Source organism: Nipponia nippon, unplaced genomic scaffold (assembly GCF_047370975.1).
Source record: "Nipponia nippon isolate SJK-2023a ecotype South Korea unplaced genomic scaffold, ASM4737097v1 scaffold_4, whole genome shotgun sequence".
NCBI classification, from domain to species: domain Eukaryota; kingdom Metazoa; phylum Chordata; class Aves; order Pelecaniformes; family Threskiornithidae; genus Nipponia; species Nipponia nippon.
Genome location: NW_028262358.1, coordinates 106,938,447 through 107,010,535, shown reverse-complemented (window position 1 = coordinate 107,010,535; position 72,089 = coordinate 106,938,447). Strand labels below are relative to the sequence as shown.

The 72,089-nt window shown below is 40.2% G+C and overlaps 1 protein-coding gene across 2 annotated transcripts; it reads right to left on the bottom strand.

Annotated features, from left to right (window-relative positions):
• Window positions 1-27,494: 27,494 nt before the first annotated feature.
• COLEC11 (collectin subfamily member 11) lies at window positions 27,495-68,182 on the bottom strand. 2 transcript variants are annotated; one of them, XM_087774200.1, is made up of 7 exons: window positions 67,972-68,182; window positions 51,067-51,222; window positions 45,227-45,298; window positions 32,563-32,634; window positions 31,800-31,853; window positions 30,344-30,439; window positions 27,495-30,187 (listed from the first exon to the last, which is right to left on the bottom strand). In XM_087774200.1, exons 2-7 carry the CDS (start codon window positions 51,194-51,196, stop codon window positions 29,778-29,780), a joined length of 834 nt encoding a protein of 277 aa, XP_087630326.1. In that variant the 5' UTR covers window positions 51,197-51,222; window positions 67,972-68,182; the 3' UTR covers window positions 27,495-29,777. The 2 variants fall into 2 exon arrangements, with proteins under 2 accessions (XP_087630326.1, XP_009459381.1); XM_009461106.2 differs by having other exon boundaries at window positions 27,495-30,169.
• Between the last annotated feature and the right edge of the window lie 3,907 nt (window positions 68,183-72,089).

Below are 72,089 nucleotides of genomic sequence, written 5' to 3'. Positions count from 1 at the left end.
TATTCAGGTTTATTATAGAAAGTTTATGGAATATAGGACAGAAATCTATAGGAGATCAGGCTTCATTATCAGTTCAGAGAATTAATTGCTCAAATTCTCCATTCATAACACTCCACTGTTTTAGAAATCTTTGTGATTCTGAGATTGCGTGTCATTTTACCATATTGTCTATGATGTAAATACATTGTATCATATAACTTTTCCAAATATTATATAATTCTTTTTATATATTTCACTAGCATAAAACAATTATGCATTGCAACACATTGTCATTCTCAATTTATTTCCTTCCTTAAGAATACTCTGGAAAAATCAGACCTACTGTTATGCCATACAAATTTAATTTAAATTCATAGTATCTAAATCAAGATAGAAATTGACCATTTCAAATCACACCTGGTTAACCAGAATTTCACTGCAAACATTTAGCTTTTAACTGAACATAGACGTTTGGGAGTTTGTATATACTCTTAGTGTAGAAAACATAAAACCAAATGTAAATGTCTGATTTATAACACACTTACTTGATATTACGTGGCTTATTATAGATAAATTGCCATCTGGAAGGCACACGGATAGTACTATGAATTATTGGTTTAATCTGCAGAAAAAATAAATTGTACATCATTAGCTGATGCAAGATGTTTAAAATATTTTCTTCTCAGAAGCATTCCTTAAATATAAACACTAGTCTCAGTTTCAAATACTGTCTTTGTTCAGTACAATATGTTACTTGTCAGTATTTTGGAAAATCTGTCATACTTGAGGAATCCCAAGGTTTTCACTGTTTCATGTCTTCTGTCCTCAAAAACCTGTGTCATATTCATTCACCATTTGTCCAAAAGACTCTTCTGTTCTGAAGCAGCTGACACAATTTAATCAACCAGAAAAGTCACTGTCAAATGGCCTGATAAGCTCTCTCCCCTGAGAAAATAAGCTGCCACCACAGCATTTCCAATACTTGCTAAGCCAAGAAGTGAAAAATTGAGACTTGGAATCAAAGAGGATTTCCCACACAGGAGTCCAAACCAGAATAAACAGCTAAATATTTATAGTAAGTAGGCCAGTAACTCTAAAACCTGCTTTCCCCACCTACTGAAAAAGACATTGCTGCAGCATTTTGCTTTAGTTTATGCTATATAAAGCCCTGTTATCATTAATGATACTGCAGTGATGGTAACCTTTTCTGTAACTTCAATCTATTCATCCAAATGAATTCATGTTTGGTGATGAGGACCCAGTAGGAACAAAGATTTGCTGCTAGTGTAACAGCAAAGGTAGGAAAGAATAAATCTTCTCTCCAGCATAAAACCTGTCCTTAAATGCAAAAGCTGCAACTGTTACATGAGAAAAAAAAAGGTGTGAAGAATCAGTGAGACAGAGATCTTCACTGATGGGATTCTATCAGCAAATGTTTATGGCAAGGAATTGGTTAGACATAAAAATCTACAATCTCTCTTTCAATGTTGATGTTGTATTTAGCCTTCAGTCAGTCTCACTAGCTGTATCTATATCAATAAGCTAAAAAGGTCCAGGGACTGGACAGCACAAAGCACAGAATGGATCATCTCCCTACCGAAACACTCTTCACAGGATATTCTATCCTGCCCATAGCAGAGGTTAAGCTCAAAACAAGGCATTGTTTGAAAGAGTGCCAACTGACATTCACCAAAAATGTGTCAGGGACTATACTAACAAACTGGAAATTTTATTCTATCACTTGCCAGTCCTCAGGACCACGTCTTGGCCCTGTCCGTACTAGTATGGAGGTGTCCAGTGAGTGCTGTTACAGTCCTAGATGGAGTATATGTTAACTACTGTTGGCAATGATGCAATTTTGGTTTTTTATTTTAGTCCTCTAATTTCCATTATAGCTACCATTTTTCTAGCTTTAAAGAATATTTGTGGAGTACAACAAAGCTCTTAAACTGAGCAAATATTGCAGGACAATTTATCACAAAATCCAAGTCCCACAAGCATCCACACAGGGGCTTGCCACATTTACACTAGTGAACGAAACAGTGACAATACCTATTCCCCAACCCCAAAGCCACATAGTGGAAGCTTACTTAATCTCCAAAACAGGATTCGTGCCTATTGAGAATGGTGTCAGGTCCATCCTAACTTCCAGACTGATTGGGAATTGGGGTATGAGCTGGCACAAGCCAAAAGCAAGCCACAGTACAGCTGATTGAGTTCCAGTACCCAAACATATTCTAGGAGACAGTTTAATGTGTTAATAAAGATGTAGCCAGAGGAAAACATGCTCTGGCACTGTGTAGTATAGCTATTGCCTAGAGATCTCTTTCTGCCCATGTTCCTGGTATCATTTCAATAGAAGAGAAGGTACAAGAAGGGGAGAATAATAAACACCTAGGTCTCATGACATACAGACAAGGCATAGCTGGAGTGACCATCCCAAACTGAGAACTGGTGTTCCCAGATACTTGAGTCATCCACTCTATAATCACTTAGATCTAGTCTCTGCTTTTCAGTCTATAAGCATGAACAAAGAGAATTTGGCTCTAAATATCATTTGATAGAGAGAAAACAATAAAATATAGCAGAAGTGTCACTTTCAGATTGATATTTTGTAAATGCTCTCTATTGACAAAACACTGTTACAAGCTACATCACAAACAGCTGCACAAAGAGAAATGCTACTGTTCAAATTAGATCCAGATGCTTGTTTCATTAAAATAGCTTTGATAATGCAGATCCAAGAATATAAGTTTACTGGTAGTTTTTTTATTTACAGTAGTTAAAATGTTAATTTAAATAGGTTTTACTATGGCATTTTACAAAATTGTAGTTTAGTAATTTATATCAAGTATGTATCAAGGCAATAACCAAAATCTCAAAAAATATATTTCTTATATAAAAGTTGCTTGGGATTAACTTTATTTATTTATTTATTTATTCTCAGTAAAAATGGTACAGATTCAGTGAAGCCAGCAGCCTAGCCCAGTTCATTTTCACTATATTTCACTATTAAAGCAATGGCATAGGAAGAAAATAACTACTGTAAATCTCTATTTCAAATCAAAATCCAATTATAATTCAAAATGTAGAAATTTATCAAAGCCTTTTCCCATTTAACTGTTACGAATCCAATCCTGTTTGTCTTCAGTGCCATACAAGGGAATGCAAAGATACTGTTCAGAATGATAATGACAGGTTCTGACTGGCTAAGCATGCCCAAAGGAACTCTGTATGGTATGCAATCTATATCACATTGAGTGAGACTACAGCATATGTGTAGCAAGACTGGACTCAAAATTAAATATTTAGTGAGACAGGACATACATCCAGTCATTTGGACTCTGCCTTCTCTGCAGAGGGAGAAGACTGGACAAAGTACAAATTGGACTAATTGCATATATGAAACAGACTTACTCTGCATATGCACACAGTATTCAGGGCTTCCTGCAGTCTTAAAACAGCCTACCATTTGTTTTGCTTAAATTCCACCAATGCCATTTGAACCACTCATGACCTAGTTGGAGAATTCAAATGGGGCTTCAGTAGGGCACAGCCTTCCATTCTGTCTGTTATGTTTCAGGCAATAACAGGCTATCATAATGATAAATACAGCAGAGATGTGGCAATGCAAGTGTACATGTTGCAGGTCAAAGTGCCAAAAATGGCTGCAAAAGGATATACAGTTTAACATCTCTTTATCTGTATCAATACTGCCTCAAAAACTCCCCAGAGTAGATGGATTATGTACAACTAAAACCCATTCTGTTTGCAAAATAAGCAGTTAGAAAAATGGGCTGTAAGTATCCTGTGTGACTAAACCTTACTAGATTTGGGTTTATGATCTATGCTATTTACATGCTAATTTTGAATGTTTCTCATCCTCTGTAGCAGTTCAAATCCAAATAAGGTAACTTAACACCTGTGTGATCTAGGTCAGCCTCTTTGACTTCACAGTGGGGCTTAAAAAGGGAAAGACCTTACTTACCTTACATCAGCTTCAGCTGAGAGATGAAAAGCACCAGAGATCAGATAAGAAAGAAAAAACCTTTTTTTACAGTGAGGGTGGTCAAACACTGGAACTGGTTGCCCAGACAGATTGTGGAGTCTCCATCCTTGGAGACGTTCAGAACCTGCTCTAGCTGACCTCACTGTGAGTAGGGGTTTGGACTGGATGACCTCCAGAGGTCCCCTCCAGTCTCAACAATTCTGTGACTCTGTGATTAGTCACTAAATGTCATCTATAGGTTGCACTGTCTGAACTTCTACTTGTACAGTCTACAGCAAAGAATGCAAAAGAGTAATAATTACTCTTAATTCCAAAAAATATGGAAAATAATTTCTTTATTGCCCGTAAAGTGATGTTTAAATAGTTACACAGCATGGGCAAAGGAAAGTTAAGACAAACTTCAAGAGTAACATTATCTTTGTATCCAAATTTTTACATAATGAATCTCAGGTAAATTGATATTATTATCACATCATATTCTTCCCTGAAATAGCATATTTTAACTGTTAAACATAAATTATACAAGCATAAAGTAATGAATGGTATTTTTTCATAGTAATTTAAGCAGGCAGTATTCATAATTAAACACTTACCATCATTTCTTTCCTTTTCCCCTCAGGCTTTTTAATTCCTGTTTCAATGTAACTGTAGAGGAAAAAAGTCACAGTAGATAAAACTTGTTCATTTGTATCCAAATGGAATAGACAATCTAAAAATACTTTGACTTCACTGTGAAATCCTTAACTACAGATTGAGAGACCCAGAAAAGGACATAGGTACCATCACTTCAACTTACCAGAACTTGAAACTAAATGTTATGCACTGCCACCACCACAGAATCCAAAATCCCATCAGGTGCAGGGCTCCCCATGTTTGGAGGCTTTAAGACACTTTATAAGGGCTACTCAGAAATCCCACTCTTTGGCAAGGAATTGCCTGCAGATACCCAGCCAGAGATACTAGCCACATGTAACTGTATGAAACACAGTAACACAAAATAATTTACTGAGACAAGGAGAGAGAATGCCCTCTATCAGCAATCAGTCCTGAGTCCAAAACTCTCACTGAAGACTGCTATACATCTCATGACTGTAGCTAGTGATGGCACCACCCATCTCCAACACAACAGGCTAATGACTAACATACTTGTACAGAATCACTATGGTTTAAGTTCTGGTCTACAAGTTATTTTTGTGATGCCTGCTCTGATATATTGTATCTGTATGTATATGTAAGTATACAGACAGGGAGTTTTGTGGCTGGATTTACTCCACAGTTCTAGTACAGATTTCTGTAAGTGATCAATTAAAATCTGAATTTTGAAATGGTTTTGGCTGTCTAAACAGGCTGATCCATGGAGATATTATATATATCACAGTAGACAGGCATCGTTATGTACATGCAAGTGACATTTTTAAATCCACAGTTCAGACATCAACAAGCTCTCTGCCAAAAAACAAAAAAAGCATCATTCATACTTTATTTCTGCAATTTTCTTTTTCAATGAAATCTGACCAAAATTTCTGTGCAGTCTTCAGTGTCACAGCCCAGCTAAGCAACTGCTTATGCTGGATATCTAAACTAGTTGAACTAATTTTGTTCAAGTTGAGATCTGCCAAGTATCTAACCTTGTTCATGCAAACAAGGAATTCCTTAATTTCACAGGGAAGAGATTTGTTCCTCAATACAGCTTAACTGCAGGTTAAAATTTTGCAACTTTCAGATCCACTGGAAATACGAAAAACTAGCACAGCACTGCCAAAAATTGTGCCAGGAAAATTAAGACAAGAACACAAATGAGATGGAGCATGAGGAGACAGAGAAAAAAATCTGTCTTCATCGCTAACATGTGGGGTTATCAAAGCAGCTACATCACTCCAAGGGAGGGCCATGGTTAAGGGTTTCTTACAGCCCAGAAGCCAGAGACACCAGCCTCTGATATTTAAGGCTAAGGCTTATTTGTCTAAGCCATCCCTTCTCTACATCTCTGCATCTGTGTTGCTGCTGGCAATACTGATGTATGAAGAGACGTTCAGAATTTTCAAGAAACTATGTTCATCAACTTCCATTAAGAACAAAACATGAATCCAAGACTTATTCAAAATACAGAGGAGTAATAGTTTTCAACTATCTCCCCTCAATCATTTTGATACAATCACACAAAACTTCTCATTCCTGGCTATTTCTGTGAGTAATCATACAAAAATCATCCCTTTTCTAAATACTGTATAAACTGTGCAAGCAAAAAAAAAAAATTAACCTTAAACGTTGATAAAAAATACACAACAGAAAGCACACATGTGGTTTATCAGTCATACAGTATTTGAATTCAAATGACTGAATCCTGTTTTGCAGCAGTCCTTTAGGTCTAGCACTGTCCAAAAAAAGGGGGAAAAAAAGCCACTGGGTGTTTTTATTGCTCCAGTTTCCTCAGAGGACAGTAACAGCAATACACGCATGAAACTGACAAGGCTCTTGTACTCCAAGGCTCTTCAGAGCAACAGTAAAACTGACTAAATCTTACTGGTTTTTAACTAGCTTCTCTCTTGACAAAACAGAAACATAGCAAAGAGTGTAGGTGTCTGTACATTTGGGAAGATTATTCATTATTTGCACAGAATTTCAGAATAGAACATGTAACATCCTAAAAGCTCAATGATCTGTCTTGCTAAAATGTACTATCTGCTGTGAGCACCATCACTCTCACTGGTAAAAAAATCAAAATTTTATTTTGCAGCTGCTGACAGTCCCAGTGTTGCCTTCTCAGAGCAGAAACAGCTAAACTTCATTAGAGCATTCTGTATGAGAGCAGACAATTTTAAAATCAGCACTGAAAAGCTTTGCAGGGTGACAAATTAATTACAGTATTAAAGAAAGAAAAAACCCTTTGATCAGCCCTGTTTTCCAGAGGAGCAACTTTGCTGAATAAAGCTTAGGCGTCTTCTTCAGTAACCAATTTACCTTTTCACTGCAAATTGTATTTTCATACCTATTTTTCTCCACTCTCCCTTTTGCATTTTCAAGCACGTTTTGGCTGATACACAGTAATTCGCTGTGATAAAATCCTGGTAACGCTAAGGCAGTTTATAACCACACGGGCAGCAGGCAATGCAGGCCAGGGAAGCCTTTTCCTTCTATGGGCAACGCTTAAGCCGCATCACCTGAGACAGTTTAAACTGCAGAGGAAGCTCTTTGGGATGGGGATGAAGGCCTGGAAAGCACAGTCACTGGCTGGTTTCATAAAGGTTTTCTCCGCTTCCTTGCCAAGCACAGTGGTGGTCCCTCACCTTCCTGCTGAACCTCGGGTGGGGACTACATAGCCCCGCAGCCTCCCCTTGGGGTGCAGCTGAGAGCATCCAGGAGCCAGAAAATGGCTTCCTGCTTCCTCCCGCCCAGCCTGAGGGAGTCCCCAGGCGCAATGCCTCAGGGAGAGCCGGGCCCAGCCTGGCCCAGCCCAGCCAGCCCACCCCAAAGCAGTAAGGGTGGCAAAAGGAGGGGGGAAAGGAAAAATAATAAAAAATAAACATAAAAATCACAGCAGGCTTTGTAACTGAGTCATTTCCATGTGAAATGTCATTCGTATAACTCAGTCATTTCATGTTGTGTGCTTTAGATTTGTTTCCAGGCTGGCGTGGGCTGTGCCACAGTGAGATTTACAAAGGTGGTGGGAGTGTTAAAACCTCCTGGGGATAAACGTTAAATGTCCCAAGTAACACCAGGAAGGGGAGACTGTGGTTCTGGGGTGGATGTTACAGACTGCTTCCCAGCTAACAGAAAATAAACAGCTTTTAAAATCAGTAAGACCTACCTGAAATATGAGGGTTTTGTTTCTTTGCAGGAGTCATTCCTTTCTCCTAGTTCACGTTTTTGTTCTGTGTTTTTTCTCTAATAGATGCTGACATGTTTATCCAGCGCTGAGGAGGGCAGCTGGCTTTCCAGAGCTGCAGAGACGGTGAAGAATGGAGGAGCTCAGCTAGGGCTCATACAAAGGAGCCTTTCCCTTCCCAGACAAGTTTAGAATGTCACTCTTGATGGGCTTCTTATTTTACCTAGATTTTCTTGGCAGTTTTACTCCTTTCCAGTAGGAAAGACATCACAGAAAAGAGTACTAAGGACTATAAGTCCTTACGTGAAAGACAATCTCTAAAAAAGGCCATTTGGACTAGTAAAACAAACAGAGACTCACAAAGTTTGCCCATACACAGACAAAAAAAGTGATTCTTATTTTACAATCAGTGAAGAAGGGTCTGGTTAAATAGAAACATAGAAAATGGAAACACAGGTAAATTAAAACCCACTTTTTTATAATAGCATTACACACCGCCTCATAGCCACAAATTGTAGTGTGAACCAGAAAGGAAGAGAAGACCAGTTATGAAGACCAGGTCATTTCTAGCATGAGATACTAGATATATTTGAATACTGATAAGGAAGAAAAGTCCTGGTTAAAATGCTAATCTGGCTCTGGAGATGTGGATCAAACTAGGTAAGAGAACAGTATTATTCAGGATTAATTTTTAAATGTACGAAATGGCCAATTCTTCAGTGATAGTTATTTTTTTCAAAATCTCCATGTAATAGACAATTCACAATACACCTTTTGTGATGACAATCTTCATAACATAATGCTATTTAAAATGTAAGTTTGGAAAACACCATGTTGTATGTTATGTTGCATTTTACAGCAAAACAAGTAAGTGCCATTTTTAAAAGAGATGCCGGTTCAAAATAGTGTAAACACAACAAAGAACTTGCATTCCATAGCTATCACGAGACTAAAGAAATGACACTGCATCATATCTGAAAGGTCAAAACAGAAAATTACATGGTAACATTTATATGAAGGTCTGTGTGAGGTATTCCCTGTTTTGGAAAAAAAAAAAAAAAATCTTAGCTAATTCTTTTAAAGCAGCTTAGTTTTTTGTTTTTATCTTTGCTAACAAATTCAGCTCCCTTCTGCAGGCACAAAAGGCTCCTTGGCAGTGAAGCCAGAGTAGATCTGCTGGGCAAGAGGAGGATCTCAGAGGGAGACGTGGAAAAAATGTTGAAGGAAAACCACAGTGAGACATGACACGTACATGGCAAGGATTTTGTTCAAGCTGTTAGCATGTCAGCTATCAGAAAAGAGAAGGGATGGAAGCAGATAGGCAGATTTGCCCTACACTAATTCCCCAGTCTTCTTCCAAGGGTGATGATATTTCATTCGTTCTTATTGAAGTAGCTCAGGAATCCTGTAAGAAGTCCCATCATACTTCTCCTAGCTATTCTGAATAACTGCTGGTTTCTGGTCTTGTATCTTGTATGAAGGATTCTTCTTTGTATAGGCAGAAGATATGATTCTCTTTAAAACACTTATTAATGTCAAACCCTGCATAAGATTCATGTATGTGGTAAAAAGCAATGAAATCAACAGCTGTTTCTTCACTCACTCATTCCCACTGCCATCATGTCCTTGATACCATGTAGTTATTGCAACAATAGTGTTTTCCAAATGTCATGTTTTAAGGAATTACTGATGCCGATTACAAACTCTGAAATGCACTTCCTCCTAAAAGAACATACCTGTAGCTTTAACTACATAATGTAATGATTCAGTAGCTTTCTCTGTGAAATCTAGGAACTTTTCAGAAATTAGTCTTTTACCTTGTTTCAAAATTAGTCTTTTATCTTGCTTCAAACATGCTGCTTGAATTGATATATGAGGAACTCAGTTTCTAGGAAAGAAAGGTTTACCTCACATCAATAGATAATGCCAGAGCTACCCAGCTGGGTAATGGACCAATCATGCCTCTTGAACAAAAAAGACATATAGAGAATATAACTTTTCTTTTGTTTGTAACTAAGATTAAGAGATATGCACAATCTGTAAACCTCAAATGCAAATACTGTTTTTATCACATGAAAGTGTGGCAACATTGAGAGCTATGTACAAATGCAGGTTATGAAATAAAAATCAGTCTACGACTGCAAAGCAATCAAAAAACCAGTAACACATCCCAATTAATTTTCAGAGAATTTGCATGCGATCAAAACTTTGTGAAAGTATTTATATTAGATTTATTTGTTCTTTAGGGATAGCATTCACTTACTAATTTGGCTTCCAGAAAACCAGTGGACTAGGGAAGGGGGGAGTGGAAGAATTTTCTCCACTTTTAGATATGAAAGGAAAAGTGTAATTGAAAAAGTCTTGAGAAAAATTGTATAATTAACTTAAAACATAGATCTGTATGGCTTAAAACATAGATAAGTATTCATAATAACCATAAAAAATGAGAAATATGTTCATTTGGATCCTGAGCTGTAAAAGAAAGACTTTACAGTTTTGGTTGGTTTTGTCTGGACTTTTGCCCAATCCATTTTATAAAAAGGACCATTTTGAACATAGAATCATAGAATCGTAGAATCATTTAGGTTGGAAAAGACTTTTAAGATCATCTTCTTTCAGTTGCAGAACTTCAGTCTGGATGCATCTGTATTTTGAGATAACCAATGTCAAGTTCAGGAGCACTTTCAAAATTAATAAATTTCAGTGCAAAGTAGGAAAAAATTAATATTTCCTGGATATAAGTGCCATTGTTGCATAGGTTAATGGCACCACTAAAAGTATGCAGAGATCCATGAAGCTCTTCACAGCCCAGCAAAGATTAATTTTACCTACTGGTTAAACAGAGGTGGTGTATGAAAGCTGAAGCTTTGCATTCTCAGTGGACGAAAACATATCAGTAGTTTCAGGGTTGCTTCATACTATGAAGTAATTACTTAAAGCATAAGGCAAATAAGTACAATCATGATCTAAGAACTGGGAAATATCATAATAAAATTACCTAATTTTATTGCTTCTTTCCCTCTCTTTTGAGTGTCATTTAAAGACTACTGTTATTTATATTTGTTTTATATATATATATATATAATGATATTCAGTGTATTACCTGGAATCCTTTTCCTTGCCTCCTAACTATCAGTCCGTTTTCCACAATGAGTAAACTGATCTGGTTTAAATTCTGGACTGTGCTTCTATGTTCTTCTCTCAGTTAAATGCAGGCAGCTATTTATACTATAATAAACAGAACAATATTTTCTCCAACATTTAATGTCATAGCTAAATTGTAAGTTGCATCAAGAGAAGGATTTATGTTGGTCTACATTAAAAGAAGTTGAGGATGTTCATTTCAATGTGTTAAATTTTGCTTTCAATTCCGAAGTATTATAGATTCACCATAACTCTGCGGACTTCATTGAGAGTTTTATATATCTAAATGTTGTAGGAATAGTTTACGTAAATAATGAAGCCTATAAGAGGTAAGGTGAAATTTTCAATTGCTTCTTCAAGAGAAGCCATCAGAAGAAGGAGGTGTCCAAAGAAGGTTTTGCACTATTATTTACCCTGTGATGAAAGAAAATGGTAATTGAGGGACAAAACTTCTCATTTGATTCACAGAAATAATTTTCAACCATATTGTTATGCCTGAGTTCTGATTACAGATTAGTACCTTTCAGAAGTTGTTATTATGGCAGTAATGAGCCAGCAATTGAATTAAATCTGTAATCAAAAATCAGAAAGTTGTGTAATCATAATCAAGCTTGTACAAATTCTTTCTCCACTGGAAGAACAGCCACAGGCCAGAGGAAATATGTCTTAGAAGGCATCTGAGCATTTTCACTAGCGTGTTCACTGTAAAACCTACTTTACAGTCACTTTTACAAGTGTAAATGAGAGAAAAGACATGCAAAATAAGGTCCTTTGTTTTCAAACCTATATTACATGTTACTGTACTTGGTGTAATGTGAGGCCTACATATTTTGTCGCTCCATTATGTGAAAAACAAAAACACAAATGCAAAGATTTTTAGTTGTTTTTTAGATTTGGAGCTTATCAGAAATTTCCCAGCAGCAGTCAGAAAATAATGGATTTGACAGGATCAAAGCATTCTGCAGGGATATGCCAGTTATGTTGCAACCTTTGAAGAAAATCTACTAATTTTTGGCCACTCTGCCCCCTGCCCATCTCCTGGGTGCTTGGCTGCTAAAGCGCTTTATCTAGCCAACTCCTGTGTTGCTTAATCTCCTGAGTTCTTTGGGGTTTTTATAAGCAGTCTGGCTGGCAGAGTTCTCAGCCACCATCCAAGCTCGTAATGGAGCTGGTAAGGCTTATCAGTTCCCTGGATAGCTGGAAATCAAGATAGTACACTAACAAAGATGACCTCTCTAGAGCTACTGCCTCACTCTGCAGCCAGCTGGCTCCAGCATGCCACAGACAACACCAAACATGCTACCTAAACAGTCTCCCAAGCTGTCTGAGCTACATGGGCAACCAGTTCCTTAATAACTGCTATTTGGACATTCCCAGTAGCTTCTTTTATCAGGTCTTCATCTTCCTGGCAACATTGCTTCCCAGAAGCTATTTTACTAGGGAGCTGGCAAAGCCAGGGGCTCGTGAGATGGACAAAAGTTTGAAAAATGCGTTTTAATTTTACCTTTTTTTTCTCCTAGAAATTCTGCCTCATACTAATCGTTGTGCTTCTGAAATTTTATCCCAGTGATGCATTTGGTTTTTTAAATGCAAAAAAGTTCATTGCAAGGGCTTTCCATTCCTCTGGCCAGCTGGAGGTTGGCTTTGATCTTGATAATTGTCAATTTTCATTGTTTCTCTCATTTTCACCTCACAATTCTCAAAGGATATGCCTACGCTCCAAAATATATTTAGCTATTTTCCTTGTCCAAAGAATAAGAATCCTGCTGAAATGTTGTCATTATCAAAAACAAAGGGGGATGTAGGAGCAAGAATACAAATATGGTTTAAATAATTAGCACATTCTCTATTGAAGTTTGCTCCCCACAGTCTGCTTAGTTTGACAGTTGAAGTGAGCAGTGAAGGAATAGAATTTAAATGCTCATAAACTTTCACACCATCTACCATTTCGAAGACTCAACTGTCACATTGGTCATCATTCCTGTATCTTATTGGTCCACCCTCTAGAGCCAGTCATTCTTCCCTTATATGCTTAATGGTTTGATTTTCTTTGGGGAACTTTTCTTTCATGCCATATTGGATGACAGCTAAAGGTTCCACGTTTGCAGTGGAGCTCCAGGATGACACGTAATCTTCAGGAGAGGGAGACAACTTATCTTACCTCTGTTTATAGAGAATATGCAGAGCTCAACCCATCTCACCTGGAGAGCTGAGGTCCAACAATAACAAGCACAAGAGGTAAAGGAATATGAGTACAAAATCCTAAAATTTATTGTACAGTTGCCAACTTCTGTGTAATACCAACATGAACTACCTGTTTCTTTGTGCACATCATGATTACTTTTCCCCTTCCTCACTCCGCTGGATTTATTCGTTTTTATAACCTGCAAACTCTCCAGTCTTGGGCAAGCTGAGCATCAGCCTACTGTACCTTTAACAGATTTTCCAATGGAGCAAAAAGCTCACCTGCTGTAAACAATGTCTATTAAAAAGAAGAAAACAGAAATTTAATACTTTGTGAAAACTTGTATGTCAAACAAAAAAAAATAAGTGCGTCTACATGTCAGCTTCCATTTACAACCAAGCACTTTTTCCTTTAAAAATAATCACCTTTTTGTGCCTGCTGTTTTTGATCTATAAAAGTGAACAACTCCCGAAGAACACCTGAAAAAGAAAAGCTCTGTGAAATCAGTTTACAGAGGAAATGTTAATGTCTGCCAGTGCACGTGCATAGCCGTGTGTGAAGGTAGCCTTGCTTTGAGCAGGGGCTTGGACCGGGTGACTTCCAAAGGTCAGTCCAACCTCCTCTGCAATTCCGCATCTTACTGCCAAGGCCGCTCAGCACATAGCATGTCTGCCCTCACAAAAACAGCCTGCCTGATTGCTTGTGTAATAGGGCCATTGCAGGAACAGGGGGGTGAAACGGCCTCTGATCTCCAGACTGAATGATGGGCTGGTAAGAACATTTACCCTTCAGGCTCTTCCCCTCGTTTCTCTGACAGAAACTGCTGTCATTATCCCAGCAGCAAGATGCGTGCCCACACTTCGGTCACCACATTTCAGTGTATTAACCCCATCCACTGTGATGAGAGAATTCTGTTAATATGCAAGGTGTGACTAGATGTGGGTGAAGTGCAGCAACCTGTCCCAATTTGCCTGTTCTGCTAAGTGGTGGCAACCTCTGTCAGAAAAATAAGGCGGGCAGGAGAAGTAACATTGGAAATTGCTGCAGCTAAATCTGTCAGAGCCTTTTCACAGGTTTCTGAATATAGACAGGAAGGGTAATTTCTAGCCTGCAGTCCCAAACCCGCATGCATGTTTTCTCATGGTCATCAGCTTCTCTTTGTGTAACTCCTACTTCTAATACTTTCAGTTATTTCACATGACATTTGCAAGCAGTTCAGTTCCAAGTTACACTTCTGCCTACAACAGCAGCCACCTCTGCTTTCTCTGGCAGATACCAGCTAGTTTGAGTTCTCCCGCTTTTGATTTATAAATGATTCAGTAACGCATCATTAAAACAATCTTTTAATTGCGACTGATTTTGAAGAATACAGTCTCTCTTCTTTCATGCAAATGGATGTAAGTGTGGGGTTTCATAACACAAAGTAATTCAGCAGGATATTTTTTCATCTTTTCATTAATAATCTCTCTCATTTATAGTACATAACTCCATTTACTCCAAAGGCACCCAAAAAACAGATTATGCTACTTACCTATAGCAATTTATGGTGAAGCATAGGGAGCAAAGGAGAGGGGTTTGCCAAACAAAAAATAACTTCCTTTTTATGAGCTCTGCTGTAGACTGTCCATGCCCACCCTCAGAAGACAGGAACCTCATTTCCAAATTTTCAAAAGATGCAATATATATTTTAATGATTTATATTAGCAGAATTTCAACCTGTACATCTGCTAAAACTCCTGAGAACGACCGCTCTTAGGAAAGAACTTTAATTAAAGGAAAAGACTATACTGAAGAGTTTCAGGTTTTATTCTGATCTTCATCACAGGCTTACAATGATACAGTTCATAAATCTGATGATTTCTTTGTGCCTTAGTTCCTCCCACATGTAAAATTAGATCCTTACCTAATGTGTGGGGATGTTGAGAGCCTTAATTTTTAGAGTCTGTAGAACACTTTTTGATCTTCACCTAGAAACAGAAGTTTACTTTTTTCCCTGCATCTTCACATGCTAAGTCATTCAGATATAGAAAGTCAGACAAATACTGAGTTTTTTCTGCTTTGAGATTAGCTGATGGTGAAAGATCATTTGTTTAGTGTGTCCACAATTTTTTCTCTACCCTTTTAGCAACCAAGAAACTAATATGCCTGGAATTAGTTATTAGTTTCAAAAAAAGAATTTACACATGTACTCTTTTACGACCTACATGCTTTACAATATGCACATATTGAAAAATATAAAAGGCATGTATTAGGTCACACAGAATTTTAGAATTATTTTTTTTTTAAGTTATATTTCCCTCAAGGATGTAAGGCTGATATATACTTCTGTTTTTATTGCTGAGTCATATTATCAAAATATACTCTTACCACAATCATAGTTTTCACTAGTAAGGGTGACGCCCAGAGGCCTTGAGAGGATAGGAAGCACCAAGCTAGGACTGCAGGGCAAAGAGAGAGCCTTGATCCGTGCCCTGCATGATTTAGACTCTAAGGCGGCCCAGGTTTACTCTAGAAAATGTTTTTTGTGCTGGTGTAGGGCATCATTGTCTGTGTCAGAGACACAAACAATAGATACAGTAAATTGCTGTGATCTTTCTTCAGTCAGGGATTTAGTAACTTACTTCTAGAGGTTTGAGAGTCAGTTGTCAGAACACCGATTTAGAGAACAACATAAAACTAAAGCCATGAGCATGGGGAGGTCCATGTGGAGGTTGTGGAGCCCACTGAAGCCTTCTGAGAAAAAAGTATCCTGTCTTACATCTGCCTATTCTTTTGGTTGAGTCCAACAGTTGCTGCCATCCATCACCTTTACTTCCTAAGCAGGAGGACATATGGTAGTGCGGGAAAAGTAGGAGGGCAGCAGCAGAGAAAGAAGAAATGATAGGGTCATACTCACAGTCCTGAAACAGGGAAGCAACATCTGAATAGCCTAGGAAGAGGGATGAGTTACAGGAGATATTGTAGAGGTCTGTGGATTTGTGAGGAGCATGTGCAGCATGGAAGGGACTGACTATTCATGGTCTCTTCCCATAGAGGTACTAACAGCTATCAGATAAAGCTAGTTGGAGTCATGCTCAATACAAGCAAATGTTGTAAACAGTACTTGAAACATTTACAAGATTTCTTTGAAATTACTTTAGAAAACAAATATTTAAGTCGGAACAATTAATTCTAGTGGAAATACCCTTATATTTCTGTGAAATGTAATTTAGCCTCTCAAAAATATTGCTTAGAAACACTAAAAAAAAAAAATTACCTTATGCTTGTTTCTACTCCAGTATCCACTAGAGACAGTCTGTTAAGAGATCAAAACTGGGAAAATATTATGGAGATCCCAAAGCAAAGTCATACATCTGAGCAGCAAGCAATCACTGGACTTAATATTGATTCTAAGAGGCCAAACATTAACAGTTTATGTTTCCTTATTTCGGAGTGATATTGTATGTGTGTGGGTGTAATTCTTTTTGCAGCGTAAACACATATGCCTATTTATATCTTATTATCGCAGCAGTTAGCCTAACATGCTCACAGTGAGATTTCATTCGGGGCACATATTCCTGGCTGTGTTTGGCCTGTGTTGCACCATGCCAGGAGCACAGCACAGCACTAGCACTTGCATTGCCAGCCACGGGGGACTCACCCTGTTATTACTTGATTTGCCTTTGGTGCTGAGCCAGCCCAAAGGTGCCCAAGCTACAAACAAGAGCTGCAAGAGATTTCGCTAGGAAAATCAACAAATTCTTCACAGCTACTGGAAGTCAGCATAATTGCGCATCCTTGGTGCTGGGCAGGCATAGGTAGGCAGCTAGATCAGCATGCAGCTGACTGAGAAGATGACTCAAAATCCTTTTTGCCCAGTTCTGCTTCACACTCATTATCAAGCACTGTCTATGTCATGCTACACTCGGCCAGGAAAAGAAGTCATAGCAGCACAGACATACAGGCCTGGAATGGACCAGAAGAAACTATATAGCCCAGTGGCTTCCAAGGAGCAAGGTGTGTCAGTCACAATAATCTCTTATGGGCCTTTTGTGTTTCCAGCCACCACTGCTGGAAGTGGCAATTAAGAGGCAAGCAGAAGACAGCAGCAGCGTAGGCTGGTGTGGGGAGGGCAGAACGGCAGCAAAAAGGAGAAAGCAGGGGCTGGGAGGCAGGCAGGGGAGTAGCAGGAGTCAGAAGCAGCAGGGCACAGAAAAGACAAAGGCAGCAGCAGGGAGGTTTAGCTACAGCAGTATTAGGAACCACTAGTTTAGTCCATCCCTCTGCACAGAGGCTGAATCCAGTTTATCTTATCTTGCTTTTAAAACAAGCCCAAAAGAATTTTTTGCATTTAATGTGGGAATATTTCCAGTGAATAACATGGAAATACTATAATAATAATAATAATAATAATAATAATAATAATAATAATAATAATAATAATAATAATAATAATAATAATAATAAAGATACTGCTTCACTAGAAAACCTGTTTTAGAGCTTAAATGTCCCTTTTGTTAGATTTTTTGTGGTATCCAAACCAAATATTGTTGGCTTCACATTTAGCCTATTTTTTCATACCATGTCATCAGCGGGCATTGGAAATGATCAGTTATCATCTCCATTATAAAGAGCCTCTACATCTTGCACCATAAACTTCCTTACTTAACTCTTTTCTAGATTAAATAGAGCTCTTAGTCTTACTTCACAGGTCACATTCTCCAACTGTTGATCAGTATTGTTGCTTCACCTTTGGATTCCCAACATTTTGTCTATATCCACTGCTCAGAAGTGAGCCCAGTATTCCAGCTGAGACCCCACCTACACAAGGTAAAAGAAAATAACTCCCTCTCATGTTATTATGTATGAGTATATTCCAGAATGAAATGACTTGATAAACCATCAAATCTTCAAATCTTTTGCGGTTTGGGACTGATCTTAACCCTGAAACCTCCCAATCTTTTCTGCCTTTCACATTTTTGGAGGCATTTGGTCACTTTTTCTTATGTACAATACTTTTCCCTTTCTGTTATTGTATTTCATTTGTTGATATCAGGCATTTTTCCACTGAGTAAAAATCAATTTTAAACATGATCTTGTGTCCTACAGTGTTCAGGATAAACCTCACAGAACTCTAACTTGAAATGCCCTCTCATTTTTGATAATGTTTCTTTGACAGCAGTTTTTAAGCAGTGCACACACTTTCTGGAAATTAATCAAAGCTATTCGCTATTTGGCATGTGAGCATCAAGAAATACCACATCTTACTGTTTTTCTACATCTACCAGATCAGCAAGGAAGTTGAAAATATAAAGGTGGATTTGACATGATTTGTTCTTGACAAATCCACAATGACTGTCTACATCCCTTTATTATCTACTTGCTGTCTTTACTTAATTGTTTAACTACTTTCTCTGGTATCCCAGTTAAGCTGCCCAATGTGTTACTTTCCTTTTTCTTTTTTTTTAAATACAGGTACTATGTGAAAGCTTCTCTAGGGCTCTGAGACCTCTTGATCCTCCATAAACATCTGAAGACAATCACTAATAGTTCAGCAATTGATTTGGTAACTTTGTTAAGTATTCTGCACCAAATTTCACCTGACCCTGCTGACTAGAACATTTCTAACTCTTCTAAATATTCTTTAACCTGCCCTTTCTCTCATCTGGCCTGTGATTCTCTTCCCCTGTTAAAATTAATTGCACCAACGATCTGATTAATTAACCTTGAGACAGTAAATCTTTCACCCTTTCCTATTTCATCACAGCAGACAAAAGCTTTTTCCATCATATTAAAAAGAAATACATTGTCTATATAGTACCAGCACCTCAGTAAAGCATTGTCATGATGCACCACCAGGCATTTGTCCTCTGGGCAGTCGAAATGCAGTTGTGCTGTCCAATGATGCTGCTGGATTTGCAGGCCTGACCCCTATCTCTGCTGATTAACACTAATTGTTGTGCCAGGACCACACAATGCCTCCACAACAGCATTTTTCCCCAGTGGATGCTTAAAAGGGCAGAGATGCCACCCACAGAGTGTGCTGTAGGAGATTCTTTGCAGCATATGCCTCCCCCGGCAGCCTAAACCCTTTCAGAAAGGCCACCAAACCCAGATTTTGTTTCACAAAAAAAAAAAAAAGACAGGACTTTTTGTGTCTTTTGCATTAAAAAGTTGTTGATGTTATAAACACCTTCATGCTCTGATCATACCTTTCACTAAGGAAAGGCCCCTTGGGGTCCTCCTGTTCAAAAGAGAAACAGCTTTGTGCCTGCAAGACCCTCTGCCATGAGCGTGTCATAACTCCTCCAGAGAGGTTTTGGCCAGTGTTCTCCTTTTCTTTTCACCCCCATGAGCCATCTTGTCCTGAGAGCTTCAGGCTTGCTCTCAGATCTTCCCATCTCCCCATCTGAGTTCTTCTTTTTGCACTCTCCATGCAAAAGGAACCTTTTTCCTCTGTCTCCTAGCTCACAGATTTAGATGAAGAGTTGAGGACCAGCTTATAAAAACTCAGTACAGTCCTAGCTAGAACTGGAATACTGGAAGATGTTTGAGTTTACATTTACAAGCAGGAAGTCGGCAATCTTTTCAACACATTCAGTATGGTATGTTTCCATCTGGGTTACGGAGCACATCCACAGTGCTTCTCTGTTGAGCTTTTGCTGCTGAAACTAGTCAAGCAAGACACTGTGCATGGAAGTCACTGAAATGGTCTCTGCCACGGCTGTGCTTGTGGTTTCTTCTTTCTGCTGCCCATTGCCTCTCCTGGAGGTGCTATTTATTGTTTTGCAGCACAGACCAGGAAAGGCACACATCACAGGCAGCAGGGAAGGAAGAAACAATGCCAGGCAACTATTATTCTCTCTCTCTCTCATGCAAGAAAGAGAGGTAAGAAGAAATTCAGCTTGCCTCTAACACAGTGATCATAACTGCCAGTTTGGGAAGGGGAGAAAGGAGAGTTATTTTCTGCAGGCAGAGCACTGATTTTTTTCCTGACTGTGACTCATGAGTCGGTACCACACTGGGCTGCATGATAGAAGGGGCATTTGGATCCACCATGTGATAAAAAGTCACTCATGGCAGGTCATGCTCTTCTAGTGGCAGTCACACCTCCCTCACAACCTCATACAGCCTCTCTTCATAACCTTACATGACAAGCACAGCTGGTCAGCAAGGAAAACATCTGAGTGGTATCTCTATATAACAGGGATTTTGGGGTGGAAGCTCCTGAGATTTGATGGGTGGGCTTCATCTGATCAGACAGAAATGTCTGCATTTTAGCTTGTTACCTTGGTCTCACCTTAGGGCAATGGAAAGAAATGAGGAGTCAGAACAAGGAATATTCCCATCCCAATTTAGACATCTAAAATAGGACAGATGAATCATACCCTGCATGCACTTATTCTCCCCACAGACTATAAAGAGAGACAGTGTGACTAACTCAGATGCAGATATCTACAGTACCGATGTTTAAAACTAGAGGAGACAACTCCCACCCAGCAAACCTGGCAAACCAGCAGCAGTCAGGGGAGCAAGGGGATCTGGACATGTCCATTTAGAAGTCTCCATTTAGGTGTTGGCCTATGTACGTGGAGCATAAGCTCTCACAGCCAGCAGAAATCTCCTGTCAAAGCTGTTGGTGGTAATTAGCAGGAGGCTAAACTCGTCATCATCATGGGCTCAATTCAGCTGCCTCTCACAGAGGCACCTAGTGCCCTTTGAGGCACCCCAAGACATCTAAGACATTCAGCAAATTTATCCACTGTCCTCTGTTCATGGGATGCAAAAATTTTACCTTAGCTAGGCAAAACATCTACCAGGCTAGGCTGTCTACTGTAGCGGTGCTCCCAGCACACTGTCACTTGCAGCAAGTTAACCATCCTCTATAGGGAGATTGCCAATGAAGTCAGGGGTTGAGAACGTGCAAAGCAACCTGTAAGAATAAGCTAAAAAACAGTACCTAATTTGAAGAAACCTTTTTAAAAAATCAGTTCTGGGTAATTAAGGGTAAAACAGGCTCACCAAAAGCCACAAAAGTAAGCAACTGCCCAGTTAATTATGCCCCATGATTGTTTTCCCTCGATCCTTTTTACATGAAATATTACTTTCTTCTTTTCTAGACTGATTTCATACATAATACCTTAGTTAATATTGATTTCCACTGTGCCTTTGATTTCTTTTCATTTTCATTACATACCTAGCAATAAACCTAGTCTGCATAATCATTATCATACTCCTTAAGATCTTTAAAAATTTCATAACAGGTTTAAATATTCCTTTCTGTAATCTTATGACAAATGATTTTTCCCTGTCTGCTCACTATTAAAAATGGATTTCTGTGAAGGCACTGATCTGTAGCCTCCAATCACGCATATACATTACTTGTTTAAACAGCAGAGAAGGCCATTTTATTTGCCTATATCTCATCTCATCTCAGCACAAACAAGGTCAAGAGTAAGGGAAGCAAAATACAACCAGTGGAAAAAGGCATAGAACATTGTATAAATGCAAATGTAAAGCATGCATCCAGCAAAAAAGGTGGGATGCACAGGACTCTATATTGCCCACCTCCGTCAATGCCCATTCTTGCTCCCAGGAGAGCCAGGACAATGCTGAGTGGTTTTGAAAATTCTGTCTTTATCCCTGGTTAGTGATCGCGATAAGGGGCGAAAAAGACATGGGATCAGTGTGGGATTAAGTAAAAAAATGATCAAATATCATTTATACTTAAATCAAAGCAAAGCTGATTCAAAGAGACATGTATGGAAAATGTTCTCTCCTAGGATAAGAGGTAATCTAATGGTCCCTTTTCACTGCAGCCAGCATACCATCAGCTGGACGTCATAGAAGAGATGAGTTGTTCTGTGAGCAATGGGACTGAGAAAGGCTGGTTTCCTATAGTATCTGCCACTATTATCTCAAGTCTTCAGTGCCTAAAAAGGACAATTTCTAATCAAATCTTTTCCTGTGGTTAGGATTTTGTAGTCTGTCTCCAAGATGACTCTTTGGTGTTTAACAACAGATGAGTTCACATTGCAGCCATTTCCTGAGGAGGGACTGAGGGAAATCTTTGTTCATTACCCACTTACATCTTTACACAAAATGTTTAAAAACTTCAGATCCCTGAGACCTTCTGTCACACCTGGTTGAAAATGGCTAAAAGGTTCAAAAGTTATTAGGAGGAAATATGGCATGTAATTACATTAGCCTTGCTCTTCGAAAACCAGGCTGATGGTAGAAGGAGCAGCCAGTGCCTGAGGCAGGCACTGCTAGATAGTGAACTGCAAGTGGCACCAGAAGCAGAGATTTGGGCCTGTGCAAAACTGGCCAAATGTGAGGCCCACAAAGCACAAGAGCAGGTATCCCTGGTGTCAGCTAATAGTGGACCTGCCACAGTACAGCCTGGTGTCAGCAAACTCAGGCCCTGCTTCATCTGAACTATAAGGCCAATGGACACTGACTTATCTGTTAGCAACCAGCCCATTTTGGTTTAATTTAAAATCATGAAGCAGATTTCTCTCATGGGTTAGATTTGTTGATCTTCTATTTACTCTAAAGCAAAAACTGTCTAGACTTAAAGGAGATTCGTCTTAGTTAACAGTATAAACCATACTTTCAAAAAATCCATTTTAAATTGCTTATGATTCAAGACAACTGCACAGGCAAATCCAAGATAATACAGTATGGAATATATAACAGAAGTATATAATTAACTTCCCTTGTGGGTCTGATGAGATGCAAAAGGAAGAGAAGCTTTAAGAAGAAGACCGAGGACACTGTGGAGACCAGGACAGTAGTCTCAAAGAGTATTTTTTAAAAAGAGATGTTAGCACTAAGTGTTAGGCATGATGTCAACACATCAGCTGTAATGCATTTATGCTTTTGCAGTGCAAGGTTAAGGGATCCAAGAATTTATCTTCCACTTTCAGAAGCTTCTGAATGGTAAGACATAGCCAAAAATCAGCATGAAAAAGGAATTGCCTACATCAAGGTCAACTATAAACTTCTCTGCTAATCCAGCTGGGGATATTTAGAAGAGATATTGAACTTTACCTAAATAAGTCACAAATTACTCTAATAGATTTTTTTATCTAGAGGAGAAGGGAAGTGATGCTGGGGAAGAAGCAGGGAATGGGATTCTGATTATGTAAGCAAACTGATATGTATATGTGCAGGGCACTTTGTAATAAGAAAGTCAGTATTTTGCATTTTTATGCCTTCTTTTATTTCAATGTGTGCCACAAACACAGTGAACTGAACATATTGCTCAATTTCACTCTTGCAGAATGTTCGTCTGTCCCTATCACGCTGATCACACTGAAGAATGAAGCAGGAACAAAGTTGGATTTGTGGCTCTTTAGATATGCAACAAATCTTTTCTTCACTAGATGGCACCCATCTACTCCTATGAATCAATGTTGAGTACGGCAAAAAGCAAAGGTTTAATTTTCACAGAAGAATATAAAATGATAGAGCACTTATTCTTATACTGAATGTTTTTACTACTTCTTCGTGTTCTGCATCATACCCTTTGTGTACTTTCAAGAGTAAAGTTTCACAACATGCATCTTCTTCAACTATTTTACGTTCAAGATTTGTGTCACAATTACAGCCCAGAAATTTGCATGAGAGATGTGTCTGTTACGCCAGCTCAGACTTTGAATAACAGTGGTCAGAATAAATTATAAACATCAAAATACCTCTCTCTCTTTTTCTTTCTGAAATAAGCATAAATCTAGAATTTATGAAGATACTGTGCGAAATCCTCAGCAGGTATAAATCAATTTGGCTTCACTGAAGTTGATTGATGCCAGGTGAAGATCTGCACCTGCAATTTAGATGCTGGCCTGCAGAGCACAGCTTGACTTGTTTTCTTTTTCTTAACTCCAAGGCATGATAATTGAACTCATTTGGGCACAATTGTCACTTCTTAGTCAAAAGTCCCACATGGGCATTGGACTTAAAATCAGTGCACATCTCTTTCTTTGTTATAAATCAAAATAATCTTTTCAGAAAGAAGAGAAGAAAGCTGACTAAAGACTTCAGAGCTGGGAAATCAGTTGTTCAATACCACATCAGTAGTTGCACTCAATAACATGGTAACTCTGATGCAAGCAGAAGCAACTACTGCTCAGCTCCTTCATTTTGCCTCTTACTGCCACTAGATGATAGTATGGTAACGCATGTATCGTTCAGCTGCACACCAGACCTTCTGTTGCTGAATTCTTGGCAGTATTCACACTTTTACATGTAAAGAATATACAGAAACTCATCAATACTACATAGCCAGCCTTTGAATAGCAGTGCTTAATTATATCCCCAGTGATTTCACACATTAATATACCCACAGAGTAGTGGATGCTATTATTTGGCCATAGACCCAAACTGGGCTTTATTTAGACACAGATATTATGCTAAATTGGTTACCTCCCTCTATTTTTGTAGCTACCCATCCACAGATATAGGAAGATGTTTTGACGGAAAGGGCAAGATAATTATATCTTTCCCTAGCAGGAAGCAGGAGAATGGCTGGAGGTAACATTTACATTTCGCCTCATGGGCGTCCCACTCACTGCCGTTTCTGCACATCCACTCGCCGCTTCTCCCACCTTTTCCATTTCATGCTCTCCCTCTTGAGAGGACTCCCCTCCTCATCCAGTTGAAAAGCTCCCAGCTACAAGGAGACACACATCCAGAAAAACACCTTGAGCACACAGCTATCATCTCTCCACAAACCCTTTCTCTCCCAATTCACATAATTTGTACTCTCCTAACACAGCAAAATTAAAACCAAACTGTTCTTTCTCTCAGCTACTCTGTAAAGTAAATAGTCAAAACCCTTCACTGCACATTTTTTTCCCCTAGGTAAATCTTAAGACTCTGTTTTCTTTTTACCCACAATAACAAGGTCAGTTCTCCTCTCAGTAGGCTGGACTGCCTCTCCCCAACCAGGCGTATGCACCCCAGGGAATGGGTGACTGGCCAGCTGCGGTCCCGCAAAATACCTCTCACATCACAAGCACACGGACACACTTTCATTTCATGGAGCATTCCCAACTCCCCCAGGTGGACAAGAAAAACATCTCTTGGTCCATAATCTGTGGCAGACAGGTTGAATGACGTGGACTTGTTGGCACCACAGGGCAAGCCAAAAATTGAAAACCAGAATATCCAATGAAAAGAGATTGACCCTGGGGACAAATTCATGCACGCATTTATATACAGAGCTAAGTGAGCAGAATGCTTGAAAATAAAGGGGAAGCAGTCCAGAAAGTGCAAGGGATAGAGTTGTATATAATCAGTGTTGCATTGTAGACTAATTTTCTAGGATTTGGTTCAGCCACCAGCATCACAAATCACTGAGTTTCCCATAAAAACTAGATCTGGATATAGACCTAGGGGAAACCTTGAATTTCCGCTTTACTGGAAATTTAGTTACTTTGACATCTTTTTGTTTTAATTCAGGGCAAAAGTATATTTGTAAGATTTTCATATTTAAAAATGCTTGTAATTGTTTTATCTTATTTAATGATTTAGCACTTGTAATAGTGCATATACTGCTAGTTATATGGCATAATACTTAAATGAATCATTTTCATAATCAGTAAGAATATCTTCTACTTAATGTTGGTTGAACTATCTGTTGCTTTGTATTCAGAGTGTTTACAGTGTCATAGCAGTCCCAGAAGGAAAAACCGATTCAAGTGTTGAACTCTTTCAGTATGGCAAACAACAGAACTCTCAAAAAGAGCACTTGTTCCCATTGGAAATTAAGACATAAAGTAAAATATTTCAAGCATTATACTGAACACTGTTACTGACATGGTGTAAAACATATTAGCAATAATATAAAAATCAAATCCCTTTAGGGGTCAAAATGAAGCTTCAGAACTCAGAAATGAAATTCTGAAAAATTCCAAAAGGAAACATCTTGAAAAATGTCTACTTCAAAACAACTTTGTCCATTCTGAACCTTCATCATATTTTACAATAAAAATTGTTTTAATTTCATCTTATTTCACTTTTCATGAAAAACTGTAACAAAAAAAAGTCCAACCAGCTGCTATTTTGTAATGCATATTTGAACTGGCATTTCCTGAGCTTATGAAAAACTCCATTTTACTTATATGAATAAGGATGCTCTATATCCCATGTATAAATATTAATTTTTTACAGTTCTTCTCTGTGACATAAGACAGTTTAAAACTCACAGCCAGGGAGAAGTTCTGCTGCTAACCTGCAACCTGTCACAAAACCATATTTTCAGGGATAATCATGTCAGCTGTCAGGGCACAGTGAGGACCAGCTTGTCCACGAGGGATGGTGAACCAGGAGCCGAGCAGGATAACAAGCAGCACCTTCCACCAAGGAGCCAGGATGTGGAGTGGCAAATCCGGGTGGTGATCAAGGTCAGACATCATCCAGTGCTCTCCCGGGACGTCCATAGTGACACAGGGCTGTCACCGGCCATGGAGCTGCCCTTGGACTCAGCCAGCTAAATGCTTTACCTTTGCCAAGTCATCTCCTAGAAGGGGGATGCACATCTGGCCCTAACATCAGTAATACAACACAGCCTTAGCAGCTAAAGGTTCGGAATATAGTTGAATGAAATATGCATTTTATGTGAAGAAGTCATTCCAGAGCATGAATGGGGGACTATATAAAAAAAAACCCCAACTGTTATTGTTGCTTTCTTAAAATGTACCAACATGCCCCTTAATTAAGAATAAAATAAATAAGGGCTATGGGGAAATATTTATGAGGAAAAATCATCCATCAAAAGTAAAGCATATAAGAACAGTCTGGGAAACCTCAGTGCATGCTTGCCAGACAGACATGTTCCAAAGGCTCCTGTAGAGCCACACAAAATGAGTAATGATATTACAATGCAGGTTTTAATGCATATGGAAAATACCCCAAATAAAACTAACTTATCATTTGATTTTTTCCTAAAACAATAGCTCCAAATTCCACTGACAGTAATGGAAATCTTACCATGCACGTCAGCAGGCTTCATGCAGGCTGAGCGCTACATGTGACATTGATTTCTGCCTCCAGCAAGGGTCCACCTATGGGGGTCAGCAACTGTAGGGTGAAAGAAATTATGAAGGGCTCATTCATTTCCAATCCCTCCATCATTTCTTGCCCAGTTCCTCACAGGGGTAAATATCAGATGTGCAGTCTTTGCTCCTCGCAGGACAGCTAGAGACCTTACACAGTAGCCCCACTCCCCTTGCCCAAACAGTGAAATAAGGACTGTAGCAGCCAACGTACAGGGCTCTGACAATACAGCTAATTTCCTTTCTATCTTGTATATCAAGAGCTGCAAAAATATATCCTGAAGAACACACAAACTACGGGGGAAATTTGTTTTCATTGCCTTTATTTCTCATCTTAAATTTTAATAGAAATTGAGACTGCTTAAATGCTCTACACATCAAGGCAATCTTTATAAATGTGGTGTGACTTCCAGCTAAAATAGAAGCATTTGGCATCTGAAAAAGCTTCCCACCTTCTCAAAAGGCCTCTTTTCATGTTTCTGAGGAAATCGAACATTACAACAGAGACTTTCAAAACCTGGGTGAAAAATAAACAGTTAGCAACTTCAGCACGTACATAATGAGGGAGCTCCAGATACCTGTAACTCAGGTTTGGACTGTTTTAACATAGCTACAATGATTTGACAAAAGTATGTTGGAGAGTTAAATGGTTTCTGAGGATTTCTATAGCAGGCAGGAAACAATCATGACATTCAAAAGGCGCTAAACAAACAAATTGCTATACTGGATTTGCTAGCTCCCTGCAAATTCTGTAAAGAGTCTTTGAATATTAGTGTAGAACCATATTCACATTATTGAATAGATTTCAATATACAGTTGGAAGAACACCTAACATATAGGAATCATACCTACCTTTAGTACAAAGAAAGTAAAGCAATGAAAGGATCGTTCATTTCTTAGAGAGACTGCTCTGGAGCTGGGCTGATATTCAAATACTATAGGAATTTGCTACTGATCTTCAAAAACTATAGGAATTTGCTACTGATCTTCAAAATTAATAGCAAACATATATATATATAAATATAATGGATTCAAATTCACAGAGTAAATATAACAAGCAAAATGGTTTGTTTTCTTAGGTATATAATAATAGCATCGCATCAAATATTGTCAGACTCTGTGGATATGAACAGAATTGTATGGCCACTGATTGTTTATATACCATGGCACTGTAGAGTTTATAAGAGCTGGTCTTGCCTTGCAGTAGGGAAATCTCTGGGACCACATGCCACATCTGCTGTGGAAATCCTATAGACCAATCTCCCATAATGATCAGATATGTATTTTGATTACTATGTCATACAAAGGATCATTTCTCCTTAAAAATCATCTTAAAACACTGTGCAAGGTATTCCTGAAAAAACACAGTCAGAGATTTTGCACTCGTCTTTCTATGCCTAAGAGCAAGATAAGATTTTGTGCAACTGGCTCCTAGGAAGATCCAAAGTGATTCATCATTTCCTTTGTGAAATTATATTGTTGGCTTTTTAAATATACATCACATTTTCCATCACATGCAATTGTAAATTGGGTACATAAATTATCTGTGCAAAGTTACTTATTACTGCTATATACATAAATAGGAAAATTTTGGAAACTTTTGCTGCTTTTCAGGGGGTCATCCTTACAATCTGAGTAAACACGTAGGCTGTTTTCCTGCCAAAAGGAACTACTAGCTAAACCATTTTTATGAGATCCATTGTCTATTTATGAAGTCTGCCTTAAATTGTGGAGGGCTGGTATTTTGTTTGTTTTGTAACAAGATACACCAAGATCATATTATACAAATGTGAAATATGTTTACTTTAAGAAATTATCTGGGGCCTGAAATAGTTCGTGCACTGAATCATTCTCAACTAAAGAATACAGAAAACCAAAATCTTACTTGTACCTTTAGCCAACCCCAAAACACCCATCTGGCTGGGATCCCCTCTTTCAGTACTAAATTACAAGAACTTTGTCCTCCTTCAGCACTAAAACTCAGTTTGCTTAAGTGCCTCCTTGTTATACATCTGTGAACAAATTAATAAAGAAACAGTACAAAATTGGTAGGACTCCTGATCTGTTGTTTTGCTTTGGCTGTTTTTAAAAAAAAAGTTGTAACACCTTGACATCCAAAAAACTTACAGTAATATTTGTACTTATTAACTGGAGTATACAAAATATTTGCCTTGTTGCTGAAATATCCCTGTAGCACTACAAGCAATTAACATTTATAACAACAAATTTTGCTAAGATAAAAGAATATCAGGAATCTACTTCTTCAGAAATCATCATTCTGACAACTAGAGACCAAATTCTGCCTTCCCCTGCAGTCATGCAATCGCACTTGTTAACTGTTGTGAGGGCAGAATTTAGCCCAAAGCACATTTTTATCTAAATACATATATTTTCCTACAGAAAAAAGCTATGTCTTATCACTGCTCTTCCCTTCTGAAGGGTAAATACTGATATTTGAAATACCTAAATTGTATTTACAGCTGTACAACACTGATGCCACATACTTGCAAAATATCCCTTGTACTCTATAAACATGGGGTAACTTGTACAATCAGCTTAAAAACTTTTCTTAAAATAAAGAGAGAGCAGACAAGATTAGACATTTTCTTTGTCAAATTCACACACAAAATACATGGTAATATGACACGCAACATCATTCCACCCGCCAGACGCCACCATCTCCACACAGTCCTCCTCGTCATAAGCATTGTTGGGCTCCCCACTGCGCCATTTGTTGAAGGTCTGCATGGGCGATCGGTCAGAATAGACAAAATTTCCCTCTTTCTCTAGGTCGTTAATCCCAATGAAAACTCTGGTGAGCCCGGCTTGGTTGATGTACGAGGCGATCAGATTGTTGGCAGTCTCATCCTTGGGCATGCTCAGCGTCCCTCCTCTTCCATGGCAGTAGAGCTGGGCTTCCTTGTATCTTTTCTCTTCCTTCACCAGCAGATATATCTTATTATCTGTCTCACGCACACCAGCAACAGCTGCGGGGGAGGGCAGTGCTGAAAAGTGAGCACTCGCATTTCTATAAACCAACTTACTGTACACCCCAAAATAGCTTCACAAATCAGATGCGGGATGGTGCTGCTCTCTACGAGCAACTGCACCGGTAAACTGAGACAACAAGAAAGGAAAATATTTATATAAAATTAACCTACCATTTTTTATGAATTTTAGTTCCGTTGTCAGCTGGGCCACTTGGATATCCATTTCACCAATAGCCTTCCTTAGCTGGCTGCACTCACAGGGGATGCCTGTGAAATGATACAGATACACCAAAATCAAAAAGCTATCCAATTTCAATAATTATCTAAACAATTTTATGAAAAGGCCCAGCCTGGCAGCCCTGGAGAGGGCTGTCTGGCAAATAAGAGACAGAAACCTAGAGCCTTCGCTACCCTGCACCATCATATGGTTCTCACGGGTGTCTGGGCCTATCCAGAACAGCTCAGTTCACCTCCCATGAAGCTTCAGCCCTACATGATTAGTACTAACCTGAACATAGACAGATATTCCCTGCAAAAAAAATACAGATTTTTTTTTTTAACTAAAAACATTTGTCAAAATTTCCCATTTTGAGTGAAATTATTCTCTTCAGTCTTCTCCAAAGAGCACTTTTTCCACAGCAAAAATCTGCACAGTGCATTGTCCGCCTGTTCCTCACGAGGAACATAACACAGTGGATCCAAAAGGCTAATGTTCCAACCATGTAATGCACATAATTACCTGCAAAATGTAGTTCTGTACTTTCAAAAGTACAAAATTTACAGTTCTTCTTTCAATAAAATAAGACAATAGAAAACCATCTATTAACCCAAATTGATACTGGTTTCACAAAGATAATATGAATGAGAATACTAAAAGGATAATTGTTACATCTGTGAGTTCAAATCTCAAAACGAGGATCAATTACAGTTTCCAGTTCTGTCTGTAATTATTCAAATCTGCATTTGACTACCCAATTACTCAGCTTAGGTGTCTAAGCACAGGGTACTTACACTGCAAAACTCTGCTTGATGACTAGGTATATGGTACTCTGCCTCAAGAGTTAGGGTGACAAATTATGTTCTCATGAGAAAACTAATTGGTGCACCTCTAGTGCACTCTGCCAGGACGGGACGAATTGGGTAAAATCTGAATCTGCCACTTTGGTAAGGCTAACACTTCTTATGCCAGGCTTTCACCTTTTTCTCTGGAAGATCTGTATTCCTGGTAATCTCCTGCTCCTACAACAATAATCCATGAAGGGGCAGGAGCTTCCAACCTGCTCATTTGTGTTGGCTGGAAGCCAGAGTGGGATATGCAGAGATGTCCCTTTGCACTGGTGGTGAATGATACAGACAATCGCACTTCCGTTCCCGCTAGTCTTCTGGAGTGATCACACGTTTGAGGAGCTCTGAGACATTGTTTTGACAAATAGACTACAAGTCCAGCAACTACTGCAGCTTCAATAATTTTAAGTAATTTGAAAATATTACAGTGAAATACTACAGTGCTTATACAAATATTTATTTTTTCATTATTTTCCCCAGTATGTAAACAGACATGTATTTTCGGTGATGATGCATGCATCTTGTAAAATCCTCCACATACACAAGGTGTGCCATGGATTACCTGGGTCACCATTAGGACCTGGTGGTCCTATGTCACCATTATCTCCTTTTTCACCTAGAGACATGAAAAAGAATATAAATTTAAGGCAGGTTTTTTGGTGAACAGTTCATTTAGCACTTGCTTATTTTTTTCTCTAGTAACATTCAAATGTGGAAAGTAGAAATATGCCCAAGCAAAATTAAAGATTTTTCTGTCCTAGCTGTTCCACAACGAAGGCCAGCCAAAGTTGTAAAACTTGAAAACAAAGAATGTGTACCAATATCCATTTTTTTTGACATTCATTAACTTCACAGAACCAATAAGTTCAGATGCTGTAGAGGGAAAAGGGCTGGATATGCTACGCTGGTGCCTAAATCTCGGTTCATAGTCCAAATGCTTTAACCAAAGTCACATAGGAAGCCTATGAGGTAGGCAAGATTAGAATTCAAGTTTTCTGGCTCTTAAAAGTCTGCTGAAATACAGTGCATCTTCCCATCTGCTTCTCTTAACTGTCCACGCTTGTGTGATTGTGTGCAAATTTCTTTATTTAGCCGTAAACCAAGATTCTCACTCTGCTTTAAGGCTAAATACACTGCTGTCAGAGCGAAAGGTAACTGGCTGAGAGATCTCAGTCATCTGGCTGACTACAGTGTGAGAAACTCCCTATTATGGTAAATTCTGGGACTTGTTAACCATTTTTCAAGCACCTAAACTTTTCTCAAACATAAATGAACACAGATTTTTCGTCTGAAAACAAAGGGAGAAACAATTGAACTAAGCATACCTTTTGAACCAATAGGACCAATTTTTCCATGCCGTCCTATGCTGCCTTTCTGTCCTTTGTCCCCCATTTCTCCTATACATAACAAAGACAAAAGACACACGTTAGCAATGTACTCTGATTCATTCCGTTTCTAGCATGCTCGCAATATCAGTTTTTACAATGAGCAAAACCGCTCTATATCCCCAATATTCATTGAACTCCAGAGGTCCAGCTCACTCCTTGTGAAGAACCTACGTTCTTACAACCTAGAACTTACAACCTAGACAGTGATTTCATCTTTGCAAAGCAACTGACTTTAACGAGGCATGCAGATGTAAATGAAAACAGATCTTGGCTGAGAGCCACTGGAAAAGCTTTTGCAAACTTCTTTCAAATGATCATGGCAGAATTATGTTGAAAGTAAGGGGGGATTGCATTCAAACATGGATCAGTGGATTAAAACTATCATGGAGTTGAGAAGACCTAAAGGATCCAAGCAGAACTGACAGTTTCATCTAATACAGTAGCTCCACTGTAACTGAGGGCTGAATTTGGGCTCAATAGCTTATTTATACAATATAAACACTGTGGAAGCAGTCACATTCTCATTCTTTACTTTTGAATTTGAAGATTACATTAAGGAAAAATGAAAATTAAAGGAAATCTTACATAGACATATATACAGACACATGCACATGTTCATACAAAGTCAGACTCAACCCAGCAATGTTGAATGTTACTAACTTTAAAGGCAGGTCTACAGAATACTTCAAAGTGCAGTTATAGCAAAGGAGCTGCTAAAAATCATTTTTCTCAGCTGTGTTTTTACAAATAAAAGGCAACTATCCACCTCTTAAGGTCAATTGAAATTGTCAACAAATCTGCATGAACCAGCCACTGTCACCTATCTATATCCATGAGGCATACCCAGAAATCCAATGTAAGACAGCTTGATTCACTTTACTTTGTCTGACTTTGACCTCTTTTCTATTAGTTGTACTTTCCTGTGTGATGTAAAGTGAATATTAGAATGGCTTCAGGGGAAACAGAATTTGCACTGGAACCGACAGTTTCTTTGCCATCACTATCTTCACAAACCAAGCTGAAGCACTGCTACTAATAAAATGTGTGCCACAGTCCAAGTATTGATGTCACTGATCTGAGCTCCTCCAGAGCTCAAATAATAAAACAGATAAAACACGCCTGTTATATCATATGGTTTTTCCAGATGGCATTTCTCAAACATTATGAAAAATAATTATCTTAATGGTGTGAATCTGAGAGAAGAACTTTAGCCTGTAATAGCAAAGCTTTATTCAACCCCATGTCTACAGAGCTCATCTACAAGTTTAGGGGATCAGCAGTTGAAATTAATAAGCACTAGTCACCTAGCAGAGTAAATACGGCAGGTTTACACATGACTGAAGGTTTTGGCTTAAACCAAGCCATTTATAGTCAATAAACTCTACATAGTCTAAGCTTGTCAGATTATTATTTCTAAATGATACTTTGGTTCTGGCATTGGTTTAGAGAGGATTCCCTGATTTGTTTTAGGTAGACTTTCTGAGACCTATGAAATGAGACCTGTCATTTTGCTACATTCACTATGTAGTGAATGTGGCAGGGTTTGCCTGATGCTGCAGTTCCTATGGCCCAAGGAGCCTCAAGAAATAATATTGCATCTCGGTGTACATTGGTGATACCTTTTCCTGGGTGCAACACCTGAGCAAATCAATGCTCTGCCATCAGATTTAGGCCTCTTTGTATCATGATTTCAACGAGAAACATGGTCTGGAGGCAGCACAGCTATACACCTATGTCATACGACATAGGTTTCCCACTGTACCACACAGTATTAATGGAGAGCGGGTATGGAGGAACTACAGGGATGGGAAGCCAAATGCCTTCTGAGGCTCCCATCCTGCAGAAACCCAAGACCAAGACTGCTTTAGAAAATACTGATGCAGTTTTTTCAATGATTGTTGAAAAGATTGTTTCTTTGCACAAAGCAACATCTGTTATGCACTGTTCTGCTACACAGGAGCAAGGAATCAATGAGACAAGTTAGTAGGAAAATCTACCATAGGGATCCAGCAACTGAACTTGTATAAATTGTCATAGCTCAGCCTCAGTGCTGATCTACAACAACTGAAGGCCTGTTGCCCTCCGTTGTTACTGCAACTGGACAGACAGTCACATATTTCCTCTATATATTTTTAAAAGCTGGAGAATTTTATGACCCATTTCATCATTACCTTTAACTTAAAAGTGTAATCAGTAACAAGTTTCAGAACATAAACTGATCACCACTGGGCTAAGAGATGTCCTCTGTATTACTCTGTGAAGTTTCAAGCAACTGTCACTTGATGGCATGAGTCAGGAAGAAATAATTTCCTCTGAACTGAGAGAAGCTGAATGTGTATGGCTTGTTGGCCTAATTAATTACTGGCAAGTCCTACAATCAATTATTTTCCTTTGTTTCCAACAAGGATCAAATTCAGTCACTACTGGACATGGACTCAATTAGGAAATTCTACCAGAAACCAAAAATATTCTTCTCCTATGCTATATATTCCTACCGAAGAATAGAAGTAATCCACCCAGCCAGCTGAAGATCTACGTTCCGGAACACAGCTTCACTTTCAGAACAGATTCATGGCTTGCCTTAAAGATGCAATCCATTGGGCTGTGCAGGGTATAAATGTACTGATGCTACCATTGGATATTTATCCAATATAGATAGTATATTGAGAGGGTATTTCCTTGAAAATCTCTAGAGTATCAGCTTGTAATGAGTTTATCAAATGGCTCTGAAAATGACCTTTCTTGCTTTGGATATTTATGAATTGGGATTACCGTAACAGATTGTCAGATGTTTGAATGCTTTTTCTTTTCAGGCTGCTACACCTGAAATTAAATAAACACATAGACCTAATGAATAAATAAAATATAATATATAAAATGACTTCACTTTCTTTCTTATAAATACTGCCCAGAAAACGAACTACTTCTCAGTAACAGCCAGTAAAAGCTACATGATCTGCTCAGAAGTAAAAGTGTGTTATCTCAAACAATGAAGACATACATTAAGTCTCCTGTGCTCATTAAAAGGACTGTTTGGATTTGGTTTTCTCTTACAGTGACTAACCCCTGCTTCTACGCCAGGGGCTTGCTTATTCTGCTTCTTCTGCAGAATAAATCACAAGGTTTCAGGAGAGACCCATCTGCCTTGAGGGTTTCAAAAGTTTTAATACCTTTTGTAAAGTCCTTTTTAGTGGCCCTATGATAGCCAAAAATGCAGTCAAAAGAGTCTTAATGAAATCAGGAAGTGAGAGTTGGAAAGAAATGAGGACAATGAAAGAAATTAAATCTCCACAGGCCAAAAGTAGGAAATCTAACAGAAAGTTTGAATGGAGAATATGAAGCAAGTCATCTATCATCTCTCAGATGAAGGTGGGATACACTGGAACCAATTATAGAAGACTTAAAGGATTTTGGAAGGAACTGAAGAGAAGGAAACTCTAAATTATCTTCTTGGTGGCCTTTTCAGGCCCGCAAACAAGAGAAGAAATAAAATACCAGAGATGAATGGTGGGCTGCACAAGCAGTGAAAAAATGAGGGCTTTGGCTCTGTGCAACACTATAAATGGGGGTCTTCATCCAGTATGGCCAATCTCTTCAGAAAGCATTAATTGGAACAGACAAGAAGGTATAAAACTGCTTCTTAAAAAAAGAAAAAGGTGCCAAAAAGACAAATCCAGCAGAAAGACAAATTTACCATGTCACAGATGAATTGAATCGTGTCAAAGGGAAGAGAGTAGTAGTTTACTTCCCAAACTTAAAGATTTAAAGACAAATCAGATAGAAATCCTTCATGATTTGACATAGTGGACATCACGGACACCTACCTAAAAACAAAAGTAGAAGCGTACCAAACCAGACCAAAGGCTGCTTGACACTAGTGCCATCTTTGACAGCAATCTGCAGAGGATACTCAGAAAAAGAATGTAAGATATAGACCAAGCTTACAATGTCTTTCCCCCAGTGTACCTCCTTAGTCTTGTAGCAGTCAGTATTCCCTATGCAAATATTTAGCCTAACTGGAATGAGAACAGTATTTTTAAAGAATATAATGATGTTATGGTATGGTAGTAATCTACATTCAGGACACTTAACTTTTTAAAACTATTGGCAACTCGAAATCAAAAAATTCTGAATACACCAATAGACTACCGTACTGCTTTACGCTAAATAATCTGATCTTAATATTATAATATCTTATTATAATAATATATCTTATTATAATATTATAATCATAATCTAAATATTCACACCACTGAAGGTTGGTGACTGGCTAGGGAACAGTGGTTACAACACCGTTACATTTTATATGAACAGACAGTGGATAATCCCAGGTGGCATTTTATGTAGTTGGGGCAAATTAATTTCACCCAGCATTAGCCACCTGAAAGTTAGGGGTTTAGTCTAAGCTATTTATCTAAGCTCCCTTGGTAAGCAATTGAGAAATAAACACCTCTCAGCAGTGATCCATCCCACTCATGTTAGACAGGTATCTTAATGACAAAGTGAAACTTCAAAAGCTTTGCATATGTTTTATGCAAAAACATATGCAAAAAAAAAAAAAGAGGAAACTTATTCATACTGACTAGAAATCAGAAAGGCTAGAAAATTTGCAAAGGAAACTAAAGATAGTAAGAAAAAATCCAACCTAGGAAGGCAGCAAAAAAGTTTAAAGGATTTTAAAGTACATTCAAAACAAAATAAATGGAAATAGTATGGTCCGTTCCTGAATGGAGAAGTTTATAGTCAGATGCACACAAAGACAAATAACTGCCCTTACGAAACACGTATCTTGCCAGAATTACAGTAACAACATAATACCAAGCTTGCTCAGATCGGTGGTCCCTCTAGCCCAACACTCTGCTTCCCACAGTGGCAGCAAGAGGAGCAATACAGGGAGGTCATACAACCCCAGCCGCTATCTGCAGTCCACTGCAGATGGAGTTCCTGAATCAGTCCCCCCAGCAGTTTCGGTGTGTGCCTCCTAGTTCAGGTATGATGGGATCTGGTGAACAGCAGGTCACCTCACTCACTGCTTTTGTGACTCTGTAACCTCAATCATATCCTCCTCAGACTCCTCCATACAGATGGAAGAGTCTAAACCTTTCCAGCTTCTTATGAGGCAGCTCCTCCATCTTCTTCACATTTCTGGTGCCCCTCTCTAATCTCCCATGTCCTTCTTGAGAGACAGAGGCCAGAACCACACTCACGTCAGGTGCATGTCAGGCTTTTATACAGAGCAAAATCGGCTGCAAAAACGAGCTTCCTGTTTTGTCCTTGGTATCTTTTCTGATGATGGGCAGCGTTTTGTTGGCTTTGGGGCTGCTGCTAATGATTTCAGAGCAGTTCTCGGGTTTTAAGTGACAGTTCTTCTTTTTGGCATCATGTAAGTATGGATTAAATTATGTATCCCTAATGTCCCTAGGCAATACATTTATTTACACTGAAGACCATCTGCCATCTTTTTGTCCACTCAGTTTAACACAGATTTTCTCAAAATCCTATTGAGTTCAGGTGGAACTGAAAGACAGTTTTCAACCAGATACCCACTTTTTGAATCCACAACTGTCAATGTCAGGACTTTTATATGGAATCCTGCCTGCAGCACTCCTTAGTGAGCATTAAGTTCATGTAAGAGTTGGCTCAGAAATGTAAAGGATTGATTGATTACATATTAATGAGCAATCAGTAATACTAAAATATAAATTAAGATATTATTACCTCTCTTTAGAATTTGATTATACAAATGACTGAGCACTCTGGCTCCAATCCAGTTAAATTAATGAGTCTTCTCTCATACTTAAGAGGCTATGCCTGTACTAGTAAACTAAATGCCTGGGACTGTTCCCTGGCAGTGGGAACCAGGTGGCCGAGAATGGTACACTCCATGATATTAAATTGTCTTACTCTTCAAACCAGGATAATCACTTGCAAGCTGTTCAGTGTGTTAACTCCCAAAATGTGCCCAAGAATTGTCTGGGAAAGTGTTCACTGGCACAAGCCAAAACTGTGCCAGGGACTGTGCTAATGCTGCGACTGTAGAGAGAGACAGTTGAGTTCCACGCCCAAGAATACTATGTGACTCTGCTTCACATACCAGTATAAATGAAGTAAGACGCATAAAGGCTGAAATTAAAATACTAAAATAATATATTTTCAAATGCTTATGGCTCTAAGAAATATCATAGAATCATAGAATAAGTTGGAAGGGACCTTTAAAGGTCATCCAGTCCAACCCCCCTGCAACGAGCAGGGACATCTTCAACTAGATCAGGTTGCTCAGAGCCCCCTTTGCAACATAAAATGTCTTGAAGAACACATTTTTAATATGTTGTGCCTTTGATTACGCATTCTAACAGTAAATTCACCCGCTGCTCCTTATTTTGATTGCCATAAGCAGAATACATGCTACTCTGGGAATATTCACAGTACTGTATTGTTATTGAAAGATCTCTGTGGAATTTGTATACATGGAAGTTTCAGCTTCACAGATAGGATCATGACTCAGTGAAATAATTGAGTTCACCCCCAACACGGGAGTGTGCAATACAGCAATCAGGGCAAGGGGGGAAAGTTACATCTCTTAACTTCACACCCCAAACCTTGCACTGCAGTACACTCTACTTTTGCCTGAATCATCCATTTCACTTGATCCAGCACTCTATGCTTTACATAAGGACAACACAGTTTTATATTCTGCTGACATGCTATGCATCATAATTGACCTATACAATTAATTAAAAGTAATGAGGAAACTAAGTGGAATTTAACCTTAATCAGTGCCCAAAGACATCAGGATGTCTGATGTCACCCTGAAACATCAGGACACTCAGAACCAGATTTATTTCCGGTAAGCACCAGAAAGTTTTAATATTTATCAGTTTCCGAACTACCAAAATCCAAAAATGTCATGAGGAAAGGACATGATAAAAACATTTGCAGCACTTTTGAATCTTGAGATGTTCATTTCAGGCCAAATATACCATAAGAAAACCATTTCTTTTCTATGTTATTTATTCACTGATTATTATATACTTAAGGAGTTCAAAGAAACTAAGCACATTTTCTGAGGATGAACTTGCCTGAGAAATGAAACAAAGAAAGGGGAAATTAGAAACAAAAAAAAAAGATTACTGTGATTCTGGTAATGTAAATTAACACCAACAGTAGAAAACTCTACAAATGTTGCAGAAGAATTACAGTTCCTCCTCATGTAAACCATCACTTACTCAAATAGCAGAAAAATACACTGAAATTTAGCAGTTTCCATCAACAGAAGGAGCCAAATATTAGCCCAACAAGACAAAAATTACCAGGCTTCAACAGAAATATAGGGGGTCAAACACATGTTAACACAGTGACTGCAGTTTTAACAGGCTACTGCACAGACACAGAGCTGCTGTGATCATCCATGCGTGCTCTTAGAAAGGGGCAAATGCAAAGTGATGAAACAATTTTATCCATCTTTCATTATCCACTAAGCTATGCGTTATGTACCTGGATCACAGGTCTAAGCTTACACCAACTGAGGACTTTAAAGGACATCAGTGGTGTATGCCCATCAAGAGATCAAAATCAGAGCAAAAAAAGCAAAGCCAATAGCAGGTCATGAATGGATATTAGATAGTCTGTCCAGGAAAAAGATGATGAATAGATTATTTCTGAGAACAACATAGTGAACAAATTATCAACCTCTGAATGATGCTCAGTTCTTAACCCTGCATAAATAAGATGAACAACCAAATAGGAAAAAAGATGTCAGTGTGTTGGATATTTCAGTGTTAGCTGCTCACATGATTTTTCCCAAGAATACTGTTATATTTTATTTTTGCCTCAAAGTTCCAGCTTCTGGATAAAAAATGGGAAAACCCTTGCACTGCTGGAAGAGAATATACAGTTGAGTCATTCTCATTCAGTTTGAGAGTGTAGAAAAGTATTTATGCATAAGCTTAACTTCAGGTTTGGGCACTGCTGTCTGACTCCACTATCTGTGGAGGTTAACCAGAGACTGAAAGGTCAGGAGACTGAAAGTTTTTTCTAGGTCAAGGCTGAATGTCCTTCTGTGTCCTTTCCATATGGTAGAAATTACATCTGTGAAGTCTGTTTGCTTATCCAGTCGACACTGTGACACTCAGAAAATACATAGGCTATAGTACCATGATGAAATCTGGCACCATATAGTCCAAATTATTTTTAAGGTAACAACTTTTTTTGCTTTGAAGAAGCATTTGTGGAAAGGAGATGATGAAGACAAATATCTGCAAAATGTACAGCATTAAGGAAAAGATGAGTTAATTAGAATTCATTTTAAACAGGAACTTGTTTGTAGAAATTTCTATGCTAAAATAAAGCTGTTTACCAAATATTCAAAGAACATACATATGTCAAGTCAAATCTGGATGCACAAAGGAAAGTGTAAAAACCATGTTGCTACAGAAGCAGTATGAAATTTTGCCTGTGCTTAACCTGAAAGCACTGCCTGGAAAAATACTGATATAGTATGCATTAATATTCAATTTTCTTTCATCTCTTTTCTGTTTCAAGTATGTTTTCTTGCAGTGAATTTTCACTTCAGTGTTTCTTCTTTCAGTCTCATCAGAATTTTGGACTTTTGGAGGTATGGAAAACTGGAAAATTATCATTATTATTAATCAAGCATTCCTTATGAGAGTGATTTTCCAAATAAATACAATTTTACAGTATAAAATATATTAATGAAATGTTACATCACGGATTGGCCTGACTGAAAAAGAGTACATTCATTTCTCAGACAGTGCAAAACATTTTAAATTGATTTGACAAAATGCCAAGCTAGAGAAACATGCACGATGGGAGAGGCTCTCAAGCTCCCCATGAGAAAGCAGTATGACCAGGTGCCCACCTCAAACACTTGTACAAAAATGATCAAAGCCTGAAAAACAAACAGGAGGACCTGGGAGTCCATTTAATGACATCCATCACCCAGGTATGATGGGAGAGCCAGAACAACAGGAGTGCTGCAGTGGATGGATATTGGCTCTTTAGGAAGGACAGGCAGGGAGGACAAGGTAAGGGTTATGCTCTGCACAGTGGGCACCTTGAATGCATGGAGCTTTGCTCCATAACAGGCAACTGGTCTGTTGAAAGCACATAAGTCAGATTTAGAGAAGTCAGCAAGGGGAATGTCACGGTGGGCATTCATTACAGACTGTCTTGTCAAGAAGTGGCACTGGATGGGAAGGGTTCTTTTAACAACTGTAAGAATCTCCATAATTGGAGACTAGCTACTTCGGCATCTTCTGGGAGAGCAGCACCATGAGGAGCAATCAATCCAGAAAGTGCATCAGGGACAATTATCTAATGCAGGTACTGGGTTTCCAGCTAGAGATGGTAGTCTCCTAGACCTGTTATTCACATACCTTCTGCTTGCAGATATGATCAGCAGCAGCAGCCTTGGCTGCAGTGACCATGACTGCCTTCATGAGATGACAGCGTTCAAGATCCTGAGGGAAGTGAGGAAGGCAAGCAGCAGGATAAAAGCCCTGGACTTCTAGACTTTGGCTTGTTCTGGGACCTGGTAGGCAGGATCCTACTGGAGGCTGCTATGAAGTGCAAAGGGGCCCAGAAAGAGCTTCTCAGTCTTAAGGAACAATTTCCTTAAAGCGTAAGAATTATCCATTGCAATGTGCAGGAAAATAAGCAGATATGGCAGCAGGCCAGCTTGGCTGAACAGAGAACTATTGACTGGGACCAAATACAGAAAGGAAGCATGCAGGAGGCGGATACCGGGACAGGCTACCAAAGGGTAATATAGAAGTATTCCCAAGGGATGAAGTAAGGAAGGCCAAAGTTCAGCTGGAGTTGAACTTGGCTAGGTATATGAAGGACAACATGAAAGACAGTACAGGTAAGGCAGCAGTAAAAAAGAGGCCAAGGATAACATAGGCACTCTGCTCAGGAGGAAGGCAACCTAGTGACAAAGGACACAGGAAAGGTTAAGGTACTTAGCGCTTTCTTTGTCTTGATCTCTACTGGCAAGGTCTGCTCTCTGGCCTCCCAGTTCTTCATGTCTGGTAGCAAAGATTTGGAGAGGACGTGCTACACACAGCAGAGGACGACTGAGTTAGGGACTACTTCACCTGGATATACACAGGTCCATGGCACTGGCCAGAAGGCCTTCAAGGGTGCTGAGAGGGATAGTTGATACTGTTGCAAGGCTGCCAAAGTCTAATCAGCAGCTGATAATGAGTGCCATTCCTCAGGAACCAGTCCTACATCAGTGATGGGGAGGAAGAAGTGGAAGGATCCTCCATGAGTCTGCAAGAAATCCCATGCTGGCAGGAGTGGTTGGTGTGCTGGAGGGCAGCACTGCCAGTCAGGAGGAGCTCGACAAGCTGCAGGAATGTGTCAACAGGAATATTATGAGTTCAGCCAGATGCTAAGCTCGTCACCTGCGATGCACTGATGATGGCTGGCCAATGGCTGGCTAAAAAACTCCTTTGCACAAAAGGACCCAGAGATTTCAGGGCCCTCATACAAGAGAAACAAACTGGAGTCCAGCTGAGGAAGATGGTTTTATTTAGCCTGGAGTAGAGAAAGGTAAGGGGTGACCTAATTGCAGTCTTCAACTACCTACAAGTGCTTTGTAGAGAACATGCATCCTTCTCAGAGACACACAGCAAAAGGATAAGAGGCAACGATCACAAGTTACAACAAAAAAAATTTCAGTTGGCCCTAAGAAAAAGGTCTTTCACGATGACAGTGGTGAACAGACCAATCAAAAAGGATGTGGAATCCTTATCCTTGGAGATTTCAAAAGTCTACTGGACAAGACCCTGAGCAACCTGATCTAAATTTGAAGTCTGCCCTGTTTTAAGCAGGAGATTGGACTAGATGAGGTCTTTATGACCTTTTAACCTAAATTATTCTGTGGTACTTTAACTTCTCTTCATGCCACATTACCTTGCAAGAGTTGAAATTTCAGTTTCCAATATTTTTTATAAGAGTCGTCCTTGAAGGGTACATCTCCATACGGGAAATGCACTGACTGAAAACGCACACTCCTCGTGAGACTTATAAATTTTTCAATGCATTGTAGAGGGAAGCACTCTAGCTATGGATTTTGGTCCCAGGGAAAGTTGCGGGTATCAGACTCCCATAATTGCCCAGAAGAACTATATAAAGGATCATGCTTCATCATAAGGAAGTGTAAATTAGCACTGCGATTGCTTTGAAAGGAAGCTTGTAAATTCTGTTTTGTAAAAACTAACTCCATCGTTCTGATGACAGGAATGTCAAATGTTCAATTTCAATATTGAAATAAAAGGTTTTGACTACTCTTAATGTGAATTTTTCACAATGTGCATCTCCTGGAAAACTTATGAAGGTCAAATTTCCTCCTTGCTCTAGGAGAAAAACAAATGTGAAAAGACAGAATTTCCTGCAATACAGAAATACCACATTTCTCTCAGCTGTGTAACTGAATACTGTTGAGCACCATTCCTCTCAAGAGCTCCAAATATTTTGAACTACAGTGCAAATGTTGGTGTTACCACCATCGTTCCATAAATATTACTGAACCGTGATCTGAGAAATGTGGAATCACTCATGGCCATCCATCTCTGCCTCTTATGGTTTACTGCCTTCCCTCAATGTTTTTAATTAAGGTATTGTGAGTCTTCACACTTAAAAACAAAAGGAAACAAAGAAATTGAGCCTCACGATTTTTTCGCTCTGACCTAATATGAGGTTTGCATTTGCAGAAGGCATATTATGAAGAAGACATTATGATGTCTTTCTTCACGGAGACCTTTCTAAAAAATTTAAGATTTTTTTTTTTTCCAAAATGAATCTTTTTGACCAGGAAGCAATACTTAGTCTATAAATGAGTGCATATTGTTGTACTGATTTTGGCTATGATAGTTAATTTTCTTCATAGTAACTGGTAGGGTACTATGTTTTGGATTTGTGCTGAAAACAATGTTGATAATACAAGGATGGTTTTGTTATCGCTGAGCAGCACTTACACAGAGTCAAGGCCTTTTCTGCTTCTCACCCCACCCCACCAGCAAGTAGGCTGGGGGTGCACAAGAAGCTGGGAGGGGACACAGCTGGGACAGCTGACCCCAACTGACCAAAGGGATATCCCACACCATATGACATCATGCTCAGCAATATAAAGCTGGGGGAAGGAGAAGAAAGGGGAGACATTCAGAATGATGGCGTTTGTCTTCCCAAGTAACCGTTACATGTGATGGAGCCCTGCTTGCCTGGAGATGGCTGAACACCTGTCTGCTGATGGGAAGTAGTGAATGAACTCCTTGTTTTGCTTTGCCTGCATGCACAGCTTTTGCTTTACCTATTAAACTGTCTTTGTCTCAACCCATGAGTTTTCTCACTTGTACCTTTCCAATTCTCTCCCCCATTCCACTGGGGCAGGGGGTGAGCGAGCAGCTGGGTGGGGCTAAGCTGCCTACTAGGGTTAAAACACAACAGTACACAAAATGCCCAAGGATGATTTAGTCACCCAGCAAAGGGAGAAAGGATCCCCACCATCATCATCTTACAAGAAAAGGCAGCATTTGATCAGGAATAACTTTCAAAATGCCTTCTTTAATGAAGTTACCTTTATCTCCTGGAGGCCCAACTCTGCCTGGACGACCTGGGGCACCTTTCTCCCCCTTTTCTCCAGCCTCCCCTGTTGATACAAAAGGAAACAAAAAGAAGAATCATATTAAACCAGGACTATTTTCTGTTGGTGACAGTGACAAGAGTGCCATTCTCCCCACTGAAAATAAAAAACTACGATAAGAAGCGGGGAAAAAGGTAAAAGCAGATGCGATCTGTCTTAACAGCTTTACTTCATGCATGGAGAACAGTTTCCTGCAATTGGCATAGACAATGCCAAAACCAAAGTCAATAGATTACTGAAGTCTCATACAATAGGTCTAGTTTTGTGGATGTTACTCATATCATCAACCTCCAAAAAGCCCAACAGCACAATTCACTTAAGTAGAAGCTTCAGAATTAGGCCCCAATTTAGCACATAAACTTCTGGGTCTTTGTTCACCAAACACTTCCTGAGCATCTGCTAAGGACATGCTTAAGTCTCAAGGGAAAATGGCTTAACTCTAACCTCAAATTAAAAAAAAAAAGAAAAAACTTTATGCCATTTACAGAGCAAGGATGGATCAGGCCTATAGGAAGGCATTGCTACATCCCTCATTTAGAGGATCATTTTTAAGCATGAAAGAGTATCTCCTAATCCACATTCTCAGTTATATACTGTGCCTTTTAATGTCTGCGGTATGAACCACTGTGCCTTGTACTTAGATGAACATGGCTCACGGCGCATTATTATATTCAGCATATTTAAACATCAGTTTCTGTAAATGTTTGCCTCCCTGGTGCCTTTCATTGGAAATTTGGGAATGCTTACCTTGTTTTGCCCCCTACTATTGTAGTTTGCCATTGACATCAAATTAAAATCTCTTAAACAAATAGAAGTTCAGAGAATGATTTACATAGCCACCTTTACAAAAAAGATTTATATGAAGGAGAAGAAAGCTCTACAGCTTCCACAGAAAAGAAAATGCCAGGATCTAAAAGCCAGAGCTAGCGCAACACACCTGATGCCCCAACACTGTATTTGTACAGAGAGTGAACCTTAGCAGGAAAGTCAACGGTTATCATGTACCCTTCAAGCTCTGCTCTCTGGCTTAGCTGGCAACTGTGGTTCACAGAGGGACCATAGAGATGACATGTAAAAACAAGCCGAAACATGGTACGTTTCAAATATGCAGCCTCCAGCTCTCTCACTCCTTATTGCAGACATAGGTGGCTGTGAGCTGAACTCAGCCCTCCATCTGTTATGCTTCCCTTCTCCAGGCTGCCAGCAGGCTCCATACCATCTTCCCTGCCTTCAGACATGCAAAAATAGGCCATTCTCTGACCTTAATGAGGACAAACTTCACATAATCCCCAGTGAATAATATTGTTAGCATGAAACAGGCTATTATTTGGCACATTTGGGAACGTCACTTTTTTTATTAGCAGGTAACCAATAGGCTTTGTATGATTGCCTTTCCCCCCTCAAGGCTGGTTATGAGTTCTTTGCTTCCCAAAGATAAATCCTGACAATGACTTTTTCCTGCTCTCTGGAGGCTGAGAGCAGGCTATTACAGCCTATTGCTTTACACGTTCTTCAGAGTGAAAGCTGTGCATTAGGGATCAATAAAATAGATCACTCGTGCTTCAGGCCATTACACTTGCCTGCATTTATTCCTATAATAAGATGACACTGCATTCCTTAGTGTGGGTGTTTAAGAAACTTTCTCTGGGAGGAGATTACCCCATTACAGGCCCAGCTACAGACCACTCTGCATTTTTTGTTATCAGCTGTTTTAAGCAGCAAGACCTTGGCGAAGAGGGACGGATCAGTGGTCCAGTTCAGCTTTGCCATGTTTAAGTCCCTGTTTCTGCTGTATGTACCCTGAGCACTGTGCAAGCTGAGGAAGCAAAGCCTGTGCAGGTGTCATGGGCAACAAAACAGTTTTCTGTCCAGGAATTTCAATCACTTTAATTTATCACCAATTAACACTAACTTTTAACTTCTGATCCCTGAATTAGGAAGAAAAAACAAACAAATGAACTTAAAGAAAGACACCTCTGCTCCCCCCTTCTGGTCTCCAGCCCCTGTACCACACATTACACCCAGTCCCTTTGGAGCAGAAGGTTGTGGTGAGTGTATTGTGGTCCCTACCCAGTTGCTCCGGCATGGCCTCCTCCACCAGCCACAGTCCCTTTGCAGTTGTCCCTCCTGCTCAGTCTCTTCTCCATCCCTTCCCAGGTGGCTTTTTGCTCCAGCCCTACTGCATGAAGGAGTACCTTCTTCCTCAGCGCCATGCAGCTCTTGCCCACGCAGCTGAGATGGGGAGAGGTGTGCCCAGCAGTGCTCTGCAGTGTCGTGATGCCCCACACCTCCATAAGAAATTCAGGCCGGGTACCGAACTGAGCTGCAGCAGGACCACAGGTATCAGGCACACCCTGACACTACCACAAGCTTCTTGTCCTGTCATCTCCGAGAGAGATCTTTCATAATTCAAACAATATACCTTACCATCGCTGTCGATTTACCTTCTTTTGTGAATTCTTTGGGAGAGGATTTGTCTCTGATTATGTTTGCATCCTGCCTACCTTGAGCTGTACCATCTACTGTAATGAACATAGCGCGCCAAATATTAACTACGTGAGCTATTAAGCATTCCTTGGCTGGTGATAACTTTCTTCCATTACTCATACTCCCTGTGTGAGTAGACGCATCAAGTGTGGGCATAAAAAAATTGGTTTTATTTTATTTGCGTAGCATCAACTTTTTTAGGTATTGTATGCCATTGAGACTATTAAGACAATTCCTGCTTTAGATTCTAAAAGGGAGACAAAACAAGGTGGTAAACTGAGAACTTAAGCTTTGAAGGATTGTTCCATGTTATCTTTTTCTCCATAATAGTAGTAACTTCAATCTCATGGGTCTGTCAAAAGAAACAGGACTTTAGGAAGAATATGAGTGAGCAATGTAGCGAGGCTTCATCATCCATCCTCTCTTCACACACAACACACTTTTCCTGTTATTAATATTGTCAGCTTTCTAAAACACAGATCAGTCTGCTGTCTGGATTCTCAGAGCCACAGTATTCTTCCCTTCCGCATTTCATCTTACTCCTTTATACTGTTGAGGGTATAAAAAAAAAAAAAAAAAAAAAAAATCAGTCCCTAAGACCTAAGCTGCTGACCTTAAACTCATTTGTGCCTTTTTCTATTCTTGGTGTCTTTACTGGCTTTCTTCATCTTCCATTTCCACCTCCATTCTCATCTCATCCCTCTTCTGATTCCCCCTTTTATTCTGCAGGGTCCTAATTGGCTTTGTGTCATTTTCTTTTTTTTTTTTTTTTTTTTTTTAGTTTCTAGTCTCTCCACTCAGTCTCATTCTTTGTACTGCTCTTTTCTCTTTCCCCTTCATTTCTTCCTGTTCTTCTAAAATTTGTCCATTACACTCTCCCACTTTTGGGTACTTTTCCCTGGTGTCTTTCTCCTTCACCACCCCATTTGGGCTCCACTTTCTGCACCACTTCTTAGGCTTAACCCTCTCCTCCTATTTTTTCCCCTTTCACACATCGCATGGTCTCCCTCATTTCTTCCACTTCTTCCCTGTACGTATTTTTCCCAAATCCTGACAGGCTCGTGCCCAGCAGCGGCATGCGGCTCTGCTCAACCAGCATTGGAGATGTTGCCGGCAGCCCAGCAGAGGAGAAGATGGGGCAGATCGAAAAGCCGCAGCGAGCAAATCCCGCTGCGTGGCAGCTGAACTTTGGGCACGCGGCCACATATACACTCAGTTTAAAGGAAGCCTTGGCCACCAAAATGGGTTGGAGTTGTGCCAGCAGTATCTCATTACCAATTCTCTGAGCCAGTCCCCCTGACAGTGTAGCTGGAGCATTATTAGCTTTTTAGGGATTTCACATTTACTAGGGCTGTATCAGGCCATTTTGTGCTTTGCTGAATTTGTACATCAATCTGTCTCACTTTTGCAAGGTTTACATTTCATGAATCGGAGCAAAATCATTAACACATTATGGTTTTCAGGCCTCTCTGTTGTTTCCTGGCTCAGGATTGCCTTCTGACAAGGGCCAAGGTCCTGCACTATTTATACGTTTTTAAAAATTCTGCTGTATATAACAATAATAATAATCATAAATAATAATAATAATAACAGTCCTTTCACAAAAATGGTAATCACAGGTGTTAATTTTGACTGATTACACAAATAAGGAAACTGAGGCAAAGAAGTTACAAAATTTGTCAAGCCTGTCAACAACTTTGAAATAAAAAATCATTTCAAAGCTTCAGTCCCCAGTGCTGTGGGGTCTGACCCTTTCACTGATCTTCTGTGTAACTTTAGACAACGTATATTTAACTTGATTGTGTTCCCCTGTGTAAGTCACATCAACAGCACTATCTTATGCCTATTTCACAGCAAATATCTCAAACAAATGAAACAACTTTACTCAAGGCTTAGTCAAACCTGAGAAGACCTGGCTATAGTGTTGTCCTTTCTAAGCTGAACATCTGCAGAAGGTGTAAATATTATTAAAACTTCAAAGGCCACTTATTGAAGTAAAATTAAAAAAAATATATTTTGGTTCAGTTCAGGCATCCAAAGCTGCATCTATAATAATAATTAACAAAACAGGAGAGTTTTTTTGGTCCTGAAGCCAATTGGCCAAGCACAACCCACATCCCTACAGCCTAATTCTCTTGCTTCCAGCACAGGGCAGCCAATTCCAAACTGGGCAATGTCTGGAGAGGGTAGTTCACACCATAGCCAAACCTGTGGCCAGGCTGCGCTCGCAATTTAACTGCATGAACAATTGCAGGACAGAACTGAGCCTTGTCCTCACCAATCAATTAACCAGCACAGACAGAGCCTGCAGTCCATACTATGGTCCTCAAGCAACTGGGTGAAGCTCAGGTTTGCACTAGTAACGTTAGTGGCATCAATATTGTTAGTTGAGTTTTGTGATACTACAATGCATAACTACCAGAAAAACTGGAAGGGAGTTGTGCAGTTCTTAAACAATGCATTTTTTTATCATTAATGATAAACCAGTGGTTTTAATGGTTTTTTTTGTCCTTAGTTAACAGGTATTTCCCCATGCTCACAGGTTTTCCACTCCAGTAGAAATACCATAGCCTCCATAATGGGAATTAGCGTTAGTGACTAAACAGGGCCAGGATTTCACACCATAATGGATGCTCTTGCTTTAAAATGCTAATTCTTTCCAGCTGTTAATTTCCTATTTAAGTTACTTTAATACATTTTTTGCTACAAAAAGATCAATAATTTATTATGCCATCTTTTTTTGGCAATAGTTTGAAGGCATATTTTGTAAAAATGTTACTTTTGTTGACAGAAACTATAGAAATGCCAAAATTGTAACTAATTTTTTATTTCTTCTAAAAGGCATTTGAGCATTTAAAAATCAAGGGAAGACAAGCAGAAGACTAGAAAACACAAAATACGTCTCATTAGTACATTACAAAATGGTAATGACAACCTCTCCAGATATAAAGTAGGGCCTGATTTTACAGTCTTTGGGTATGTGCACCATTCATGAGTATAAACACAGACAAAGCAACCAGGCAGCATATCAGAGTAACAAGCACTACTGATCAGGAGCAAGTCTGGGAAACTTTGACATGCATTCTCTGAACCGTGTTCATTTTAACAGACTTAAGTTCATCTTATGAACCTTAAAACTCCATTTTTTAGGAGGCTACAAAGTGGACAAATAAAAGGACAACTGAAAGGCACCTTCTTTGTCTCTGTTAGAAACAGTCAGCGGTGCAAATGAGCCTGTTAGAAAGAAAGGATTAGTATTTGAATGATGGAGTAGACTTCCACGTTACCTTTGAGGCCTGGAACAAGAATTTGAACAGAGCAGGACTCCTCTGCAATATGTTGAGGATATCCAGACCTTAGCAGTGACAGGAAGGCAAGGCTAATTAGAGTCACCAAGAAAACCAGATCTCTCTTCATAATGAGCACTTACAGGTCACTGACTCCTAAACAAAAGAATGAATAAACAGTTATAAGAATTCCAAAGACTTTCAACAGTTTCTGAACATATACAGCATCCTACTACGAATACAATACATTTTTGTGTGCCACAACCCACACAGCATGAGAATGACACGTGCAGGTCCTCCGAGCAGGTTGTGTGTTCCACACACATACACAAAACATGCCGCAGCGCATTCAGCAGTTTGTTTTGGTGTTAGATGGGGTAAGATAAAGCTCAGAAGAAATTTAGTTAAGAAGACTGAGATTAAGCAATGCTAATAATAGGCAACTCTGTGTTCATGATTTCTCATTGGAGGCAGGGATCTGGAAAAGTCAAAGGAGAAAATCTAGTACATAGGCTTGCATTGAAAGATGTTAGTACTCAGTTGCCACTTAGAAAGAGTGCATGCTGCTCTAAAGAGCCAATTCAGTAGATGATGAGACCAGCCTAGAGGCCTGAAATTTCACTTCCCATCTACCTGAGCACTGAAATTGTGCCCAGCAAATTGTCTGATGCAACAGCCCTCATGTAACTCATTGAGGGTGGAAGGAAGATAATGTTTCACTATATCATGCAATGAAGTTACATCAGAGCCTTCAATAAATCCTGAAGATTCACCTCTGAAACTACCCTTGTCTAAGCCTACAAGTGAAATGGCTTGCCTTATATTAGGTTCTGAAGAGATCTCTCAGATAACAACAGTACAGAAATGGAGTTTGTGTGAAAGGACCGTCAAAAGCTGGTATTTAGGGGGTCTGTAGAAATGCGCTTTGACAAAAGTGTTATTTATGTACTTCTGATATGTGTTTCCAGTCCTTCTTTCACCAAGGCTCTGTACTACACAAACAAGTTGAAAGTCGTATCAGGGTTTCAAGAGAAAGTAGCTGTATATCGTCTCTTATAGCCACAACACAGACGTGCACATTTTACATCTAGAGCAAGAAGACTGGGCTATATTACTCGTCTCCCTGATTTCCTTCAAAAATAAGCCAAGTAGGATTAGGCACAGGTGTGGGGCTAGTACATGAGTCTGTGTCTCTCAACATGCTGGGGGTGTAGGAGGGTGGATCTATTATTTTGATGATGGCCTGAAGGAATAAGTGTGCTTCAGCAGGGACAGGAGAATAAGGAGCTTCAGGGTGAGAATGAGCTGGTGAAACAGATACCAAAACATAAGGGATGAAGCAAGATGGGCAGAGTGCCCTCTGTGTGCAACAAAATCCAGTTTTGCCTGTACTATTAAAAAGCCTTGCTCTAATTTTAAATTCCACCATCAACTCTGATATGTTTAATAAATGTCTTAGCAGTAAGACTAAGTAGGTGACTTTGGAGTTGGGGGAATAAATTATCCCTCTGAATTGCTGTCCAGTATGTGCTTCCATTATCCTCTAGAAGATAAAATCAGTAGACTGCAGCAGGGGGGTCAGATGGGAGCAGATTTTGTCTCCCTCCTCATGTGGGGAGGGCATGGCATGAGTTATGGGGGAGATTGCTCTGCCTCACAACACCCTTGCTACACCATCTGTACTGCAGGGCAGGGGTGCTCCACAACACACTCCCCAGTTCTCACTGATCATCCAGATTTGGGGCACAGACTACAGTATGCTGTGAGCCCCTTTTGACTCAAATCTCTTCCTCAGCTTTCCTTCTGAAAGAGAGCAAGGTGCAGCAGGACCATGCCTGAAAAAAGTGGGGTGTATGCTTGGACCTGGAAAGAGCTCCTGGGTCAAGGGATCACTTGATACAGTCACAGTCTAACAGGCTACAGTGAGGCAGAAAGCCCTAGGGAAAATCCCTGGTGCTGGGTAGTCCTCCCATGGAGCAAGGGAGGAACAGGGACTCTCTGGGCATTTTCACAGCCACAACATGCCACGCTCCTGGAACAGGACAGTCCTGAACTACTTCATACACAAGCTTTACCAACCAGAAAGAAGACCCAGGACAGTATGGATCAAAAAAAGGAAGTTTCCACTAACCTGTAATGTAACAATTTTATTTTCAGGGCCTTTGTTTCAATTTCCTATTAACTTTTAGCCGAGCAGATCACAATATAGACAATCTTACTAGAGATGCATTTTGTACCCTCACAACATTCCTGTCAGACTGCTAAGCACTAATGTCATTTACAAAAGTCTCCCCTTGTAGCTGAGGGTACAGATTCTGGAGAGACAACACTCACTCATATACAGATGCTTACGATATTTTTTTTTTTCCCTTCAAAAGTGCTCAGCTCACAAAATTTTGCTTATGCTGCCACAACTAAGGCGACTGCAGCTCATATATACATGTCAGCTTTAAAATACCTAGCTCAGGTATTGCTAGGAGCACACAAATCCACAGAAGTACAAACCTCAGCATGGGCCGCTCAAATATTTTGGCCACATTAAGTTTTGTCACAATTGCAGCAACACCACTCAAAACTTAACAAGAGTGCAGGCAAAACTCAATTTTGCCACCCCAAGTATGAGGAACCAGAGCTGGAGGAGAAGGCACATCGCAAAGGTAGATCTAGAGAACAGCAATAGTTGGGGGGGAAAGGGAAGAGTAATGGAAATTTGGATGTAAAGCTTCTACTGCCACGGAAAAGCAGCAACCAGCCCAGCTCCCCAGGGCTCCAACAGATGAAACCAACAGGAAAACATCTGCTGTGTTACTGTCTTCTGCTTTCTCGGGCTGCTGCCTCCTTTGCCTACGCACAGAGCCAGCCCTGACTACCAGAAACCAGTCAGGCCACCTTATAGCTATTTTCTGAGGTTATACAAACTACTGATCACAGTCTTGCTACAGTTTTGAAATATCAGATCTCTGTGACAGCACTCCTCACCCTCACATCCTCATGTGCATACCAAACAAATTAATTCACATACATTAAGCTTGAATCTGGCCACACCTCCCCAAAAGGAGATTCCCAACCCCAGGGTACAAGGCACTGCATCTTGATGTATTTGGTGGCCTAGAGGAGCTCATGGTGTCCACAGTGGACGGTCCTGTCTCTTTTTGCCAAATCCGTGATCCACAACAGTCAGCAAGCAAAAGAGGGAGCAAGGCTTGTAGAGCCAGACTTGGCATTTGAATAGTCAGGCTTCACAATGCCAAGTTAGGGACCAGCGCTCCCTATGTGGGAAAGCATTGCCTCAGCCAGCCAGGAGGACATGGCAGAGACTCATGCCTGGAAGTCTTTTCCAGACACCTGAGCGTAGTTGTTTAACCCTCAGCAGCAGCCACTTTTGAGGGACAGGGAGTGGGACCATCCTGGATGATAGCCATGCTGATGCTCTGCAGGCTGAGCAAACAGAGGGTCCTGCCTGCCTTAGCCTGCAGCTCCCACCCCACAGCCCAGGACAGCACCTGGCCACCAGCCTGCAGGACATCCTAGGCAGGGTGTCCCACCTCTTTTCTGTAGGTGGGCCACTTTGGGATCCAGAAGATCAAAGAGGCTTTCAAACCAAGTGGTTCAGATACTCAGCTGAAAGCCTGGAATTTAGGCAGTTTCAGTATGAGCACCCAGCAGCCTGATTATAAGGATTCTTGACAGATGAGTCAGAGAGAGGAAATGAAATGGCCCGAGATGGGAGAAGGAATTGAAATTAGGAAGGTGCTCCGGTCTCTGCATTAATGGATAAAAAGGCAGCATCACCTCCTCTGGTTGCATTTTATGAGGTGTTAGATGTATCTAGACTTCAACTGAAAGATCAAAGTCTCCTGGTATGTTCAATAGTCATCTGCCTTTGTAAACTCCTCCACAGCTCAGGGATGAGACAGGCATCGAGCAGCAGAGAAGTGTCAGGGCTGCTTGGTGGCTCTGCTCAGCAGCCAGATATGAAGGATTTTCTGGGGAAAACAAAAACCAAAACCTCCAACAAAGCTTCATCACATTTCCCACTGTGATGCAGGGCTTACTAGCCTCAGAGACACAGGTGATACACCTCACCCTACCTCGTGATAGCTCGACTCGCCGAGAAAATGGACTTCTAAAAAACGGAGCTTCTTAGCGTCAGTTAGGTCACGATACCTGGACCCACATGAATATTCAGGAAATTGCCTTGGTCTGAGAAGAGCCACTAAGAGGAAACTTCTGAAGAGGTTGCAGATTAAATACTTTATAGAGTCTGCAGCGGCAGTAAAGGGACACGTCAGTAGTAGAAATCAAACCAAAAGCACTTTGGACATCACTTTCTCCACCTTTTCCTGCTTTAAAAAGAAACCTTCTCTTCTGCAGCTAAAATTGCTTTATATGATTGAAATGAGTTTGATCTCCAGGTATGTGCTACAGCAGTTCCTTTCATTTTAAAATCCTGGAAAATTCCTTGCCTTTCTGACCTACCTTCAAGTCCTTTCAGACCCAGATTCATAAAGAAATTTAGAAAACTAAATCCCACTGGAAGTGGCCCTCAGAAAAAGGTGCCAGCCTGTTTTTTCAAACACTATCTTAGCCCTGGTATTTGGAGTATCTTCAGTGTTGGTAAAATCAATGCCAAAGAGAAACCTAGAGATGTTCAGCACTTGTAAAAGTATGAATATTTTCTCACTGTCCACACAGGGGTCAGGAGTCAAATTTGCAGCACTTATAATGGTGGTCATTAAATCAGCATAAGCTGAAAGCTTTGAAAAAAAAAAAAATAAGAGAAGGACGAACAGGCAGCATTTACATGGCCTTTCCTTAAAAAAAAAAAAAAAATTAGCTAAAACGCCTCTATTCCCATTAGGAATGGAAACATACCAATGCAACCAGCACAATAATTTCAAAACAACTTTTGAGACCTGTCAGCTTTAGGGAATCTGCCTCAGCTGCCAAGAGAGAAGAGGTTTATTAAGCCAGGCTTGAAGTGACAAGTCCTTGAGAGGTCATCGGAGAATCCCCGAGGCACCACAGGGTCGCTCAAAACCACTGCGGGCCCAGCCAGGCCAGCTGGCACCCAGCGCTCCTTGAGCTCCCCCGCTCTCCCCCCAGCTGCGGATGGAAAGCTTGGAGATCACTTCAGCCAGCAAACGCCTGGTGCATGAAGACTCTGTATCTGCCAGCAGCTGCTCCACGAGGGCCGGTGGCTTATTGCATGCTGTTATTTTGGACCTAGAAGCAACAACACAGATGATCTGCCTAGTTGAATCCAAATGGCTGAGAAACGCAGAAGGAAAATGATGCTCGCTGGCAGTAGTGCTCAGCCAGCCAACAGCTACGGAGTAGCTGTAATCCTCTGTATAATCTTATGGGACTCCTCTTTGAGCTGTTTTTATTTCACTATTACTGAGTTGTTTTCACTCTTATTATGATTTTTTATTATTATTATTTTTAAAACTATACTTCATTCTCAGGGATCCGAGCTGAATTATCTATATTCCGAATCGAGCATGTTCCTAGTACAGACAGGCACACAAATCTGCAGAGCCACTGCCACATTTGGTGGGCGATTTTCCCAAGCAGGTTTGAGTCAGCACTACAAACACATCGACAGCTTTCAACAGTTTTCACTGCCCTGACTTTTCAAGTCTTCATCATCCACATCCCGACACCTCCCAGAACTATCTGGCAGCCTGTGTAACCTCAAATGCCCCGGCAGGCCCTAAGCCACATCCTAATGGACGCAACATATGCCCACAAAATCATGCCAGTGAAATGTCAGGCTGTGACACAGACCTCACACCATTTCAAACATTTTGAACAGATACAAGCCAAAAAAAAAAAAAGTTATTATGTCCCAGGGCTACAAGGGTAACACCAGTGCAGATCTAGGGATACATTTTTGGGGGAAGCGGGGAAAGGCAGAGGGACAAGCCTCCAGCACTGTGCACGCAGGCTGCTTTTCACCTCTTGGCCCGAGGGCTGTGGATCATTCCCTGGAGAATGATGTCTTTCACACTGGAGATGAAACCTGTGTCACTGACCTCTTCTTTCTCCATTACAGCCTTGCTGATCATCCCAACCTACAGATGTTTTGTGTAGCTATGTTTTTACTTTATCTAAGTGCTCTCTCATTTGTCCTCCCAGCTCCCCCATGCATTACCTTGGGTAACGAAGACTTCACCATTTAGCTGGAATATAAAAATCAGAATCAATGATAAAGGTGCTTAAACAATGGGTGATCATTTTTGTAGCATTGCAACACTCTGAAGTTAAATGCTACATGTTGATTTAAAGGTTAAAGCAATGGGCTTGAAAGATTAAAAAAAATCTCTAAATGTTAATACTGTAGAATTGCAAAAATGAGGACCATAACTGCTTCGGCTATGTCGTCTCTGTGAAATCTATGGAGCGTGGAGTAGCATAAAGCAGAGACATAACACATTTCAGGTCCTGATGATGCTGAAGAACAGCGAGGTTTCCTGCAGAGGACAAAAGAGTGAGTCTAAGCTGATGGGAAGCTAACATTACCTAAAAGCCTAACTGATAGGAAGTCATTGGTTACTCCCCAAAGTGCACTTAATTCTGGCTCAATAGAGCTATTTCCTCAGCCGATGTTTGTGAGGTGTAAGAGTATTAGTTCTGACTATACAACGTAGGTGCCCTTGTCATATGTAGGAATAGTAGCCTCACTTTTCATTGAGAAGAATGTTTTTAAAAATTGAGACAAATTTCTTCCTGATGTAGTTCTGCTGAAGTCAATGAGTTTATGTCAGAATTAACTTACTGTCATCTGTGCTGAAAATATAAAATCAGGGCTTCAGCAAGGGTGAGATGAAAATAGTGCCAGAAGGGAGCAAGTATGTTTTCAAAACCTGTAACAAGAGGGAGATGGGACCCACGTGATTCCTTGCCCCGAGTGCCAAATCTCTCACAACAGCTCTGTATGGTTTTTAGATGGTAGAGAGTAACACTCAAGTAGAATTTTATCTTTGTGTATCTGTCAGAGACAACTAGAAATGCTAAACAAAACTCCTCCCACAATGTTTTAATCAAAATCTCTTTTAGATTACAAGATCTCTGCTACAGACTCGTTTGCAGCTGTAATTTACAGAAATAGTTTGTGATTTTGGGTGCCATCCTTGATGTATGTCAGATCAAATTTTCAGCACGCCTAACCACCCAAAAAATAAAAAAAAATACAGGGTTCAAATATAGGTGTCAGTTCTTCTACAGCCTGTCTAAATTGTCTCAGTTCAGCCCCCCTCCTATAACGCATCCACATAAGAACCTGATGCTATCGCCACACATCTATCTGTAGGAACTAAACCACCAAGGATTCACCAAGAATCAGTGAATGATTTGGAGAATGCTGCAGGTACATTACTTTACATGAATAAATACATATTATTTACATATGCATTTGTTGTCTTATTTCTGAAGCTTTAGGGCACCGGTTCTCAGCCCGCCATATCTACAGAGGCTTAGGACTGGCTGCAGAAGTTGGGATGTTTGTGGAATATTTAAGTGCTTAATGCCATTCAATCAACTTATGCTTTCCAACACGTTCTCACCCTCCAGGAGCTTAAGTTTTCCAAGTGGGCCTGACAGTTGTCTTCTTGAGAGCACCAGACAGGCTCAAAAGGCAAACTTAATCTGGGGAGGGTGGTCCCAGTCCCCCAGCTACATCTTGGAGGTGCAGAGATGAGGCAGAAAGGTCTATCAAGGCCCCACTCAACCACCCCACGTTAGCAGTGGCGCATGCCTTTTGCACAACAGAAACGCCACTCAAGAATTGATCCGAAAGGTGAGAAGTACCAGCAATGGAACAGCCTTAACTTAAAAGGATTTGAACCCACAGCTCCAGTTCCCCAGGAGAGTAATTGCTCCCATTGGATGGATGCAGTAGGTGACATTAGACTACACTCAGGCATGCCACATTAAAGGATGGAAGGCAAGCAGGGAAGAAGCCAGCTCAAGACTAGTGGTAGGACACTAGACCAAAAAGGGGCAAAATGAGTGTTCTCCCTTCCCTAGTTTCTGTTTTTATGTCCCACAATTGACTCATGTATAAATGCATGGACAAGTCAGGAATGTCCAGACAGAAGACAAAAATCTAAGCAAAGCATTTCATGAGGCTAGAGGAAGAGTAAAGACAGGAGAAGAGACATAGGATGTAGACTACTAGTGGGAGAAACACAAAGAAAAAGTGAAAAACCAGAGACACCTGACCAGGTGAGAGTGACAGAAAGGACAGAGGGAGAGATGACACCATCCCAGAGTGCAAGTGGATGGGAGAAGGGTTTGCTTTCGGTTGCCCCAGCACCCTGCTCCTCACTGAAGAGGAGAACAAACACCACAGAGCAGACACATTTTGCCCCCATTTTCTCATACATTAGATACGCGACAGCTACATTTAAAGGAGGTTCTAAGAATAAAGGGAAGCCACTTGACTGCTGCCCAGTCCTTCGCAATGCTGCAAGTACGACACCTTAAAAAGGTGGACCACAAGACAGAGCACAGCTGACATTAGGAGATGCCTATTTATCAGGGCAACTTTGCTTACATTCAGATCTCGAGCTAGCAGAAGTTACAAGCAGACCCTTGGATAGGATTCGACCATTCTGGCTTAGGTGCTCAGTCTGAGAAAGTCACCCTGAGCTCCCTGTACAATCGAGTCAGAGAAAGGCACCTTGGCGTGGGGATTCATTTCATCCTAAAACAGGACAGATAGTTGACTCCAGAGGTACCTATTCATTGCCCAGTATGACTAGCTCAGCCTTGTAGGTATGTAAAGTTAGGTGAGGGGAGTCCCAGCATCGCTAATTAGCTAAGCCAATCTATGGGAGGGCTAACAGCAGCCTGGGTCCCCCGCTGCAGTCACAAGTTACCCTCCCCTTCTCTGTACTGTCACCAACCGCCAGCTGATCTCATCATGAGCTAGCACAGGCTGCTACGCCAGCAGAAAGCTATTCTTCTTTCTGTAATGTTATTTTTCAGTTGATTTAGTTCCTTGGTTCCTGGTGAGGGTAAAACGGCCGTCATTCCTGTGAAAAATGTTGCCAGCCAGGGAAAGAAATGCCCTTGGCAGCAGCTGAGATGGCCTTCAGTGTGTTACAAAACTGTGCCCTTGCATGCCAGCAGCAGACAGAAAACAGAAAGATGCATAAGTAAAAGAATTAAAGGGACTAAATTCATCAGGAAAAAAAAAAAACAACCCAGCACATTAATTAGAGTGGGAACATTTTAAAAGGAAGAAAGATATGGCAAAATATCAGGCTGCAATGGAAAATAATATCCAGCAAAAGATACAGAGCATAAGAGATACAACAACATCAGGCATTTTGCAATAGCATGCAAGCCACCAAGAGTCAGGGAAATGATCCAAGAGTGTTATCCTCAAATGACAAGGACATACTTCTCGGAATGATATCCTCAATATAACAAAACACCGTGGTACATAAGCACGCATGATCAAAATCTTGCATTTGAACTGGGGCAGTGTTAATGCAATTTCAACAAAAGGTTATTTTTATTCACAGGCTGGGGATCTGCAAATAGAGACTAAATAACACTCTACATGTGATCCTATGCTGAACCTTTCATATCAGCTCCCAGGAGCCTGGGAAAAGGAGGGAAATAAGTTATATTGGTGACACAAAGACCAACAATACCTTCAGTAAAACAGCCAAGCCTCAATGTAAGAGAAAAATTAAGAGCACCAGAGCAAAAAGCAAGCCTCACAGGAAATACAGCCATATACTGGACAAGTGAAGGGTGGACTTGATAGCAATAGTACTATTCAATGTCCTTTCACTCTTAGAGCTCTGAAACACCTTTCCAAGTGCAGATAAGGGAAAGAAGACAAAAGGAAGGGGAACTTACCAAAGCGGCTCCCCAGATTAAGAGAAAAATATATGGTTGGTACACAGAAACAGTTGTAGAAGCAAAATGCAGTGGAAAAAAACAGGTTTCTATGGGTCTGATGTGACTTAGTGAAAGCACATGCAAAGATACACGATTCCTGCAGGTGAGTAGACATTAACGAAGTTCTCAGAAGTCAAAGTATTCTTACACTACTAGCACGCTACAGCAGACTTTCACTATATCATTGGCAATAGTCATGATCCTACTTATAAGGTATGCCAAATGGAAGCCAGCTGAAAGAATATCTTTCAGTGGCAAAACATTTCCCAAAGCAGCTCTTATATATATACCACAACACGTGCATTCAAAATGCTTTGCCATGTACAATGCACTGGTCTACAAATATTTAAAAAACTGAGGAAGTACAAGTGATTGCATGCAGGTTTGAGATGCCTTTGACCATCTCATCTCATTTTGAAAAAGAAATGTGAATTCGGAAAGAAACAGATAGAATGTGTATAATACTATTTGCAAACAAGGGTGTTTATCTGAATTCATATGAACTGAAGTGTTACTTCCCTTATCCATATACCATGATGCTTCTGCTACCAAAAGATTCTTGAGGATGACAACTCCCTTTGAGAATTTTTCATTCAAGTCCTTCCATCTAACCAACCACCCTGAGAGATTTCTTTATTTTAATAATGTACTTTTCTAGGGAAGGATATAACAAGCTATGTTAAGTAAGTGATAACTTCTGGCATCTCCACCTGCTTTGGTACTCAGCAAATTCTCTAACAATAGCAGCAGATGCATTTCTCACACAGCTAGAACATGACCAGAGGTCAGCTGTGCACAAATTAAGAAGTTGCACATCAGCCAAGCAGTGATCACTTGAACCTCAGTGTGAATCTGTTCAGCATTTATAGGGTACTTACAGGAACAAAAACTAATGCTACTGCTCTGATTATGCAGCTACCAGTAAAAAAGGCTTCAGAGGTGTTAAAGACTACATTGACCTTGCCCTGGCTCAAATCCCAGCATCTGCCAGCCGAGTTAGGCAAAGGAAGAATGAACAACAAAAATGAGACTTGCCACAGTTGCTTAGTGCTGCCAAAAAGGTACGGAGGAATCAACTCTTTTAAATATATCAGAAACTCCATGTATCCACTGTAGTTCTAACATTTAACATCATCTTCCCTAAAATTAAGGAACAATGTGAATGCAATCACATGCAAACTAAGTCTAGATGGACACATGCATGTTTAAATAGAGAGTTGCTTAGAAGTCAGAATAAAAACTATTATGACCAGAAACATGAACAAAGCACCTGACAGACTCTGGCATCAAGTGCCAACAGATTTGTTTTACGTGAAAGGACGCGCACACGTTGTTGTAGCTGATATAAAAACTTCCCTGGGCGTATCAAGTTGGTGTTGCTTACACAAGCTTGACACACCCCATCCAGAAACTAAACTCGGGATTTGCAAGACATGGAATGCCTAACTGGTCTCTTTTCAGATGGGAGGGTTTCAATTTGATAGTAAAACTGCCCCAGCATCTATAGAGACCGCTCTTTTTCAACAGTGTACTAAGTTCCCATTATACCCATAGCATTGTGGAAGCAAATGTAGCAGTGGGTACATAAAAATCAATGATCATTTAAAGCACTTCTGGTATATAACCTATTTACCTGTCTCCACAACACCTGTGAAGATAATACAGTTGCCTCCACATATGACTCAGACAGTTTAAACTCAAATAGTCCAACCTGAATAATTCTGGAGACATGGTACTCAAGACATGAAGATATGTGGAAACTGGTAGAAATTCTCACATTCTACCCAAGAAGAACATCACAAAGACTTCTTTAGACAAATTAGCTTCCTCTTCGTTATTCCCTCAACAAAACAAGCATAGATTATCTGTTAATGCTCTGTGAAGAAATATGCCTTGTCCTTTTCAAGCGCTGCCCTTAAAAATTCAAAAGAAAGATGGTACTGAAAAATCTATAATTCTCCCTTAGGATTTAAGATTTAGGATTATGTTCAGAATTGTTTAAATGGAGCAGACATAAGGAAATAGCTATGTATGTTGTCTAAGGATTTTAAACTAATTTGAAACTATTTAATTATAAATTACTGCTATATGTTTCTGCATTCATGAAGGTTTTGTATAACATTCATAAAAAAGAAAGGAAAGTAGAGTGTGACTATAGAGGTTTTTGGCACTCCACAATTACATGAAAGGCAATTCTGACATGAAGTTATTAAACAGCAAAGGAAGAAAACCTCTAATAAAGAAGTTTTTCAGCTGCAGCTCATAACATGGCTCTCATTACATCATCTCACCTCATCTCTGCATTGGCTTTAAACTGCAAGTTCATTGCACAGCTAGAGAGAAACATTGCAAACGCATCTGTGGACGCTGCTGACAGATCCTCCCCCCTGGAGTCTCCGCAGCACACACAAGCAGTGCTTCTCTTGCTCTGCCACACGTTCTCGGTATCCATTTCCTTAACACTTCTTGTAGATAACTCCACTAACCAGTCAGCCATCAGAGACCTGTTTTCTCATTAACACCATTCTGACAAGAGAGTTCATTGAGAGACTTTTTTCTTTTCCTATGTAATAAGACATTTTTTGCTGTTTCCTGTGCTAGGCCTTCATTACATTCTTGACTAATGTTTTTATTTTGATTGGCCGTAATTACCGTGCCAACTAACATTGCCACTTCCTTCACATATTAATTTTTTTAAAGCTCCTTGTTTTAATTCCCAAAATGAGATGATCTCTTATAAATTCTCTCTGATGATAATCATAAAATTCTACTTACATTAAAAAATATCCTTACAAGAACTACCATGCTTTCTTGTCTCCCCTTAACTCCAATATAATCAACAGCCTTTGGTGTACAAGATTAATTTAAGCAAGAACTGCTTGTGAAGCCTTTTAAAATGGATGCAAGTTATTTTGGTGCCTTCTTTAGTGAAGGTGAATGATTTATGAACCCTTCGGTCTCTGCGCAGTGTGTTCTTTAGCCAGCCAAGCACTGCCTCATGTAAGCTTCGTTGTCCAGCCCTCGCAGCACAGAAACGAGCAGACTGCCCCCAGCATTCACACAAGATGGAGATCAAATCAACTCCTGCTTCGTGGTCTCTTGGAGGCCCATAGACTATTTCTAAGGAGCCACTAAAGGTGAATAAATGCATGCCTATTATCAGCAAGGTTCAATATCTGCTAAAATCATCAGCACAATCACAGAGGAATTTGCAGGGATCCACAACTAAGCCTGAAAATCACTCAAATTAAACTGAAAATCTTAGAGTGCTATCTGTAGAATTTCTTGTTGTTATTATTTATGCTTATTCCACAGTTAGCAAATCATACCAACAAGACCAAAAAAAAAAAAAAATAATCACAGAGTAAGCCATGCTTAAGACCAAAGACGGGCACCAGGAACCTGAGCACAGCTATGGACACAGCTTCATTCTTCAAGGTCCCCACACTATTCTCCCACCTAACCCACCTATGCTCATCAAGGAAACACATCCAAACTCCTTCAGTCTCCTCTAAGCACACTGTAAGCAGGAAGGTTAATAGAAAACACTGCCATTCCCTTCCAAAACATGGTGGGGAGATGCCTCTCTCTTGCAGACTAGCTTCTTACGGGAGTGCTCATGCCAAAGGAATAGACTTCCCTGGACTGTTTAGGCTTTCTCTTTTTTCTTTTCTAAAATCAAAGCAGTATCAACATCAGAAACTGTCTTGGGAGCTGTGGACACAATCTTGGATGTTCAGTGGTCCCACTTCCAAATTACTGTGTTGGTTAGTGACAAGGGCACCCTTCCAGCAGATGGGAGGTAGGGGTTTGAAGCAGTGCAATGAGCTGCATGCAGATCTCCCGCTTCCCAGGTAAGTGCTCCCAGCCAGTAGATTATTACATGACAGCTGGGTAGCAGCAGTCCATCTTTCAGAGAGAACTGTAGAAAACTGTTTTTTCAGAGCCAGTTTTCGAAGTCTCCATGCCTGAAGGACAACTGGACCCACACATTCAAGGCACGGCTCCAGCTTCTGGAACTCAAGTTCCTGCAGGCACTTGGCACTAAAGGTGGTGAATTTATCCACTCCCACATCCAGCAGAGGGAATCCCAGGGCATCTCCCTCACAAGCATTTTCCAGAAAGCTGCTGTGGCCATCATACACTTTTCTGGCTGTGGTGAGTCACTTTCTTCAGTGCTTAGCTCTCCTCCATTTGCTCCATATAGTGCATAAACATTGTAAATTCTTGGTCTGAAGCCAGGTATCTAACCTGCACCAGTCTGAAACCGTTTATTTGTGTCCACGTTTCATTCATGTGCTTTACTGTTGGACCAGATGATCTTTAAAGGTCCCTTCCAACTCGAACCATTCTATGATTCAGTGTAGAAGGAAACCAATGTAAACCCTAAAACTCCTCACCATCTGTCTTATTGCTGTCTTCTGGCCTCCAGGACAGCCTATGGACCTCCCACCCAATCTTCTGATACAGTTTTGAGGAAGCCGCATCCAAACGGTCACAGCAGCTAAGGATTCCTGGATCCTAATAAACAAGAGACTGGTCCAATGATAAAGAACTCGAGCAGACCAACTTCCATTCTCTCCTTGCCTACAGACATCTTATACAACTATAGGCAAATCACCCCGGACTAGGTTTTTCTGAAGAGGCAATTAGATGGGTGAGACAACACCTTGTTGGATTTTCAAAACCACCTCTTTCTAAAGCTTCAGGGTCCTAGTAGGTTGTTTTCCTCTTGACTTAAGAGTTTACCTAGGTCTTAAAATCCTGCCATATTCCCTTGCAGCTTTCAGTTCCAAGTATATAAAACGGAGCACTTTTAGCGCAAAAGTTGGCAGAAGCACTAACAAAGCCTTAGAAACATTTTTAAATGTTCTCTCCCTTGTACAGGTGTTTGCATGGCTAAAAACATCGAAAGGCTTTAGCCTTTTACTGACATATCAAACCCTCTTGAAGGGTCCTACTCTCACGGCTCACAAACAGGATAGTCTGTGGCTCATGTGCAAACCAGAAGGAAGCGCTTGAATTTTAAGAAGCTGCCAGCTGGTTATCGACCAGTAATTCAAGGGGCTTTTCCTACAGTTGATGCCTTACGAGCCCAGTCTGTGCCTCTTTCACTAGACTACCTCTCCCAAAACTCATCCTAATGCTCCCCTCATCAAGGGAAATGAAAACAGCGAGACCCTGACCACATGGCCTTACGGGAAATGTGGTTCAGCTGTGAAATCCAGCCAGTAGTGAAATGCAATGCAAAGCACAAACTACACTTCCCAGGAGACACCATGAGAATGTTTTTGGCTAAAGTCTTCTGGTTTTCAGCCAAAATACTGTGACAAAAGAACTAAACCACCCTGGAAAACCAAAACTTTTCTTTAAAAAGCTAGATTGCCCAAAAGCCTTCCTACTTCAACAGGATTCTGGTTCAAGGGTTTTTGGACAACCCTAATGATGACTAAATAAGAGCTTTAGAAACAGTGTAAAATCACTCAAAAGTAATCAGAAAAAATAGCTTTCAACATAATGGATAATTTATAAAACACACAGTAGATTTCTGCTGCTTCCACAGTGCAATTCTCTGCTGACTCTAGGACTACGCCATGTTTAAAATGCCATTTTGACTATGAATTTAAGTTACATATTCTCTTTCAGGTATTAATAAAACAATAATTTCATTTTAACAGATACATCTAAGAATTTTCTGAAAGACAGTCCCAACATTTTTAAAAGGAATACTCAACTTGGAAGTATTACTTCTTGTCTACAACATCTGCATACCTTATTTATGCTGCATCAGTAGCATAATAAAATTTTAGTGATGTCTAACGAGTTGTCACAGATTAAAATATCCTAATATCCTAATATCATTTTTATAAGTAAGACCTTTAAATCAGTGTTTGTTTTATATTCTCTGATCACTATAATACCTTAAACATTCATTATCACGTAAATGATCATATAGCTATGGAATACAAAAGATCTCAGCTACAGAGAGGGAAACATAGGACAATAGTTTTTACATTTGCTACATTTTTCAAATCTTTCAATACCCAAGGATCAAAGTTGTAGTATTTCCAGCCCAGAGGCTCTTTCTCTTTCACTGTACGGCAAGTGAAGTTGAGTATTTCAGTTTCCCACAGTGATTTGATTTTGCTAGGAAACAATCCCCCTCCTAAATTTCACTGCCTGTATTGAGCACATGTATGTATGCACAGAGGTCAGAACGGAAACTCGCAAGTCCCTTTATGAATCCTATTTTTCATACCTCATGACTGAAAAGGAGGCACGTGGCCTTCTGGTTACTGAAGTATGGCTTACTTTCCAGCTCATTTAGACCAAGATTTTATATCTTTACACATCCTTAAACTTCATTAAGCATTCCTGTATACTACTACTTCCAACTTGATTTGGTTTTCACTCAGTTTGCTCTTAATTATCCAGTGGTGTAGCTCCAGCTCTGACTGGATCTTCTGTCATCTGCTTCACTTCTGCAATGTCAGTCTTCTTTCCCTGCTTTGCAGCTGTATTAAAAGCTCACTTTTTAAAGTAGAAAACAGCTAGCCTCTTAGGAATAAAAGTAGAAGGATGGAGATAAGCACTTAGCATTTCCAAAATTAAACTGATATTGATTATCTGTTACTAGGAATTACAACCCATTAATGAACTGCAATAAATTTCAATTGTAGGAAAAGTTAAAATTCATATACTGTTTTGTCCTTCCCTGCTCAAAGGAAAGCAAGCTCTTCCAATGGCATTTGTATATTTTAAATACAAATGCCCCGCTAAACTCAGTGATCGAACCCACATGGGTGCTTCTCAACAGAAAGGTCCAACATTATCTGACAGAATCGAGCGAGCTCTTATTTCCCTTACCTTCCCCTGCTATTTGGGGATCGTAAATCACGCTCTGCCACTTACAAGGCAGCCCCCTAACAAACACCCAGGCTTTTTCCTCTACTTCTAAAGAGTGAAAGTATAAAAGTCTCTTACCTTATGGTTGCTGAGAAAATGGGAACTGCAGAACTCTCTGTGCCTGCAGGGACACTGCACAGATGAACCTCATTGCTGCTGTTTACAGAAGTCTGACAGTTTTTAATTTGAAAAGAGGTTGTCTTTTGCTTTTCGACAGTTCAACAAATCAGACAAAACAGTTGCAAGTGTTATCTGTAAACAGCTTCCTGTTTGAAATAGATCAGCTGTCCTGCAGGACAATAATTAGGAAAGAAGTGTGGGAAAGCTGAAGAGGTCCATGATGTAAGCTTTTTATTTTGGGAATGTACTTTTTTGGGAATGCACTCTTACTCTCCCCTCCTCCTCTCTAGCAGAGAACCCCTTTTTAACCATTTACATCTATTCAGCTCTAAGCCATGCATGCACACTGCCCCAGCACACCAGTTTTCTTGCTTTCCTTCAGCGGATATAAAACCACACGAAATGCAGCACCGAATGTGAGCATCTTATGTGGATAATTAACACACTCTCCCCTTACTGAAATTCTCTCCATTTTTGCCATTGGTTGTAGCATTCTTGACTTGTGGAGTAAAACATGCAACTATTTCAGAGCTGTCTCAACACTCCACAATAATGTAAATGCAAAATTATCCACACGGCAGGCTGCTTCATGAAATTTTTGTTCTGTTCTGCTTTTAACACCTTGTGATATCACTTTCTGTGTCAACGCGAAGGGGAAAAAGAGGAGACAGAAATCCTTCACTATAGCTTCCAAATAGCTGTACAATTCTGGTTTTCATCTTAAACAGCTAGACTAGTTTGAGCCCTGGGTAAACCACAGTACTCCACATGCATTCAGGCAGGAAAAAACTGGGGCCAACTGATTGTGGGAAGCGGGATTTTGAGAACACTTCCCCTCTTTGTTACAGCAGTTTATACTTCAACAGATATTACTGGCTTCACTTGACTTTCAGGGCAAATAGAGAGTACTGCTTATGCCTATACCAATTAATGCCTCCTAATGAATAGCTGGTATATTTGTAAGGCTGTAGCTCTGATAAGCTGCTTCAACAAAAAAGGCTCGCAAATCATCTGCCTGCACCCTGTGTTCATGCCACTGTCCCCCCCCTCTGTTTTTCCAGCTAGGGTCTGAAGGGTTGTGCTGTAAGCAAGCACCCAGTGGGACAGGAGCCCGGGTAACTCCCAGTATGTGACCTCTTAGGAAGACCAGGATGGTAGCTAGGGCTGTAGCAGGAGGTTCCCTGTCTATCTTCCACAGTCCCAAGACCAGAAAAGTATCAGAACACCAAAAAGGTTTTCAACTGAGCGACTAGAGAAAGCCGTAATAGGATCGCATGTGTGTATGTTTGCTTCTTTACCACTCTTCTGATGCACTCTCACAGGAGACATAGGTCCACTCCATTGAGGATTTCATGCTGCAGTGGGGGTCACAAGACAAGCTGACGACACACAGTACTGATACACTCTTTTCCTGCTTTGCTCACAATGTGTTGTATCCTCTTTCCCAGCAAACCTCTCCCCGGCCTGGGGGTGTGCAACCTCCATCCCCACCGCAGCTCCCGCTTCGCCAGCCCACAGCACCGCACAGGCTGAGCAGCTTTGCTGGCGAAGACAACAAAAACGGGTACTGCAGGTATCGCAGGACTGCAGAGGTAGTGGTGCCTCATGCTCAGGATTCGCTGTGGGCTACCTTCATAAAGGCAGACCTCTCCTAAACCACCCTGTTTCAATGTTGGGCTGGAACCTCACTACCCGCCTCCGCTGCTATCAATGCCTGCATTTTAACACACATCAAATGGTCATGAAAAGTTAAGAACTGATGACTGCTTCCAGATTACATGTAGAACGTGAACCTAAGTGTGTAAGGACCACACAACTCTTAATTTGAAAGTTCAGGTTTATGCATACAAGCCCCGATAGTTCAGTGGGAGCAGAAGGCAATTTGCAGGACTGGGCCCTTGCAGCACTCTGTTGGCAGCAGCTTACCAAGAGAAATGTTTGATGTAAAGAATGCAGCAAAGTGACTGCAGTCCAAGCCTTTGAAGATCATATTACGATGGCAAAGGCAACGTCCATTTACATACATATCTACTCTCCCTGTAAACACAGGCAAATAACTTTGAAGCCAGAAACAGAATTCAAGGGAGAAATAGAGCCCTTTCAGGGAAAGTTACTAGAAAAGGTAGGATTAAACACTGGGGAAACAGAAGTGAAAAATAAACATAGATGACCAGAGTTCAAAAGGAAAGGGCAAACACTATAAATGCAGTGGAAGTGTTTTCTCTAGGAAAGGGGAAAATAAGCAAGTATGTGGTTTTCTTTCACCTAAGAGAGAGAAAAGGGCGCAGTCCCCTTGCAGAAAGGCAGAAGCATCCTTTGCCCACCTAGAAAGCCAACTGGAAGCTGTGTAGCCACATTGGTGCATCATCTACATCGGGCTACTACGTGCAAACTGGGGTACTGATGCACAGGCTACACGGGAGCAGCTTAAGCCATCACCAGGTCGCAATAGCTGTTGGCTATTAAGCTGAAGTTTTTCATTGTGTTAATATGCCTGAGAAACTAGCACTTCAAGAGCTGATTCCTAAGTCTTTCAGCCACCCTTGTTGGATGGAGAAGGACAGAGGCTAGGGTATACAGCAAGACACAGCAGCTAGACCAGCTACCTCGGCTTGACCCACAACCCAACATCCACCCAGCCTTTAAGCTCAGGTTAAACACTGTGTTGACACAACTATACATAGAAGCCTTGGATTGAAACCAAGGAAAACCACATAGACAAAAGCAAATTGGTTTTAACAGGACAAGAACAAGTCTTCTGCTGGAAAACAGGAAAAAATATGTTTATACATTTTAGGAGCCTTCAGGCAAGTTTTTCTACTCTTTCCATAGTAAGCTGGCATTATCTTTGTGTCTGTAAGAGGATTAAACATAATACTTATTTAAAGACACAATGGCTATTTAAAAATGTTGCTGTTACGAGAAGATGACAAGGCCCCAATTCTCCCCTTGGTTTGGCAAAACATCCACCAGTATCAGCAACATTCCCCATCAGATTTTCCCAGGGGATAAATTGCCAATACCCAAACTCCTTAATAAATCAGTATCTGAGCTCAATTGCTGGAGCTCAGCTTATCACGGGGTCACAAACGCTGTTCCAGTTCTTGAAAGTAAGGGCTGCCTTGCTAACCAGCCCTTAGTAAGCCTCTCAGGGCAGACTTCCAAAAGAGCAAGGAGATGCAACAGATCCACAGCTCCTCCATGGTACAAATCTGCACACTGGTACGCTGAGCGCATCCCCTCATCTGCTCCTGAGACAACGTAATGATGTGTCCCATTCCCTTTGGCTTCACCTAACAGTAATTGCTTAGCCAAGAAAATAGGAAACAACTTTATCAAACATCAAGATATGCCTGGTAAAAAAAGAGCCTGTAGAGCTGCCCCTGTGAAGATACCCATCCGAACCTCATTCCTGTAGCGCAGCCCCAGAGGGCTGGCAGCACCACTGTACCTCCATGGGCAAGGAGACACCAGAAGCTATCCTTACCACCTCTTCCGTGCAATGCATGAGATGCATGGTGGGAAAGGTCAGGGCAGAAACAGCTACGTGGGTTTAACTCTCGTTGCAGCTGTGTAAAATCTAGCCTTTAACTTCATTAGTGGTATTGCACTAACCGTTCTTGCATAAAATTTCTGAGCAGCGTTCACTGCAGCAGTAGTGCTTTTTCTGTTAGTCCCCATCTCTAACATTGGAATAATCTCTTCAGTGCCTGCCTTTAATTCTATTTTTGCTGCTCCAGTGGCAGATCAAGACTGAGCCAGACATGTCAGCACAATATCCAATAATGAAAAACATAAGCTATTAATCATTTAGCAACACCTAGCAGCAATTGCTTGTTGCTAAGCTTAAGAATGATTTTCCTGAAAAAAAGAAAGAGTAACAGTAACTGGAGGGTAGATGAGAGGATACCTGAACTTGCAGACTGTAACAAATCCAACAAACTTTCTCCTCTTGATCACAAGACATAAATAATATCCTTTACATGTAGCTCTCTGTAGGGAACAGAGCACTAGTACAAAGAGATGCTCGTGTCGCTTCTTTCTCTTGCTCTCAGCAGAACGCAGGTTTTTCACAC

Excerpts from the sequence above, each read along its gene's own strand:
- COLEC11 (XM_087774200.1), bottom strand. The coding sequence starts at position 51,196 with ATGAAGAGAGATCTGGTTTTCTTGGTGACTCTAATTAGCCTTGCCTTC. Across the intron at positions 31,854-32,562 it reads TGGTCCTATTGGTTCAAAAG|GTGAAAAAGGAGATAATGGT; the intron begins GTATGCTTAGTT and ends TCATGTCTCTAG. Across the intron at positions 30,440-31,799 it reads AGGTCCTAATGGTGACCCAG|GCATCCCCTGTGAGTGCAGC; the intron begins GTAATCCATGGC and ends ATCATTTCACAG.